Below are 72,089 nucleotides of genomic sequence, written 5' to 3'. Positions count from 1 at the left end.
TCTTACGGTATGCTTAGACTAGCTTGCCTTTATGCTTGGAAGCTCCGATATGCGGCATTTGGTTTTGTGTGGCGTGTCCATTTTATGCATATATATGTATGTAGTATATTCTCACTCACTAAGCGTTAGCTTACCCTCTCGTTGTTTACCTTTTTATAGATTTGCATGGATGCGGTGACTCGGGTAAGCGTGGGACTAGTGGACTCGCGTAGTTGCTTTAGAAGGCTTGCTTTTGGATTGATTAGGATTGGGTAGCGTATCCCCAATCGCCATGCTCGACTTTATTTTGTGTTAATAGTCGTGTGATTGAAAACTTGTATTTTCGTATGAAAGTCGTAAAACGGCCGATGTGGGCCCGGCCTCGTAAAACTTATTTTATGAATGGAACGTGTTAGTTTTTTATATATGAATAGGTTGTGAAAAGCGTTTTGTCTAAATACGTCGGGAAGTGGTCAAACATTTTCGAATTTCATGACTTTTTGGACAGGCCAGTTTGGCGCGCCGCGCCATATGCTGTTCCAGCAAAAAAAAAATTATTTGATATTTCCGCGTGATCGTTTGTATTACGGGTTGGGTTGTTACAAGTGGTATCAGAGCATGGTCTAAGGGATTTAGGTGACTTGAAATAGGTGCCTAGACTTAGACTTGTGTGTGTGCTTAATTTGTTACGGGACTTGTAGGATTACGGGTCGGAATAGGTTATACTTAGTGCCTTGTTTGTAGGTGGACTAACGTTTATATTATTAATGCGGATATTATTAATATATTAATTGTGTTGTGATAATAATTCTCGCGTATGTGCATATCGCGTATAATTTTGTTTGTGTTTGTTTATATCATCGAGCTAGGCGGTTGTTGTACTAACGAGTTGATACGGTGTGTGTGCGTAATAAGGACTTGCAAACCTTATTACGGGTGCAAATCATGTCTAACAAGTGATGTACGACAAGTGTTTAGCAAGATGGGACGGTGTTGTGCGTGTGGTCTATACGTTCGTGATCTAATCGTTTGCATCCCTTAGAATGAAAACGGAAGATGGATGCGGAATGAGTGAGCCTATTCACGAAGGGAAGGATGAGTTAACGTTAAAGATTGAGGCCGTGTTTGAATAATATGTCTCGGTTTTCACCGGCAAAATTAGAGAAGTAACCAAGGAGTTGGTCGAAGGACAAATGACGGAAATGGTCCGAGACCAAGTGACTAAAGTAGTAAAGGAAGAGTTTGAAAAGAGGTTTCCCAAACCTCGAGGTAGCAATGATGAAGATGTACTTGCAAGGTTAGGATTACATGGTGCTTATGATAAGAGGGCACGAAGTACGCCTGAAGGCGTCGGGAATGTGAAGAAGAAGAGTAAGAAGGGTTACAAGCTCACGTGCTTTAAGTGTGGGGAACGGGGTCATTTGGCACAAGATTATACGGTAGTGCCTTTAGGCTCAATCAGGTGTTTCATTTGCCGGATGGAGGGACACCGGAAGTCAGAGTGTTCCGAATGGCATGACGATCGGGTTAGGAGGTTAGAGCGCGAATACATGATGGGAAGTGAAGCACGGAAGCCCATCAGCTCTACATCAGGTACTTTTAGTACGAAATTATATGTTGTTCGTTTGTAATAACATGCAGTATGTGCGTAAGTCTTAGTTAAACTTTATTCTCCGTTGGAGATAATTCGTAGCAAGCGGGCGGTTTACGTTTATGGTTCCGGTTTGCTCTCAGCAGAGTGTATAAGTGGTGTGTTGTGCCTTGATCCTATGGTGCGAATCCTTGGGTGCTTAAGCATTTTGGTTGGTATCGAGTCGTTAAGCTCAGTTGAGTGAGACCCTTAAAGTCTCAATGGTGTTGTGCATGTTATTGATATGGGTGACGTTCCTAATGGAAGTACCCTATGGTGACGTTTGATTGTCGGGCGAAGGGCGTAAGACTTGGTGCAACCAAGTATTCCTTAGTATTTGGGAAATATTTCTACCAAATCATGGAAATGGGTTTTGGTGTTCGGTCATTAAGCGCGTGTTCGCTTACGTGTTGAAGTTGATGAACCTTGAGGTTCGTCGGGTGGATTGAAACTCTTGAAATCGAGTGTTGATCTCGATGTATGTTGGTAAAGGAGTCTACGTGACGCGACATTAGGTGCCTTTTTATACCTACTAGCGCGGTGTTCGACTTCGATTGTGTTGCGGTTACATTGTACTTAGGGTACCGAAGTGAAACCTTTAGGTACATGAGTGATCGGGTGAAATTCGACAAACTAAAGCAATTGGATGATTGCGAGTGTATTGTTCGTGTAATTTGTGGTACACTTTTCGTTCGAAGTGTTTAAGGATAGGTTAGGATCCTTGGTATGCTCAAAGTTGAAGCAAGACATGGTGATTGTAGTGACCCGAACTTTTCCATGTTTTTATATATTAAATGAAATTGATATTTACATGATTAAATGTTTCCAACATATTAAGCAATCAAACTTGTTAAGACTTGATTAATTGAAATAGGTTTCATATAGACAATTGACCACCCAAGTTGACCGGCGATTCACGAACGTTAAAACTTGTAAAAACTATATGATGACATATATATGGATATATATATATATATATATATATATATATATATATATATATATATATATATATATATATATATATATAGTTAACATGATATTATGATAAGTAAACATATCATTAAGTATATTAACAATGAACTACATATGTAAAAACAAGACTACTAACTTAATGATTTTGAAACGAGACATATATGTAACGATTATCGTTGTAACGACATTTAATATATATATATCATATTAAGATATATTAATACATCATGATATCATGATAATGTAATAATTTAACATCTCATTTGATTTAATAAACAATGGGTTAACAACATTTAACAAGATCGTTAACCTAAAGGTTTCAAAACAACACTTACATGTAACGACTAACGATGACTTAACGACTCAGTTAAAATGTATATACATGTAGTGTTTTAATATGTATTCATACACTTTTGAAAGACTTCAAGACACTTATCAAAATACTTCTACTTAACAAAAATGCTTACAATTACATCCTCGTTCAGTTTCATCAACAATTCTACTCGTATGCACCCGTATTCGTACTCGTACAATACACAGCTTTTAGATGTATGTACTATTGGTATATACACTCCAATTATCAGATCTTAGTAGCCCATGTAAGTCACCTAACACATGTGGAAACCATCATTTGGCAACTAGCATGAAATATCTCATAAAATTACAAAAATATGAGTAATCATTCATGACTTATTTACATGTAAACAAAATTACACATCCTTTATATCTAATCCATATACCAACGACCAAAAACACCTACAAACACTTTCATTCTTCAATTTTCTTCATCTAATTAATCTCTCTCAAGTTCTATCTTCAAGTTCTAAGTGTTCTTCATAAATTCTACAAGTTCTAGTTTCATAAAATCAAGAATACTTCCAAGTTTGCTAGCTTACTTCCAATCTTGTAGAGTGATCATCCAAACTCAAGAAATCTTTATTATTTACAGTAAGATATCTTTCTAATACAAGGTAATACTCATATTCAAACTTTGATTCAATTTCTATAACTATAACAATCTTATTTCGAGTGGAAATCTTACTTGAACCTGTTTTCGTGTCATGATTCTGCTTCAAGAACTTTCAAGCCATCCAAGGATCCTTTGAAGCTAGATCCATTTTTCTCATTTCCAGTAGCTTTATCCAGAAAACTTTAGGTAGTAATGATGTTCATAACATCATTCGATTCATACATATAAAGCTATCTTATTCGAAGGTTTAAACTTGTAATCACTAGAACATAGTTTAGTTAATTCTAAACTTGTTCGCAAACAAAAGTTAATCCTTCTAACTTGACTTTTAAAATCAACTAAACACATGTTCTATATCTATATGATATGCTAAATTAATGATTTAAAACCTGAAAGCACGAAGAACACTGTAAAACCGGACATACGCCGTCGTAGTAACACTGCGGGCTGTTTTGGGTTAGTTAATTAAAAACTATGATAAACTTTGATTTAAAAGTTGTTCTTCTGGGAAAATTATTTTTCTTATGAATATGAAACTATATCCAAAAATCATGGTTAAACTCAAAGTGAAAGTATGTTTTCTAAAATGGTCATCTAGACGCGTTCTTTCGACTGAAATGACTACCTTTACAAAAATGACTTGTAACTTATATTTCTGACAATAAACCTATACTTTTTCTGTTTAGATTCATAAAATAAAGTTCAATATGAAACCATAGCAATTTGATTCACTCAAAACGGATTTAAAATGAAGAAGTTATGGGTAAAACAAGATTGGATAATTTTTCTTGTTGTAGCAACGTGAAAATTGGTAACAAATCTATATTAATCATATCCTAGCTAACTTATATTGTATTATACATGTATTCTAATATATTATGTAATCTTGGGATACCATAGACACGTATGCAAATGTTTTGACATATCATATCGACCCATGTGTATATATTATTTGGAACAACCATAGACACTCTATATGCAGTAATGTGGGAGTTAGCTATACAGGGTTGAGGTTGATTCCAAAAATATATGTACTTTGAGTTGTGATCTAGCCTGAGACGTGTATACACTGGGTCGTAGATTGATTCAAGATAATATATATCAATTTTTTTCTGTACATCTAACGTTGGACAACTAGTTGTAGGTTACTAACGAGGACATCTGACTTAATAAACTTAAAACATCAAAATGTATTAAAAGTGTTGTAAATATATTTTGAATATACTTTGATATATATGTACATATTTGTTATAGGTTCGTGAATCGACCAGTTGTGATGACCCGGGAATTTCTGATCAAATTTAAACTTTAATCTTTATATGTTTCTGACATGATAAGCAAAGTTTGTACTGTTGAGTTTCATAAATTTTGAACTGTTTCCATACAATCATTGACCTTCGACCATTCCCGACGATTCACGAACCATTAATTATAAATAAATGTGTATACATATAAATATAAATATAAATATAAATATAAATATAAATATAAATATAAATATAAATATAAATATATGTATATATATAATAACTTAAAATAATAATATACGATATAATTAAATAAGTATTAAAACATAATGAATGTAATGTAATTCGAATATAAATGATTTTGAATTTATTTAGTAAAAGATTATAGCATTTGTTTGTCATTTAATTGATAGTTAACAAGTTAAAATTCGGAATTTATGAAAATTTAATAATAAATGCTGTTCTGTAATTAGATAATAAAAATATTAGACTTGTTAAAAATATATTAGATATTTTAAGATGAATTTTAATACACCGTACTTTTTAGTTGGAATTGAGCTCTAATATTAGACGAACCTTTTAATCACGACTTTCACAGCTAATGACTTAAAATAAATAAAGAAATTTAATATCAAACTTAAAATTTCTCTCAAGACTATTATTCACAACTAATTAACATTGGAGCACGAAATCCAATCCGTAAAAGGAATGGTAGACAACGGTTAAATTTATCGCACATTTTAAATTCTAATTGTATCATAAATTGAAATACTTTTATTCTTATCTTATTATTTTGATATTCCTTTTAATATTATTATTATTATTATTACTCTTATTATTATTATTTGTATTCTTATTAGTATTAATAATATTAACAATTTTTATTAAAAGATTTATATTAAAAATTGGAATGGACATAAAAGTAAGTCTCTTGCACATCCCTTTCTTTTTGTGATTTTGTTTGATTTTTCTTTTCCTGAGCAATATCCTTGTACTATCTTGTTACACATTGCTATCAACACTGTTTTAAAATTTTGTTTCTGTCTCAATCTGTTACCCATCTGTTTCAACTTTTTCTTTCATTTTGTTTGATTCCTTTATTTGATTTACTTGTCTGAATTTTGTTACATGTCGTAATCAAATTACAGATCATCCCTATTAGTTTAACTCATTAAATTGCTATTCTTATGTATTACCATCTCATCTGCAAGCAAAAAGGGAAAAACAGAAAAACAGATAATATTATTGTTGCTCGAACCACAAACATCACCACCACTCGAATAACCATCAACCAATTCTGTTCTGTTTCGAATTCACAATCAAACACCATCATTAACCGTAATCACATATGATCACCACTTCAAATCCACGATTATCAGTACCATTAAACTATTATCCAATATCATCAATCACCATCGTCTCTCTTCTCTCTCTCTTCACCTTCTTTCTTCTTTCTTTTTGTTGGGATCGTGAACCCAAAACAACCATGAACACTGCTGCAAATACTTGCGTTTCTGTTTCAGTTTATGTTTCTGTGCGACACCAAACAGTCACCTTCCACTATATGTTTCTTTCTGTTTCGAAAACTAATCATAGTCACCAACTATCAACCTTCACCTTTATTCTTTTTCCTCTCCTCCATGATAACAACCACCAATGACAACTTTAGACTAACCTCCAAGACTACCGTAACCATTGAAACCCATCTTAAATTGTTTATGAAACTACTGCTAAATCCCTTCGAATGTTTCTGGTTCAACAGACCCAAACCACGGCCATTAACCATCACGCTATACCTTCTGTTCTTTCGGGAACCCACCCACTATGTCGCTGCTATTAACTTCTACTGCTACTGCTCGAATCAAAGAAGATAACTCGTAGTATTTTACAGCAGCAATGATTTAGAAAGATGTTACGCGAGTGAGATTGAGAAGAAATAATAGTGGCTGCTACTTATTTTTTTTAGCCGACAATTATAAACCCATGATCCCACTTGAAGTTATTTAAGATCTATTATGATGAGCTGTAAAGAAAACATAGGGTATCCAAGGAGAGGCAGGTATACGGGCACCAATTTTTTTTTTTAAAACCCGTTCACTAAAAAAAAAAACAGAAACCGGATTCAAAAATTTTACTTTGATTTAGGTCGAGGTTGCCTATTTATTTGGGCCAAATTAAATTATTTCGGTTGGGCCGTGAGATTAGCTATTGGGCCACGTTCTATTTTTGCTGAATGACCTAAATATCGATTAGAAGTTAAGAACTGTTACACGGGTTAAATATACATATGGTGCAAAATATAACAGAAAAGTAAGTAGCACTGGAGTGGTTTGGGTGTGGTTGTGTCAAGAGAGAGGTCGCGGGTTCAATTCCGGTCAAGGGCATTTATTTTTAGATAAAGCTTATTTGAGGTAGTTTTCATTTTTTTTATTTCTATTACTATTATTACTAATTATTATTATGATCATAATTGTTATTATTATTATGATAATGATTTTTAGTATTATCCCTAAATAAAGTTAACATTGGTATCATTGGTATAAGTATTATAAGTAGTAGTATTATTATTATAGTTATTATTATTATCAGTATTAACATGATTTTTAGATTATTATTAATATTATCAATATTAGTATTAGTAATATCATTAAGAATATTATTAGTAGTATCATTATGACTAAAATCATTATTATTATTATTATTATTATTATTATTATTATTAATATCATTATTTTTATTATTAAAAATATCATTATTTTTGGTAATATCATTATTATCATTATTATTATTATTATTATCAATATTATCATTATTATTTTTATCATCATTATTACTATTATTATATAAAGATACAACTTTCTATTATTATTTTACCAAACAAATATGAGTTATATAAAAGTATATGTAATACATATAAGATAAATATAATTAATTAAATTATTAATGAAACATATAATTTACTAGAATAACAATTAATAATAATATATAAATTAAGATATAATAAATAAATTTGTTCGATTACGATTATGCGTATTAATAAAAACACAAATGATATAGGTTCGTGAATCCGAGGTCAACCCTACTCTTGTTAAATGACGTCAGATGTATTTTTACTACGAAATACAATACGGTGAGTTTCATTTGCTCCCTTTTACTCATTACATTTTTGGGCTGAGAATACATGCACTGTTTTAATAACTGTTTTACAATATTTATATGCTTGAGTTTCATTTGCTCCCTTTTTAAATGCTTTTGCAATATATATTTTTGGGACTGAGAATACATGCGCTGCTTTTATAACTGTTTTACGAAATAGACACAAGTAATCGAAACTACATTCTATGGTTGAATTATCGAATTGAATATGCCCCTTTTTATTAAGTCTGATAATCTAAGAATTAGGGAACAGACACCCTAATTGACGCGAATCCTAAAGATAGATCTATCGGGCCCAACAAGCCCCATCCAAAGTACCGGATTCTTTAGTACTTCGAAATTTATATCATGTCCAATGGAGGATCCCGGAATGATGGGGATATTCTTACATGCATCTTGTTAAGGTCAGTTACCAGGTGTTCAATCCATATGAATGATATTTTTGTCTCTATGCATGGGACGTATGTTTATGAGAAATGGAAATATGAAATCTTGTGGTCTATTAAAATTATGAAATGATTATTTATGTTAAACTAATGAACTCACCCACCTTTTGGTTGACACTTTAAAGCATGTTTATTCTCAGGTATGAAAGAAATCTTCCGCTGTGCATTAGCTCATATTAGAGACATTACTTGGAGTCATTCATGGCATATTTCAAAAGACGTTACATTCGAGTCGTTGAGTTCATCAAGATTACTAAGTCAATTATAGTTAGATGTATTATGAAGTGGTATGCATGCCGTCAACTTTCAATGTAGTGAAAGATTGTCTTTTCAAAAACGAATGCAATGTTTGTAAATGTATCATATAGAGGTCAAGTACCTCGCGATGTAATCAACTGTTGTGAATCGTTTATAATCGATATGGACTTCGTCCGGATGGATTAGGACGGGTTATAATAGTTGGTATCAGAGCGGTGGTCGTAGCGAACCAGGTCTTGCATTAGTGTGTCTAACTAGTAGTCGTTAGGATGCATTAGTGAGTCTGGACTTCGACCTGGTCTGCATGTCAAAAAGTTTTGCTTATCATTTTGTGTCGAAAATTATCTGCTTATCATTCTTAGTCTAGACACGTCTTGCTGCATTGATTGCATGAATAGTGTATAGACAAGATTCATATCTTAGCGTATCTGTTACTATAAACCTTACCTGGCGTATCCCGTAAATTCCTCCGTAATCTACGAAACCTTTTGTTCTATATATATGGATATTCTATGTAATTAAGAATACCATCCGTTAGCCAGAAAATCATTTCATATCTAAAAAATTCTTTATTCAATCGTACGAAATGGAATTCGTCATTAGTTCAAGTCACTCGGATTCCGAAATGGAATCCCACTCAAGCTCCGAAAGCAGTGTGACCGGAATGGATCAACCAATCAGTCATAATCTATTCTGGATGAATTGGGGATGGGTTCGTAGCCTCCTCAATCATTGGAGACAAGAAGAAGGTGACCCTTTCCATCCGCCACATTGCCCTATTGGTGAAGAACCTGAAGCACTTACCGGTGAACCTGTTCGAAACACCATCTTTTCTCTCATTTCCAGAGTATCTCGTCACGATTATATACTATACCAAATTCTAGATTATATTTATCCGCTAGTCCGAACCGAAAATCACCCCGGTGTAATAGAAGAAGTCAACGAGCTTCACGCTCGGGTAGTGGCTTTAGAGAATATGGTGCGAAGGTTACAAACACCAGCAGCATAACCAGTACCACCACCAATGTCAACAGTACCATCACCACCACCAACATCAACATCCACATCCCACACCTCAACATCTTAATCTATACCTCGAACATCAACGTCATACGCACCATGGATACCAAGGAGTACCAACAACAACAACATCATCACACGTCTCAACCTCGCAATCTATACCTCAAGCATAATCATCATTTCTACGATTCGTTTTACGAATCGTTCTACATAAACTATCTTCGTCCTTCATGGTGATTATGTAATCTATAATATTTTAGAGATTATGTACTCTAGTTCTAGCCGTAAATCTGATAAGTTTAATATCACATTGACTCATTAAATCCATAATTACGTCTGAAGAAAATAAATACGTATATATGTTTTCATAAAGATTGTAATTAAAATTTTTATTGTACAAACTGATAATGGTGAAAATATTTTAACGGGTAGGTAATATCCGAGGAATATTTAGATTTCGCATTAATAAGTTACACTGTACATTCTTCGAATCTGATTCAACAGTCATTTACTATCCTACTTACATCTACCGATATACAAATCCGTTCACCACAGAATAACTATATCCATCCAATTTCATATTGGGATTTTGATTTATCAGAATCTAACAAGTGGCATAATGAAGAAAACATTTGACAAAATAAAATTTGTTAGAAACAAACAAATTGACTATGAGAAATTTTGTTAAGAATCCACGCTAACTGTTCCTAGCTAATTGTTCCTAGCTAACTGATTACATTTTATTTATCGCAATTTAATTATCGCAATTTACATTCTCGCAATTTTATTTATCGTCATTTAATTTTTGTTATTTACTTTACGCACTTTATTTATCGTTATTTAATTTTTGTTATTTATTTTACGCACTTTAAATATCGGGACACGTATACAAGGTTTTGACATATCATATCGACGCATTTATATATATTATTTGGAATAACCATAGACACTCTATATGCAGTAATGAACGAGTTCTCTATACAGGGTTGAGGTTGATTCTACAATAATATATATAATTTGAGTTGTGATCGAGTCTGAGACATGTACACGGGTCACGATACGTATTAATTAATTCATATATTATATAATAAACTACATATGAATTATTGAATTGCTAACTGTGGACTATCAACCGAGGACTACCAACATTAGACAATTAAAAAAAATTAAAATATTGATTATAACATATGAAACTAAACATCTCTTCAAGTTTGCCACTTGATTTCGTCTTAAACATCATTTGTATCTTCACGATTACATTCTGCGTTCAAACCTTTTATGATTTTTGAAAACACCTCAATCGAGAGGATGAATCAACTGCACTTCATTTACGGGAGAAAAGATTGATGCATATAGTTATGCACCTAAAAACACTCGGAACCTGAGTAAATGTTTAACACGTAGCTATGCTAATTCCTTTAGCGTTATTATTACCGAAAATAACTTTGTATCTGCTGTTCGAGATAGCCAGTTTTATCACAGCTCCAGCAAGACAACTTCAACTTTTCGTACGAAACAATCTTATTATAACGTTGATATATACGCGTGCTCTTTTATTGTTACCAGGGAACCTTTCATATTCCACCATATTACCATCAGCGTTTAATCATCTAAAAACACAATTTTCCTGAAACCACCTCGGATTAATAACCGATGATTCAGATATCATAGCATTAAATGCAGAGGAAACGGAAAAATGGTAGATGGTCTAAACGACCAAAAGTTTGATGATAAAGAAAGGAGTGTTAGGAACGCTCGATAGAAGATTGGGTATTGAAAAACAGATTGAGCTACCCATGAAGGAGACCAAGGACAAATACAAGGACCAAACCCTATATTCAAAGGATTCAGGTAATTCTGAATCCGTTGAAATCTTTAGAGAATATCTTGCCCCGAAGTCATGTTAAAATCTTGCGGAAAATATTTCTCCATCAACCATCGAACTTAGAAATTCCAAAATATCATCATCAATATCTTCGATATTTCTGAGGATATTTTCATAAATATTCTCGTCCGAAATTATATACCTCCTTGTGCTTCTTGTGTATCATTATATTGGAAAGATTCAATAGAAAATTTAGTACTGAAAAGCAGATTATGGGAAACTATGAAGAAAGCCGTGGACAAATCACAAAGAATAAGTTTGACTTCAAAGAATCCAAATGATTCAATGTCTGCTAAAGTCTTTAGTGAATATCTTGCTCCTTACTCTAAACCCTTGCGGACAATAGTTTCTATCATCCTCTGATCTTAGATATTCCGAGATATTATCGTATCTTTCATTATAAATATACTTTATATTTCTGAATATATTTTCATAACTAATCTTATCTGAAATCATTAATCTCTTCGTGCTATCAGAATTACATCATATAGAAACTGTTAGTTTCTATATTCTGTAAACTTTCGAGCTTAAAATAGGTATGTTATTGAAGTAATGTTGGGAACTGATGCATGAGTTAGTATAATATAATGACACTTGATCAACGTGATTATATTACAGTAAGTCATGCTGAGTTTCTAATGAAACGTGATGATTCTCAGTACCATCATCATGTGCCATTTACACGACTCTTACATTCTACCTAATCTCCAAACATAGCAAGAACATATCTTCCTGGTAGTTCTATATTTTCTATTGAATTCTAGTAATTTGACAAATCAAGATCGTGCCATTACGATTCTCTTCTTAGAATATTAACTATGTTCACTTCAAAATCCATACTTACAAATTCTGGACCATCATTCGCTTGACTTGAAATCGGGAAGAGGAGACAAAAGTAGGGAACTCTTAAATATAACAGAAATATAAAGCTCGACAACAACATATAAATTACAAACCGTGCATATCAATACGTATCGCCACGTAAAGGCACGGGAGAATTAAAATTACTATAACCCCAAGGTAATAGTAAAAAAATAAATAAAATTCTCTGGTGGTAGATAAAAGAGAAGAATGACAGATACAAAGGTTAGAAGTATATCAAGGATCAGTACTGAATGGAGCATATTGATGAATGCTTTAAAGTATGAACCAAGGGAGAAAGAATAGAAGGTGTGAGTTGTGGAAAATAAGGAAACGAATGGGGGGTGGATTTATAGTGAAATATCCGACATAGCAATCAAAACAAATTATTGCATTTAATCAAAGAGGCTCCTAATTTCCTTAATTACCGAAGAATCAAATCTTATCACGAAGATTTTCTCTAAATTCCTTGAATTCCGGAAATCCACCATGACTACGTCAAAAGTTAAGACGAAACTTTTCACTCTTTTGTGATAGCTTCATTCGTACGCTTCACATAATCGGATCGTTTTATCTATATTAATCAATAATGATACAACTCTAATTATCAACTCATATTCGTCATGAAAACATTTTTATTGTTAGCCATGACGACCTCACTCAAATTTCGGGACGAAATTTCTTTAACGGGTAGGTACTGTGATGACCCGGGAATTTCCGATCAAATTTAAATTTTAATCTTTATTTGTTTCTGACTTAATAAGCAAAGTTTGTACTATTGAGTTTCATAAATTTTGAACTGTTTCCATACAATCATTGACCTTCGACCATTCCCGACGATTCACGAACCATTAATTGTAAATAAATGTGTATACATATAAATATAAATATAAATATAAATATATGTATATATATAATAACTTAAAATAATAATATACGATATAATTAAATAAGTATTAAAACATAATGAATGTAATGTAATTCGAATATAAATGATTTCGAATTTATTTAGTAAAAGATTATAGCATTTGTTTGTCATTTAATTGATAGTTAACAAGTTAAAATTCGGAATTTATGAAAATTTAATAATAAATGTTGTTCTGTAATTAGATAATAAAAATATTAGACTTGTTAAAAATATATTAGATATTTTAAGATGAATTTTAATACACCGTACTTTTTAGTTGGAATTGAGCTCTAATATTAGACGAACCTTTTAATCACGACTTTCACAGCTAATGACTTAAAATAAATAAAGAAATTTAATATCAAACTTAAAATTTCTCTCAAGACTATTATTCGCAACTAATTAACATTGGAGCACGAAATCCAATCCGTAAAAGGAATGGTAGACAAGGGTTAAATTTATCGCACATTTTAAATTCTAATTGTATCATAAATTGAAATACTTTTATTCTTATCTTATTATTTTGATATTCCTTTTAATATTATTATTATTATTATTACTCTTATTATTATTATTTGTATTCTTATTAGTATTAATAATATTAACAATTTTTATTAAAAGATTTATATTAAAAATTGGAATGGACATAAAAGTAAGTCTCTTGCACATCCCTTTCTTTTTGTGATTTTGTTTGATTTTTCTTTTCCTGAGCAATATCCTTGTACTATCTTGTTACACATTGCTATCAACACTGTTTTAAAATTTTGTTTCTGTCTCAATCTGTTACCCATCTGTTTCAACTTTTTCTTTCATTTTGTTTGATTCCTTTATTTGATTTACTTGTCCGAATATTGTTACATGTCGTAATCAAATTACAGATCATCCCTATTAGTTTAACTCATTAAATTGCTATTCTTATGTATTACCATCTCATCTGCAAGCGAAAAGGGAAAAACAGAAAAACAGATAATATTATTGTTGCTCGAACCACAAACATCACCACCACTCGAATAACCATCAACCAATTCTGTTCTGTTTCGAATTCACAATCAAACACCATCATCAACCGTAATCACATATGATCGCCACTTCAAATCCACGATTATCAGTACCATTAAACTATTATCCAATATCATCAATCACCATCATCTCTCTTCTCTCTCTCTTTACCTTTATTCTTCTTTCTTTTTGTTGGGATCGTGAACCCAAAACAACCATGAACACTGCTGCAAATACTTGCGTTTCAGTTTCAGTTTATGTTTCTGTGCGACATCAAACAGTCACCTTCCACTATATGTTTCTTTCTGTTTCGACAACTAATCATCACAAGTCACCAACTATCAACCTTCACCTTTATTCTTTTTCCTCTCCTCCATGATAACAACCACCAATGACAACTTTAGACTAACCTCCAAGACTACCGTAACCATTGAAACCCATCTTAAATTGTTTTTGAAACTACTGCTAAATCCCTTCGAATGTTTCTGGTTCAACAGACCCAAACCACGGCCATTAACCATCACGCTATACCTTCTGTTCTTTCGAGAACCCACCCACTATGTCGCTGCTATTAACTTCTACTACTACTGCTCGAATCAAAGAAGATAACCCGTAGTATTTTACAGCAGCAATGATTTAGAAAGATGTTACGCGAGTGAGATTGAGAAGAAATAATAGTGGCTGCTACTTATTTTTTTTAGCCGACAATTATAAACCCATGATCCCACTTGAAGTTATTTAAGATCTATTATGATGAGCTGTAAAGGAAACATAGGGTATCCAAGGAGAGGCAGGTATACGGGCACCAAATTTTTTTTTTTTAAAACCCGTTCACTAAAAAAAACAGAAACCGGATTCAAAAATTTTACTTTGATTTGGGTCGAGATTGCCTATTTATTTGGGCCGAATTAAATTATTTCGATTGGGCCGTGAGATTAGCTATTGGGCCACGTTCTATTTTTGCTGAATGACCTAAATATCGATTAGAAGTTAAGAACTGTTACACGGGTTAAATATACATATGGTGCAAAATATAACAGAAAAGTAAGTAGCAGTGGAGTGGTCTGGGTGTGGTTATGTCAAGAGAGAGGTCGCGGGTTCAATTTCGGTCAAGGGCATTTGTTTTTAGATAAAGCTTATTTGAGGTAGTTTTCATTTTTTTTTATTTCTATTACTATTATTACTAATTATTATTATGATCATAATTGTTATTATTATTATGATCATGATTTTTAGTATTATCCCTAAATAAAGTTAACATTGGTATCATTGGTATAAGTATTATAAGTAGTATTATTATTATTATAGTTATTATTATTATTATTAGTATTAACATGATTTTTAGATTATTATTAATATTATCAATATTAGTATTAGTAATATCATTAAGAATATTATTAGTAGTATCATTATGACTAAAATCATTATTATTATTATTATTATTATTATTATTATTATTATTATTAATATCATTATTTTTATTATTATAAATATCATTATTTTTGGTAATATCATTATTATCATTATTATTATTATTATTATCAATATTATCATTATTATTTTTATCATCATTATTACTATTATTATATAAAAATACAACTTTCTATTATTATTTTACCAAACAAATATGAGTTATATAAAAGTATATGTAATACATATAAGATAAATATAATTAATTAAATTATTAATGAAACATATAATTTACTAGAATAACAATTAATAATAATATATAAATTAAGATATAATAAATAAATTTGTTCGATTACGATTATGCGTATTAATAAAAACACAAATGATATAGGTTCATGAATCCGAGGTCAACCCTACTCTTATTAAATGACGTCATATTTATTTTTACTACGAAATACAATACGGTGAGTTTCATTTGCTCCCTTTTACTCATTACATTTTTGGGCTGAGAATACATGCACTGTTTTAATAACTGTTTTACAATATTTATATGCGTGAGTTTCATTTGCTCCCTTTTTAAATGCTTTTGCAATATATATTTTTGGGACTGAGAATACATGCGTTGCTTTTATAACTGTTTTACGAAATAGACACAAGTAATCGAAACTACATTCTATGGTTGAATTATCGAATTGAATATGCCCCTTTTTATTAAGTCTGGTAATCTAAGAATTAGGGAACAGACACCCTAATTGACGCGAATCCTAAAGATAGATCTATCGAGCCCAAAAAGCCCCATCCAAAGTACCGGATGCTTTAGTACTTCTAAATTTATATCATGTCCGATGGAGGATCCCGGAATAATGGGGATATTCTTACATGCATCTTGTTAAGGTCGGTTACCAAGTGTTCAATCCATATGAATGATATTTTTGTCTCTATGCATGGGACGTATGTTTATGAGAAATGAAAATATGAAATCTTGTGGTCTATTAAAATTATGAAATGATTGTTTATGTTAAACTAATGAACTCACCCACCTTTTGGTTGACACTTTAAAACATGTTTATTCTCAGGTATGAAAGAAATCTTCCGCTGTGCATTAGCTCATATTAGAGACATTACTTGGAGTCATTCATGGCATATTTCAAAAGAAGTTGCATTCGAGTCGTTGAGTTCATCAAGATTACTAAGTCAATTATAGTTAGATGTATTATGAAATGGTATGCATGCCGTCAACTTTCGATGTAGTGAAAGATTGTCTTTTCAAAAACGAATGCAATGTTTGTAAATGTATCATATAGAGGTCAAGTACCTCGCGATGTAATCAACTGTTGTGAATCGTTTATAATCGATATGGACTTCGTCCGGATGGATTAGGACAGGTTATCACACCAGTGGCCAAGTCTTACTTCCCGACGAAGTAAAAATCTGTGAAAGTGAGTTATAGTCCCACTTTTAAAATCTAATATTTTTGGGATGAGAATACATGCAGGTTTTATAAATGATTTACAAAATAGACACAAGTACGTGAAACTACATTCTATGGTTGAATTATCGAAATCGAATATGCCCCTTTTTATTAAGTCTGGTAATCTAAGAATTAGGGAACAGACACCCTAATTGACGCGAATCCTAAAGATAGATCTATTGGGCCTAACAAACCTCATCCAAAGTACCAGATGCTTTAGTACTTTGAAATTTATATCATATCCGAAGGGTGTCCCGGAATGATGGGGATATTCTTATATATGCATCTTGTTAATGTCGGTTACCAGGTGTTCACCATATGAATGATTTTTATCTCTATGTATGGGATGTATATTGAAATATGAAATCTTGTGGTCTATTGTTACGATTTGATATATATAGGTTAAACCTATAACTCACCAACATTTTTGTTGACGTTTAAAGCATGTTTATTCTCAGGTGAATATTAAGAGCTTTCGCTGTTGAATACTAAAATAATGACAAGATTTGGAGTCCATGTTTGTATGATATTATGTAAAAACTGCATTCAAGAAACATATGTCGATGTAATATATTTCTATTGTAAACCATTATGTAATGGTCGTGTGTAAACAGTATATTTTAGATTATCATTATTTGATAATTTACGTAATGCTTTTGAAACCTTTATTGATAAAATAAAGGTTATGGTTGTTTTAAAAATGAATGCAGTCTTTGAAAAACGTCTCATATAGAGAGTTCAAAACCTCGCAACGAAATCAATTAATATGGAACGTTTATAATCAATATGAACGGGACATTTCAGTGATGGGCCGTGTGAACCCAATTATTGGTAAAGTCTACCTTTGGTAGCATTGTGCGGGTGTACGATATGCGGTTATGGAACGTAGTTCCAAGTGGGGGAGTTACACTCCCGCACGCGGAGGTTTTAGTGTGAGATTTCGAACAATGCTTTTGGTAGATCCGAAATTTGTGTCGGGACCTAGATTTGGTCGATTTGTGGTAGAGTACAATTTCGATTAAATTGTACCTATGATTTTGGATTTGAATTATCACCAAGGTGGTAATGTGGTAAATCTCGTTGAGAGATAATGGACGGGTATGGCGAGCAAGGTGAAATCCCTCGGTTAAGGGATGTGCGTATCGGATCCTCTTTTAGAGAATTAATGTTTTGTGCCTATGTTTGATATAGGTGGTTCTTGCTCGATTGTGTGAATGGTTAGTGGTATCCGTTAGGATTCACTATCGCGTAGCAGAGCGCGATGTTACGCTACTCGTCGTTCGAGGCCAAAAGGGCATTGATTGATGAAGCATGACCTTCAGGGTCCGCTGACTTCATCATGGTATTGGTGATTGATGAAGCATGACCTTCAGGGTCCGCTGACTTCATCATGGTATCGTTGATTGGTGGAGCATGACCTTCTGGGTCCGCTGACTTCATCATGAGATTGTTTATTGGTGAAGCATGACCTTCGGGGTCCGCTGACTTCATCATGGGTGTAGTGTTATATCGGTGAAGCATGACCGTTGACGAGGTCCGCTGACTTCACCTGGTGTTGAGATTTGGGAAGTAGGTCGCGTGTAGTTTTCTTCCAGCCTTCATGTTGTTGGAAATATATATATATATATATATATATATATATATATATATATATATATATATATATATCAAAGTATGTTCAAAATATATTTACAACACTTTTAATATATTTTGATGTTTTAAGTTTATTAAGTCAACTGTCCTCGTTAGTAACCTACAACTAGTTGTCCACAGTTAGATGTACAGAAATAAATCGATAAATATTATCTTGAATCAATCCACGACCCAGTGTATACGTATCTCAGTATTGATCACAACTCAAACTATATATATTTTAGAATCAACCTCAACCCTGTATAGCTAACTCCAACATTCACATATAGAGTGTCTATGGTTGTTCCGAAATATATATAGATGTGTCGACATGATAGGTCGAAACATTGTATACGTGTCTATGGTATCTCAAGATTACATAATATACAATACAAGTTGATTAAGTTATGGTTGGAATAGATTTGTTACCAATTTTCACGTAGCTAAAATGAGAAAAATTATCCAATCTTGTTTTACCCATAACTTCTTCATTTTAAATCCGTTTTGAGTGAATCAAATTGCTATGGTTTCTATTGAACTCTATTTTATGAATCTAAACATAAAAAGTATAGGTTTATAGTCAGAAAAATAAGTTACAAGTCCTTTTTTTAAAGGTAGTCATTTTAGTCGAAAGAACGACGTCTAGATGACCATTTTAGAAAACATACTTCCACTTTGAGTTTAACCATAATTTTTGGATATAGTTTCATGTTCATAATAAAAATCATTTTCCCAGAATAACAACTTTTAAATCAAAGTTTATCATAGTTTTTAATTAACTAACCCAAAACAGCCCGCGATGTTACTACGACGGCGTAAATCCGGTTTTACGGTATTTTTCGTGTTTCCAGGTTTTAAATCATTAAGTTAGCATATCATATAGATATAGAACATGTGTTTAGTTGATTTTAAAAGTCAAGTTAGAAGGATTAACTTTTATTTGCGAACAAGTTTAGAATTAACTAAACTATGTTCTAGTGATTACAAGTTTAAACCTTCGAATAAGATAGCTTTATATGTATGAATCGAATGATGTTATGAACATCATTACTACCTCAAGTTCCTTGGATAAACCTACTGGAAATGAGAAAAATAGATCTAGCTTCAAAGGATCCTTGGATGGCTTGAAAGTTCTTGAAGCAGAATCGTGACACGAAAACAATTTCAAGTAAGATTTTCACTCGAAATAAGATTGTTATAGTTATAGAAATTGAATTAAAGTTTGAATATGATTATTACCTTGTATTAGAAAGATAACCTACTGTAAGTAACAAAGGTTTCTTGATCTTAGATGATTACTTGGAATGGATTTAGAAAACTTGGAAGTAAACTTGCAATCTTGGAAGTATTCTTGATTTTATGAAACTAGAACTTTTGGAATTTATGAAGAACACTTAGAACTTGAAGATAGAACTTGAGAGAGATCAATTAGATGAAGAAAATTGAAGAATTAAAGTGTTTATAGGTGTTTTTGGTCGTTGGTGTATGGATTAGATATAAAGGATATGTAATTTTGTTTTCATGTAAATAAGTCATGAATGATTACTCATATTTTTGTAATTTTATGAGATATTTCATGGTAGTTGCCAAATGATGGTTCCCACATGTGTTAGGTGACTCACATGGGCTGCTAAGAGCTGATCATTGGAGTGTATATACCAATAGTACATACATCTAAAAGCTGTGTATTGTACGAGTACGAATACGGGTGCATACGAGTAGAATTGTTGATGAAACTGAACGAGGATGTAATTGTAAGCATTTTTGTTAAGTAGAAGTATTTTGATAAGTGTCTTGAAGTCTTTCAAAAGTGTATGAATACATATTAAAACACTACATGTATATACATTTTAACTGAGTCGTTAAGTCATCGTTAGTCGTTACATGCAAATGTTGTTTTGAAACCTTTAGGTTAACGGTCTTGTTGAATGTTGTTAACCCATTGTTCATTATAACAAATGAGATGTTAAATTGTTATATTATCATGATATTATGATATATAATATATCTTAGTATGATATATATACAGTTAAATGTCGTTACAACGATAATCGTTACATATATGTCTCGTTTCGAAATCATTAAGTTAGTAGTCTTATTTTTACATATGTATTTCATTGTTAATACACTTAATAATATATTTACTTATCATTTAACATAGTTAACCAAGTGTATCAATATCTTAATATGATTCATATGTACCTAGTAAGACGTTGTTATAACGATAATCGTTATATATATCGTTTTCGAGTTTCTTAAATTAATAGTCTCATTTTTATGTATATAACTCATTGTTAAAATACCTAATGAGATACATACTTATAATAAAATCATGTTAACTATATATATAACCATATATATGTCATCGTATAGTTTTTACAAATTTTAACGTTCGTGAATCACCGGTCAACTTGGGTGGTCAATTGTCTATATGAAACCTATTTCAATTAATCAAGTCTTAACAAGTTTGATTGCTTAACATGTTGGAAACACTTAATCATGTAAATAACAATTTCATTTAATATATATATATATATATAAACATGGAAAAGTTCGGGTCACTACAGTATCTACCCGTTAAATAAATTTCTTCCCGAAATTTTAAGCAGTTGGAGGTGTTGACGTATCTTCTGGAAATAAATGCGGGTATTTCTTCTTCATCTGATCTTCACGCTCCCAGGTGAACTCGGGTCCTCTACGAGCATTCCATCGAACCTTAACAATCGGTATCTTGTTTTGTTTAAGTCTCTTAACCTCACGATCCATTATTTCGACGGGTTCTTCAATGAATTGAAGTTTTTCATTGATTTGGATTTCGTCCAACGGAATAGTGAGATCTTCTTTAGCAAAACATTTCTTCAAATTTGAGATGTGGAAAGTGTTATGTACAGCCGCGAGTTGTTGAGGTAGCTCCAGTTGGTAAGCTACTGGTCCGACACGATCTATAATCTTGAATGGTCCAATGTACCTTGGATTTAGTTTCCTCCATTTACCAAATCGAACAATGCCTTTCCAAGGTGAAACCTTAAGCATGACCATTTCTCCCATTTCAAACTCTATATCTTTTCTTTTACTGTCCGCGTAGCTCTTTTGTCGACTCTGGGCGGTTTTCAATCTTTGTTGAATTTGAATGATTTTCTCGGTAGTTTCTTGTATTATCTCCGGACCCGTAATCTGTCTATCCCCCACTTCACTCCAACAAATCGAAGACCTGCACTTTCTACCATAAAGTGCTTCAAACTGCACCATCTCAATGCTTGAATGGTAGCTGTTGTTGTAGGAAAATTCTGCTAACGGTAGATGTCGATCCCAACTGTTTTCGAAATCAATAACACAAGCTCGTAGCATGTCTTCAAGCGTTTGTATCGTCCTTTCGCTCTGCCCATCAGTTTGTGGATGATAGGCAGTACTCATGTCTAGACGAGTTCCCAATGCTTGCTGTAATGTCTGCCAGAATCTTGAAATAAATCTGCCATCCCTATCAGAGATAATAGAGATTGGTATTCCATGTCTGGAGACGACTTCCTTCAAATACAGTCGTGCTAACTTCTCCATCTTGTCATCTTCTCTTATTGGCAGGAAGTGTGCTGACTTGGTGAGACGATCAACTATTACCCAAATAGTATCATAACCACTTGCAGTCCTTGGCAATTTAGTAATGAAATCCATGGTAATGTTTTCCCATTTCCATTCCGGGATTTCAGGTTGTTGTAGTAGACCTGATGGTTTCTGATGTTCAGCTTTGACCTTAGAACACGTCAAACATTCTCCTACATATTTAGCAATATCGGCTTTCATACCTGGCCACCAAAAATGTTTCTTAAGATCCTTGTACATCTTCTCCGTTCCAGGATGTATTGAGTATCTGGTTTTATGAGCTTCTCTAAGTACCATTTCTCTCATATCTCCAAATTTTGGTACCCAAATTCTTTCAGCCCTATACCGGGTTCCGTCTTCCCAAATATTAAGATGCTTCTCCGATCCTTTGGGTATTTCATCCTTTAAATTTCCCTCTTTTAAAACTCCTTGTTGCGCCTCCTTTATTTGAGTAGTAAGGTTAGTGTGAATCATTATATTCATAGATTTTACTCGAATGGGTTCTCTGTCCTTTCTGCTCAAGGCGTCGGCTACCGCATTTGCCTTCCCCGGGTGGTAACGAATCTCAAAGTCGTAATCATTCAACAATTCAATCCACCTACGCTGCCTCATATTCAGTTGTTTCTGATTAAATATGTGTTGAAGACTTTTGTGGTTGGTATATATAATACTTTTGACCCTATATAAGTAGTGCCTCCAAGTCTTTAATGCAAAAACAACCGCGCCTAATTCCAAATCATGCGTCGTATAATTTTGCTCGTGAATCTTCAATTGTCTAGACGCATAAGCAATCACCTTCGTCCGTTGCATTAATACACAACCGAGACCTTGCTTTGATGCGTCACAATAAATCACAAAATCATCATTCCCTTCAGGAAATGACAATATAGGTGCCGTAGTTAGCTTTTTCTTCAATAATTGAAATGCCTTCTCTTGTTCATCCTTCCATTCAAATTTCTTCCCTTTATGCGTTAATGCAGTCAAGGGTTTTGCTATTTTGGAGAAATCTTGGATGAATCTTCTGTAGTAACCAGCCAATCCTAAAAATTGACGTATATGCTTCGGAGTTTTTGGGGTTTCCCACTTTTCAACGGTTTCGATCTTTGCCGGGTCCACCTGGATACCTTCTTTGTTCACTATGTGACCGAGGAATTGAACTTCTTCCAACCAAAATGCACACTTTGAAAACTTAGCGTACAGTTTTTCTTTTCTCAATACTTCTAACACTTTTCTCAAATGTTCTTCGTGCTCTTGATCATTCTTTGAGTAAATAAGTATGTCATCGATGAAAACAATGACAAACTTGTCAAGATATGGCCCACACACTCGGTTCATAAGGTCCATGAACACAGCTGGTGCGTTAGTCAATCCAACCGGCATAACCATAAACTCGTAATGACCATAACGCGTCCTAAAAGCAGTTTTTGGAATATCATCCTCCTTTACTCGCATTTGATGATATCCAGAACGTAAATCGATCTTCGAATAAACTGACGAGCCTTGTAGTTGATCAAATAAGTCGTCAATTCTCGGCAGTGGATAATGGTTTTTGATGGTAAGTTTGTTCAACTCTCTGTAGTCAATACACAACCTAAATGTACCATCCTTCTTCTTGACAAACAAAACAGGAGCTCCCCATGGTGATGTGCTTGGTCGAATGAAACCACGTTCTAATAGTTCTTGCAGTTGGCTTTGCAGTTCTTTCATCTCGCTGGGTGCGAGTCTATAAGGAGCACGAGCTATTGGTGCAGCTCCTGATACAAGATCTATTTGAAATTCAACAGATCGATGTGGAGGTAGTCCCGGTAATTATTTCGGAAATACATCGGGAAATTCTTTTGCGACGGGAACATCATTGATGCTCTTTTCTTCAGTTTGTACTTTCTCGACGTGTGCTAGAACAGCATAGCAACCTTTTCTTATTAGTTTTTGTGCCTTCAAATTACTAATAAGATGTAGATTCATGTTGCCCTTTTCTCCGTACACCATTAAAGGTTCTCCTTCTTCTCGTACAATGCGAATTGCATTTTTATAACATATGATCTCTGCTTTCACCTTCTTCAGCCAGTCCATGCTAACTATTACATCAAAACTCCCTAACTCTACTGGTATCAAATCAATCTTAAATATTTCGCTATCCAGTTTAATCTCTCGATTCCGGCATATATTATCTGCTGAAATTAATTTACCGTTTACTAATTCGAGTAAAAATTTACTATCCAACGGCGTCAATGGACAACTTAATTTAGCACAAAAATCTCTACTCATATAGCTTCTATCCGCACCCGAATCAAATAAAACGTAAGCAGATTTATTGTCAATAAGAAACGTACCCGTAACAAGCTCCGGGTCTTCCTGTGCCTCTGCCGCATTAATATTGAAAACTCTTCCGCGGCCTTGTCCATTCGTGTTCTCCTGGTTCGGGCAATTTCTAATAATGTGGCCCGGTTTTCTACATTTATAACAAACTACATTGGCATAACTTGCTCCGACACTACTTGCTCCGCCATTACTCATTCCGACACCATTTGTTCCTTTCGTTCTGTTAACCCCTGGTCCGTAGACCTCACACTTCACCGCGCTATGACCATTTCTTTTACACTTGTTGCAAAATTTGGTGCAGAACCCCGAGTGATACTTTTCACACCTTTGGCATAGCTGCTTCTGATTGTTGTTGTTGTTGCGGTTGTTATTGTTGTTGGGATGATTGTTGTAGTTGCTGTTGTTATTGTTGTTGTTGTTGTTGTTGGGCCGTTTGTTGTAGTTGCGATTGATGTTGCGATTGTTGGGATAATTGTTGCGATTATTATTGTAATTGCTATTGTTGTTATTTTGGTGATTCTTATCACCGTTTTCCTCCCACTTTCTTTTGACTTGCTTCACATTGGCCTCTTCAGCCGTCTGTTCTTTAATTCTTTCCTCAATCTGGTTCACTAGTTTGTGAGCCATTCTACATGCCTGTTGTATGGAGGCGGGCTCGTGTGAACTTATATCTTCTTAGATTCTTTCCGGTAATCCTTTCACAAACGCGTCAATCTTCTCTTCCTCATCTTCGAACGCTCCCGGACACAATAGGCACAATTCCGTGAATCGTCTTTCGTACGTGGTAATATCAAATCCTTGGGTTCGTAACCCTCTAAGTTCTATCTTGAGCTTATTGACCTCGGTTCTGGGACGGTACTTCTCGTTCATCAAGTGCTTGAATGCTGACCACGGTAGTGCGTACGCATCATCTTGTCCCACTTGCTCTAGATAGGTATTCCACCATGTTAACGCAGAACCTGTGAAGGTATGCGTAGCGTACTTCACTTTGTTGTCTTCAGTACACTTACTTATGACAAACACCGATTCGACCTTCTCGGTCCACCGTTTCAATCCGATCGTTCCTTCGGTTCCATCAAATTCCAAAGGTTTGCAGGCAGTAAATTCTTTGTAGGTGTATCCTACACGATTTCTTGTACTGCTAGATCCAAGGTTATTGTTAGTATGTAGCGCAGCCTGTACTGCGGCTATGTTTGAAGCTAGAAAAGTACGGAATTCCTCTTCATTCATATTCACGGTGTGTCGAGTAGTCGGTGCCATTTCCTTCAAAATAGTCAAATGGAACAAGTTAATCATACAGAATATTAAGAGTAGTTAATAGTATTTCGTAGCATAATATGAACTCATTTATAAAAGCTTTTTCTTCATATTAGTATTTTATAAGTTTAAATTCGGGTAGTACCTACCCGTTAAGTTCATACATAGTAGCTAATATACAATTCAACTACTACAATTCTATATGAAAAACTGATTATAATAATATTTCGTGTTCAAACTTTTATACAATATTTTACAAACTTACAATACCGCTTATTTTACATAAAGCATGAAATATAGCACACAATAACTTTGATACAAGATAGTTGTGAAGATAATTCTAGCTAGTACACAAGTCGTTCAGCAAAGGCAATAAAGACACGTAATTCATACGTCCAGAAACAAGTCATGCATTCTGGTTTTACTAGGACTACTTCCCATCCTTGGTCTTGAGGAACATAACCGTTATGGTCGTTGATAACACAGCGTGTTGTAACATCGTCAAAGGGACGAGGGTTACGTAATGACCAACAGTCTCGTAATAACCTAAAAACCTCATTTCTTACCCCAATTACCGACTCCATCACTTGTGGGAATGTTTTGTTTAATAGTTGTAGCCCGATGTTCTTTTTCTCACTTTGGTGAGAAGCGAACATTACTAACCCGTAAGCATAGCATGTTTCTTTATGTTGCATGTTAGCCGCTTTTTCTAAATCATGAAGTCCTATATTCGGATACATTGAGTCAAAATAATTTCTTAACCCGTTGCGTAAAATAGCATTTGGGTTCCCCGCAATATATGCGTCAAAGTAAACACATCGTAACTTATGGGTTTCCCAATGTGATATCCCCCATCTTTCAAATGAAAGTCTCTTATAAACCAAGACATTCGTGGAACGTTCTTCGAATGTCTTACAAACTGATTTTGCCGTAAATAGTTGTGCCGAAGAATTCTGACCGACTCTAGAGAAGATTTCATCAATCATGTCTCCGGGTAGGTCTCTTAAAATATTGGGTTGTCTATCCATTTTGTGTTTTTATACCATAAAATAGACAAGAGTTAGATTCATAAAAAAAATACTTATTAATACAAGCAATTTTTACATATATCATAAAGCATAAGCACACTATATTACATATTTTACACCACACAAATACAACTATCTTATTCCGACTAGCTCGTTTCTTCTTCTTCGGTTTTGGTTCGTTTTTCCAAGTTTCTAGGGATATATGATGTTCCCCTAATACGAGCTGTCGTTTTCCACAACGGTTTAGAAAAACCTGGTGGTTTAGAGGTTCCCGGGTCATTGTTACAACTTAAGGGCTTCGGGGGTTGACGATACATATAAAGTTCATCTGGGTTGGAATTAGATTTCTCTATTTTTATGCCATTTCCCTTATTATTTTCTTTTTCCTTTTTAAATTCAGTTGGGGTAATTTCTATAACATCATCGGAATTCTCGTCGGAATCCGATTCATCGGAGAATTGGTAATCCTCCCAATATTTTGCTTCCTTGGCGGAAACACCATTGACCATAATTAACCTTGGTCGGTTGGTTGAGGAATTTCTTTTACTTAACCGTTTTATTATTTCCCCCACCGGTTCTATTTCCTCCTCCGGTTCCTCCTCTTCCGGTTCTGATTCTTCTTCCGGTTCTGATTCTTCTTCCGATTCTTCTTCGGGAACTTGTGAATCAGTCCAATATATATTCGACTCTTCATTATTATTAGGTGAGTCAATGGGATTTGTGCTAGAGGTAGACATCTATCACACAATATCAAACATGTTAAGAGATTAATATATCACATAATATATACATGTTAATAATATATAGTTTCCAACAAAAATGTTAAGCAATCACTTTTAAAGAAAACATGGTCGAAGTCCAGACTCACTAATGCATCCTAACAAACTCGATAAGACACACTAATGCAAATTTTCTGGTTCTCTAAGACCAACGCTCGGATACCAACTGAAATGTCCCGTTCTTATTGATTAAAAAAAATTCCATATTAATTGATTTCGTGGCGAGGTTTTGACCTCTATATGAGACGTTTTTCAAAGACTGCATTCATTTTTAAAACAAACCATAACCTTTATTTCATAAATAAAGGTTTAAAAAGCTTTACGTAGATTATCAAATAATGATAATCTAAAATATCCTGTTTACACACGACCATTACATAATGGTTTACAATACAAATATGTTACATCGAAATCAGTTTCTTGAATGCAGTTTTTACACAATATCATACAAACATGGACTACAAATCTTGTCCTTATTTTAGTATGCATCAGCGGAAGCTCTTGGTATTCACCTGAGAATAAACATGCTTTAAACGTCAACAAAAATGTTGGTGAGTTATAGGTTTAACCTATATATATCAAATCGTAACAATAGACCACAAGATTTCATATTTCAATACACATCCCATACATAGAGATAAAAATCATTCATATGGTGAACACCTGGTAACCGACATTAACAAGATGCATATATAAGAATATCCCCATCATTCCGGGACACCCTTCGGATATGATATAAATTTTGAAGTACTAAAGCATCCGGTACTTTGGATGGGGTTTGTTAGGCCCAATAGATCTATCTTTAGGATTCGCGTCAATTAGGGTGTCTGTTCCCTAATTCTTAGATTACCAGACTTAATAAAAAGGGGCATATTCTATTTCGATAATTCAACCATAGAATGTAGTTTCACGTACTTGTGTCTATTTTGTAAATCATTTATAAAACCTGCATGTATTCTCATCCCAAAAATATTAGATTTTAAAAGTGGGACTATAACTCACTTTCACAGATTTTTACTTCGTCAGGAAGTAAGACTTGGCCACTGGTTGATTCACGAACCTATAACAATATATACATATATATCAAAGTATGTTCAAAATATATTTACAACACTTTTAATATATTTTGATGTTTTAAGTTTATTAAGTCAGCTGTCCTCGTTAGTAACCTACAACTAGTTGTCCCAAGTTAGATGTACAGAAATAAATCGATAAATATTATCTTGAATCAATCCATGACCCAGTGTATACGTATCTCAGTATTGATCACAACTCAAACTATATATATTTTGGAATCAACCTCAACCCTGTATAGCTAACTCCAACATTCACATATAGAGTGTCTATGGTTGTTTCGAAATATATATAGATGTGTCGACATGATAGGTTGAAACATTGTATACGTGTCTATGGTATCTCAAGATTGCATAATATACAATACAAGTTGATTAAGTTATGGTTGGAATAGATTTGTTACCAATTTTCACGTAGCTAAAATGAGAAAAATTATCCAATCTTGTTTTACCCATAACTTCTTCATTTTAAATCCGTTTTGAGTGAATAAAATTGCTATGGTTTCATATTGAACTCTATTTTATGAATATAAACATAAAAAGTATAGGTTTATAGTAAGAAAAATAAGTTACAAGTCATTTTTGTAAAGGTAGTCATTTCAGTCGAAAAAACGACGTCTAGATGACCATTTTAGAAAACATACTTCCACTTTGAGTTTAACCATAATTTTTGGATATAGTTTCATGTTCATAATAAAAATCATTTTCCCAGAAAAATAACTTTTAAATCAAAGTTTATCATAGTTTTTAATTAACTAACCCAAAACAGCCCGCGGTGTTACTACGACGGCGTAAATCCAGTTTTACGGTGTTTTTCGTGTTTCCAGGTTTTAAATCATTAAGTTAGCATATCATATAGATATAGAACATGTGTTTAGTTGATTTTAAAAGTCAAGTTAGAAGTATTAACTTTTATTTGCGAACAAGTTTAGAATTAACTAAAGTATGTTCTAGTGATTATAAGTTTAAACCTTCGAATAAGATAGCTTTATATGTATGAATCGAATGATGTTATGAACATCATTACTACCTCAAGTTCCTTGTATAAACCTACTGGAAATGAGAAAAATAGATCTAGCTTCAAAGGATCCTTGGATGGCTTGAAAGTTCTTGAAGCAGAATCATGACACGAAAACAATTTCAAGTAAGATTTCCACTCGAAATAAGATTGTTATAGTTATAGAAATTGAATTAAAGTTTGAATATGATTATTACCTTGTATTAGAAAGATAACCTACTGCAAGTAACAAAGGTTTCTTGATCTTGGATGATTACTTGGAATGGATTTAGAAAACTTGGAAGTAAACTTGCAATCTTGGAAGTATTCTTGATTTTATGAAACTAGAACTTTTGGAATTTATGAAGAACACTTAGAACTTGAAGATAGAACTTGAGAGAGATCAATTAGATGAAGAAAATTGAAGAATGAAAGTATTTGTAGGTGTTTTTGGTCGTTGGTGTATGGATTAGATATAAAGGATATGTAATTTTGTTTTCATGTAAATAAGTCATGAATGATTACTCATATTTTTGTAATTTTATGAGATATTTCATGGTAGTTGCCAAATGATGGTTCCCACATGTGTTAGGTGACTCACATGGGCTGCTAAGAGCTGATCATTGGAGTGTATATACCAATAGTACATATGTAGTGACCCGAACTTTTCCATGTTTATATATATATTAAATGAAATTGTTATTTACATGATTAAGTGTTTCCAATATGTTAAGCAATCAAACTTTTTAAGACTTGATTAATTGAAATATGTTTCATATAGACAATTGACCACCCAAGTTGACCGGTGATTCACGAACGTTAAAACTTGTAAAAACTATATGATGACATATATATGGATATATATATATATAGTTAACATGATACTATGATAAGTAAACATATCATTAAGTATATTAACAATGAACTACATATGTAAAAACAAGACTACTAACTTAATGATTTTTAAACGAGACATATATGTAACGATTATCGTTGTAAAGACATTTAATGTATATATATCATATTAAGAGATATTCATACATGATAATATCATGATAATATAATAATTTAAAATCTCATTTGATATTATAAACATTGGGTTAACAACATTTAACAAGATCGTTAACCGAAAGGTTTCAAAACAACACTTACATGTAACGACTAACGATGACTTAACGACTCAGTTAAAATGTATATACATGTAGTGTTTTAATATGTATTTATACACTTTTGAAAGACTTCAATACACTTATCAAAATACTTCTACTTAACAAAAATGCTTACAATTACATCCTCGTTCAGTTTCATCAACAATTCTACTCGTCTGCACCCGTATTCGTACTCGTACAATACACAGCTTTTAGATGTATGTACTATTGGTATATACACTCCAATTATCTGCTCTTAGCAGCCCATGTGAGTCACCTAACACATGTGGGAACCATCATTTGGCAACTAGCATGAAATATCTCATAAAATTACAAAAATATGAGTAATCATTCATGACTTATTTACATGAAAACAAAATTACATATCCTTTATATCTAATCCATACACCAACGACCAAAAACACCTACAAACACTTTCATTCTTAAATTTTCTTCATCTAATTGATCTCTCTCAAGTTCTATCTTCAAGTTCTAAGTGTTATTCATATATTCTACAAGTTCTAGTTACATAAAATCAAGAATACTTTCAAGTTTGCTAGCTCACTTCCAATCTTGTAAGGTGATCATCCAACCTCAAGAAATCTTTGTTTCTTACAGTAGGTTATCATTCTAATACAAGGTAATAATCATATTCAAACTTTGGTTCAATTTCTATAACTATAACAATCTTATTTCAAGTGATGATCTTACTTGAACTTGTTTTCGTGTCATGATTCTGCTTCAAGAACTTCGAGCCATCCAAGGATCCGTTGAAGCTAGATCCATTTTTCTCTTTTCCAGTAGGTTTATACAAGGAACTTAAGGTAGTAATGATGTTCATAACCTCATTCGATTCATATATATAAAGCTATCTTATTCGAAGGTTTAAACTTGTAATCACTAGAACATAGTTTAGTTAATTCTAAACTTGTTCGCAAACAAAAGTTAATCCTTCTAATTTGACTTTTAAAATCAACTAAACACATGTTCTATATCTATATGATATGCTAACTTAATGATTTAAAACCTGGAAAACACAAAAAACACCGTAAAACCGGATTTACACCGTCGTAGTAACACCGCGGGCTGTTTTGGGTTAGTTAATTAAAAACTATGATAAACTTTTATTTAAAAGTTGTTATTCTGAGAAAATGATTTTTATTATGAACATGAAACTATATCCAAAAATTATGGTTAAACTCAAAGTGGAAGTATGTTTTCTAAAATGGTCATCTAGACGTCGTTCTTTCGACTGAAATGACTACCTTTACAAAAACGACTTGTAACTTATTTTTCTGACTATAAATCTATACTTTTTCTGTTTAGATTCATTAAATAGAGTTCAATATGAAACCATAGCAATTTGATTCACTCAAAACGGATTTAAAATGAAGAAGTTATGGGTAAAACAAGATTGGATAATTTTTCTCATTTTAGCTACGTGAAAATTGGTAACAAATCTATTCCAACCATAACTTAATCAACTTGTATTGTATATTATGTAATCTTGAGATACCATAGACACGTATACAATGTTTCGACCTATCATGTCGACACATCTATATATATTTCGGAACAACCATAGACACTCTATATGTGAATGTTGGAGTTAGCTATACAGGGTTGAGGTTGATTCCAAAATATATATAGTTTGAGTTGTGATCAATACTGAGATACGTATACACTGGGTCGTGGATTGATTCAAGATAATATTTATCGATTTATTTCTGTACATCTAACTGTGGACAACTAGTTGTAGGTTACTAACGAGGACAGCTGACTTAATAAACTTAAAACATCAAAATGTATTAAAAGTTTTGTAAACATATTTTGAACATACTTTGATATATATATATATATATATATATATATATATATATATATATATATATATATATATATATATATATATATATATATATATATATATATATATATATATATATATATATTGTTATAGGTTTGTGAATCAACCAGTGGCCAAGTCTTACTTCCCGACGAAGTAAAAATCTGTGAAAGTGAGTTATAGTCCCACTTTTAAAATCTAATATTTTTGGGATGAGAATACATGCAGGTTTTATAAATGATTTACAAAATAGACACAAGTACGTGAAACTACATTCTATGGTTGAATTATCGAAATCGAATATGCCCCTTTTTATTAAGTCTGGTAATCTAAGAATTAGGGAACAGACACCCTAATTGACGCGAATCCTAAAGATAGATCTATTGGGCCTAACAAACCTCATCCAAAGTATCGGATGCTTTAGTACTTCAAAATTTATATCATATCCGAAGGGTGTCCCGGAATGATGGGGATATTCTTATATATGCATCTTGTTAATGTCGGTTACCAGGTGTTCACCATATAAATGATTTTTATCTCTATGTATGGGATGTGTATTGAAATATGAAATCTTGTGGTCTATTGTTACGATTTGATATATATAGGTTAAACCTATAACTCACCAACATTTTTGTTGACGTTTAAAGCATGTTTATTCTCAGGTGAATACTAAGAGCTTCCGCTGTTGCATACTAAAATAAGGACAAGATTTGGAGTCCATGTTTGTATGATATTGTGTAAAAACTGCATTCAAGAAACTGATTTCGATGTAACATATTTGTATTGTAAACCGTTATGTAATGGTCGTGTGTAAACAGGAATATTTAGATTATCATTATTTGATAATCTACGTAAAGCTTTTTAAACCTTTATTTATGAAATAAAGGTTATGGTTTGTTTTAAAAATGAATGCAGTCTTTGAAAAACGTCTCATATAGAGGTCAAAACCTCGCAACGAAATCAATTAATATGGAACGTTTTTAATCAATAAGAACGGGACATTTCAGTTGGTATCCGAGCATTGGTCTTAGAGAACCAGAAACTTTGCATTAGTGTGTCTTATCGAGTTTGTTAGGATGCATTAGTGAGTCTGGACTTCGACCGTGTTTTCTTTAAAAATGATTGCTTAACATTTTTGTTGGAAACTATATATTTTTAACATGTGAATATTATGTGATATATTAATCTCTTAACATGTTTGATATTGTGTGATAGATGTCTACCTCTAGCACAAATCCCATTGACTCACCTAATAATAACGAAGAGTCGAATATATATTGGACTGATTCACAAGTTCTCTAAGAGGAACCGGAAGAAGAATCAGAACCGGAAGAAGAATCAGAATCGGAAGAGGAGGAACCGGAGGAGGAAATAGAACCGGTGGGGGAAATAATAAAACGGTTAAGTTAAAGAAAATCCTCAACCAACCGACCAAGATTAATTATGGTCAAAGGTGTTTTCGCCAAGGAAGCAAAATATTGGGAGGATTACCAATTCTCCGATGAATTGGATTCCGACGAAAATTCCGATGATGTTATAGAAATTACTCCAACTGAATTTAAAAAAGCAAAAGAAAATAATAAGGGAAAGGGCATAAAAATAGTGAAATCTAATTCCAACCCCGATGAACTTTATATGTACCGTCAACCCCCGAAGTCCTTAAGTTGTAACAATGACTCGGGAACCTCTAAACCACCAGGTTTTTCTAAACCAATGTGGAAAACGACAGCTAGTATTAGGGGAACATCATATATCCCTATAAACTTGGCAAAACGAACCAAAACTGAAGAAGAAGAAACAAGCGAGTCGGAATAAGATAGTTGTATTCGTGTGGTGTAATATATGTAATATAGTGTGCTTATGCTTTATGATATATGTAAAAATTGCTTGTATTAATAAGTATTTTTTTTTTTTTATGAATCTAAATCTTGTCTATTTTACAGTATAAAAACACAAAATGGATAGACAACCCAATATTTTAAGAGACCTACCCGGAGACATGATTGATGAAATCTTGTCTAGAGTCGGTCAGAATTCCTCGGCACAACTATTTAAGGCGAGATCAGTTTGTAAGACATTCGAAGAACGTTCCAAGAATGTCTTGGTTTATAAGAGACTTTAGTTTGAAAGATGGGGGATATCACATTGGGAAACCCATAAGTTACGATGTGTTTACTTTGACGCATATATTGCGGGGAACCCAAATGCTATTTTACGCAATGGGTTAAGAAATTATTTTGACTCAATATATCCGAATATTGGACTTCGTGATTTAGAAAAAGCAGCTAACATGCAACATAAAGAAGCATGTTATGCTTACGGATTAGTAATGTTCGCTTCTCACCAAAGTGAGAAAAAGAACATCGGGCTACAGCTATTAAACAAAACGTTCCCACAAGTGACGGAGTCGGTAATTGGGGTAAGAAATGAGGTTTTTAGGTTATTACGAGATTGTTGGTCATTACGTAACCCTAGTCCCTTTGACGACGTTACAACACGCTGTCTTATCAACGGCCATAACGGTTATGTTCCACAAGACCAAGGATGGGAAGTAGTCCTAGTAAAACCAGAATGCATGACTTGTTTCTGGACGTATGAATTACGTGTCTTTATTGCCTTTGCTGAACGACTTGTGTACTAGATAGAATTATCTTCACAACTATCTTGTATCAAAGTTATTGTGTGATATATTTCATGCTTTATGTAAAATAAGCGGTATTGTAAGTTTGTAAAAGATTGTATAAAAGTTTGAACGCGAAATATTATTATAATCAGTTTTTCATATAGAATTGTAGTAGTTGAATTGTATATTAGCTACTAAGTATGAACTTAACGGGTAGGTACTACCCGAATTTAAACTTATAAAACGCTAATATGAAGAAAAAGCTTTTATAAATGAGTTCATATTATGCTACGAAATACTATTAACTACTCTTAATATTCTGTATGATTAACTTGTTCCATTTGACTATTTTGAAGGAAATGGCACCGACTATTCGACACACCGTGAATATGAATGAAGAGGAATTCCGTACTTTTCTAGCTTCAAACATAGCCGCAGTACAGGCTGCGCTACATACCAACAATAACCTTGGATCTAGCAGTACAGGAAATCGTGTAGGATGCACCTACAAAGAATTCACTGCCTGCAAACCTTTGGAATTTGATGGAACCGAAGGAACGATCGGATTGAAACGGTGGACCGAGAAGGTCGAATCGGTGTTTGTCATAAGTAAGTGTACTGAAGACAACAAAGTGAAGTACGCTACGCATACCTTCACAGGTTCTGCGTTAACATGGTGGAATACCTATCTAGAGCAAGTGGGACAAGATGATGCGTACGCACTACCGTGGTCAGCATTCAAGCACTTGATGAACGAGAAGTACCGTCCCAGAACTGAGGTCAATAAGCTCAAGACAGAACTTAGAGGGTTACGAACCCAAGGATTTGATATTACCACGTACGAAAGACGATTCACGGAATTGTGCCTATTGTGTCCGGGAGCGTTCGAAGATGAGGAAGAGAAGATCGACGCGTTTGTGAAAGGATTACCGGAAAGAATCTAAGAAGATATAAGTTCACACGAGCCCACCTCCATACAACAGGCATGTAGAATGGCTCACAAACTAGTGAACCAGATTGAGGAAAGAATTAAAGAACAGACGGCTGAAGAGGCCAATGTGAAGCAAGTCAAAAGAAAGTGGGAGGAAAACGGTGATAAGAATCACCAAAACAACAACAACAGCAATTACAACAATAATCGCAACAATTATCCCAACAATCGCAACATCAATCGCAACTACAACAAACTGCCCAACAACAACAACAACAACAACAGCAACTACAACAATCATCCCAACAACAATAACAACCGCAACAACAACAACAATCAGAAGCAGCTATGCCAAAGGTGTGAAAAGTATCACTCGGGGTTCTGCACCAAATTTTGCAACAAGTGTAAAAGAAATGGTCATAGCGCGGTGAAGTGTGAGGTCTACGGACCAGGGGTTAACAGAACGAAAGGAACAAATGGTGTCGGAACGAGTAATGGCGGAGCAAGTAGTGTCGGAGCAAGTTATGCCAATGTAGTTTGTTATAAATGTAGAAAACCGGGCCACATTATTAGAAATTGCCCGAACCAGGAGAACACGAATGGACAAGGCCGCGGAAGAGTTTTCAATATTAATGCGGCAGAGGCACAGGAAGACCCAGAGCTTGTTACGGGTACGTTTCTTATTGACAATAAATCTGCTTACGTTTTATTTGATTCGGGTGCGGATAAAAGCTATATGAGTAGAGATTTTTGTGCTAAATTAAGTTGTCCATTGACGCCTTTGGATAGTAAATTTTTACTCGAATTAGCAAATGGTAAATTAATTTCAGCAGATAATATATGTCGGAATCGGGAAATTAAACTGGTTAGCGAAACATTTAAGATTGATTTGATACCAGTAGAGTTAGGGAGTTTTGATGTGATAATCGGTATGGACTGGTTGAAAGAAGTGAAAGCAGAGATCGTTTTTTACAAAAATGCAATTCGCATTATACGAGAAAAAGGAAAACCCTTAATGGTGTACGGAGAAAAGGGCAACACGAAGCTACATCTTATTAGTAATTTGAAGGCACAAAAACTAATAAGAAAAGGTTGCTATGCTGTTCTAGCACACGTCGAGAAAGTACAAACTGAAGAAAAGAGCATCAATGATGTTCCCATTGCAAAAGAATTTCCCGATGTATTTCCGAAAGAATTACCGGGATTACCCCCACATCGATCCGTTGAATTTCAAATAGATCTTATACCAGGAGCTGCACCAATAGCTCGTGCTCCTTACAGACTCGCACCCAGCGAGATGAAAGAACTGCAAAGCCAATTACAAGAACTTTTAGAGCGTGGTTTCATTCGACCAAGCACATCACCGTGGGGAGCTCCTGTTTTGTTTGTCAAAAAGAAAGATGGTACATTCAGGTTGTGTATCGACTACCGAGAGTTGAACAAACTTACCATCAAGAACCACTACCCACTACCGAGAATCGACGACTTATTTGATCAACTACAAGGCTCGTCTGTTTATTCAAAGATTGACTTACGTTCCGGGTATCATCAAATGCGGGTGAAAGAAGATGATATTCCAAAGACTGCTTTCAGAACACGTTACGGTCATTACGAGTTTATGGTCATGCCGTTTGGTTTAACTAATGCACCAGCTGTGTTCATGGACCTTATGAACCGAGTGTGTGGACCATACCTTGACAAGTTTGTCATTGTTTTCATTGATGACATACTTATTTACTCAAAGAATGACCAAGAACACGGTGAACATTTGAGAAAGGTGTTAGAAGTATTGAGGAAGGAAGAATTGTACGCTAAGTTTTCAAAGTGTGCATTTTGGTTGGAAGAAGTTCAATTCCTCGGTCACATAGTGAACAAAGAAGGTATTAAGGTGGATCCGGCAAAGATAGAAACTGTTGAAAAGTGGGAGACCCCGAAAACTCCGAAACACATACGCCCGTTTTTAGAACTAGCTGGTTACTACAGAAGGTTCATCCAAGACTTTTCCAGAATAGCAAAACCCTTGACTGCATTAACGCATAAAGGGAAGAAATTTGAATGGAATTATGAACAAGAGAAAGCGTTTCAGTTATTGAAGAAAAAGCTAACTACGGCACCTATATTGTCATTGCCTGAAGGGAATGATGATTTTGTGATTTATTGTGACGCATCAAAGCAAGGTCTCGGTTGTGTATTAATGCAACGAACGAAGGTGATTGCTTATGAGTCTAGACAATTGAAGATTTACGAACAAAATTATACGACGCATGATTTGAAATTAGGCGCGGTTGTTTTTGCATTAAAGACTTGGAGGCACTACTTATATGGGGTCAAAAGTATTATATATACCGACCACAAAAGTCTTCAACACATATTTAATCAGAAACAACTGAATATGAGGCAGCGTAGGTGGATTGAATTATTGAATGATTACGACTTTGAGATTCGTTACCACCCGGGGAAGGCAAATGTGGTAGCCGATGCCTTGAGCAGGAAGGACAGAGAACCCATTCGAGTAAAATCTATGAATATAATGATTCATAATAACCTTACTACTCAAATAAAGGAGGCGCAACAAGGAGTTTTAAAAGAGGGAAATTTAAAGGATGAAATACCCAAAGGATCGGAGAAGCATCTTAATATTCGGGAAGACGGAACCCGGTATAGGGCTGAAAGGATTTGGGTACCAAAATTTGGAGATATGAGAGAAATGGTACTTAGAGAAGCTCATAAAACCAGATACTCAATACATCCTGGAACGGGGAAGATGTACAAGGATCTCAAGAAACATTTTTGGTGGCCAGGTATGAAAGCCGATGTTGCTAAATACGTAGGAGAATGTTTGACGTGTTCTAAGGTCAAAGCTGAGCATCAGAAACCATCAGGTCTACTTCAATAACCCGAAATCCCGGAATGGAAATGGGAAAACATTACCATGGATTTCATCACTAAATTGCCAAGGACTGCAAGTGGTTTTGATACTATTTGGGTAATAGTTGATCGTCTCACCAAATCAGCACACTTCCTGCCAATAAGAGAAGATGACAAGATGGAGAAGTTAGCACGACTGTATTTGAAGGAAGTCGTCTCCAGACATGGAATACCAATCTCTATTATCTCTGATAGGGATGGCAGATTTATTTCAAGATTCTGGCAGACATTACAGCAAGCATTAGGAACTCGTCTAGACATGAGTACTGCCTATCATCCACAAACTGATGGGCAGAGTGAAAGGACGATACAAATGCTTGAAGACATGCTACGAGCATGTGTTATTGATTTCAAAAACAGTTGGGATCGACATCTACCGTTAGCAGAATTTTCCTACAACAACAGCTACCATTCAAGCATTGAGATGGTGCCGTTTGAAGCACTTTATGGTAGAAAGTGCAGGTCTCCGATTTGTTGGAGTGAAGTGGGGGATAGACAGATTACGGGTTCAGAGATTATACAAGAAACTACCGAGAAGATCATCCAAATTCAACAACGGTTGAAAACCGCCCAAAGTCGACAAAAGAGCTACGCTGACATTAAAAGAAAAGATATAGAATTTGAAATTGGAGAGATGGTCATGCTTAAAGTTGCACCATGGAAAGGCGTTGTTCGATTTGGTAAACGAGGAAAATTAAATCCAAGGTATATTGGACCATTCAAGATTATTGATCGTGTCGGACCAGTAGCTTACCGACTTGAGTTACCTCAACAACTCGCGGCTGTACATAACACTTTCCACGTCTCGAATTTGAAGAAATGTTTTGCTAAAGAAGATCTCACTATTCCATTAGATGAAATCCAAATCAACGAAAAACTTCAATTCATCGAAGAACCTGTCGAAATACTGGATCGTGAGGTTAAAAGACTTAAGCAAAACAAGATACCAATTGTTAAGGTTTGATGGAATGCTCGTAGAGGACCCGAGTTCACCTGGGAACGAGAAGATCAGATGAAGAAGAAATACCCGCATTTATTTCCAGGAGATACGTCAACACCTCCAACTGCTTAAAATTTCGGGACGAAATTTTTTTAACGGGTAGGTACTGCAGTGACCCGAACTTTTCCATGTTTATATATATATTAAATGAAATTGTTATTTACATGATTAAGTGTTTCCAACATGTTAAGCAATCAAACTTGTTAAGACTTGATTAATTGAAATATGTTTCATATAGACAATTGACCACCCAAGTTGACCGGTGATTCACGAACGTTAAAACTTGTAAAAACTATATGATGACATATATATGGATATATATATATATATAGTTAACATGATACTATGATAAGTAAACATATCATTAGGTATATTAACAATGAACTACATATGTAAAAACAAGACTACTAACTTAATGATTTTTAAACGAGACATATATGTAACGATTATCGTTGTAAAGACATTTAATGTATATATATCATATTAAGAGATATTCATACATGATAATATCATGATAATATAATAATTTAAAATCTCATTTGATATTATAAACATTGGGTTAACAACATTTAACAAGATCGTTAACCTAAAGGTTTCAAAACAACACTTACATGTAACGACTAACGATGACTTAACGACTCAGTTAAAATGTATATACATGTAGTGTTTTAATATGTATTTATACACTTTTGAAAGACTTCAATACACTTATCAAAATACTTCTACTTAACAAAAATGCTTACAATTACATCCTCGTTCAGTTTCATCAACAATTCTACTCGTATGCACCCGTATTCGTACTCGTACAATACACAGCTTTTAGATGTATGTACTATTGGTATATACACTCCAATGATTAGCTCTTAGCAGCCCATGTGAGTCACCTAACACATGTGGGAACCATCATTTCTCAACTAGCATGAAATATCCCATAAAATTACAAAAATATGAGTAATCATTCATGACTTATTTACATGAAAACAAAATTACATATCCTTTATATCTAATCCATACACCAATGACCAAAAACACCTACAAACACTTTCATTCTTCAATTTTCTTTATCTAATTGATCTCTCTCAAGTTCTATCTTCAAGTTCTAAGTGTTCTTCATATATTCTACAAGTTCTAGTTACATAAAATCAAGAATACTTTCAAGTTTGCTAGCTCACTTCCAATCTTGTAAGGTGATCATCCAACCTCAAGAAATCTTTGTTTCTTACAGTAGGTTATCATTCTAATACAAGGTAATAATCATATTCAAACTTTGGTTCAATTTCTATAACTATAACAATCTTATTTCAAGTGATGATCTTACTTGAACTTGTTTTCGTGTCATGATTCTGCTTCAAGAACTTCGAGCCATCCAAGGATCCGTTGAAGCTAGATCCATTTTTCTCTTTTCCAGTAGGTTTATCCAAGGAACTTAAGGTAGTAATGATGTTCATAACCTCATTCGATTCATATATATAAAGCTATCTTATTCGAAGGTTTAAACTTGTAATCACTAGAACATAGTTTAGTTAATTCTAAACTTGTTCGCAAACAAAAGTTAATCCTTCTAATTTGACTTTTAAAATCAACTAAACACATTTTCTATATCTATATGATATGCTAACTTAATGATTTAAAACCTGGAAACACGAAAAACACCGTAAAACCGGATTTACGCCGTCGTAGTAACACCGCAGGCTGTTTTGGGTTAGTTAATTAAAAACTATGATAAACTTTGATTTAAAAGTTGTTATTCTGAGAAAATGATTTTTATTATGAACATGAAACTATATTCAAAAATTATGGTTAAACTCAAAGTGGAAGTATGTTTTCTAAAATGGTCATCTAGACGTCGTTCTTTCGACTGAAATGACTACCTTTACAAAAACGACTTGTAACTTATTTTTCCGACTATAAACCTATACTTTTTCTGTTTAGATTCATAAAATAGAGTTTAATATGAAACCATAGCAATTTGAATCACTCAAAACGGATTTAAAATGAAGAAGTTATGGGTAAAACAAGATTGGATAATTTTTCTCATTTTAGCTACGTGAAAATTGGTAACAAATCTATTCCAACCATAACTTAATCAACTTGTATTGTATATTATGTAATCTTGAGATACCATAGACACGTATACAATGTTTCGACCTATCATGTCGACACATCTATATATATTTCGGAACAACCATAGACACTCTATATGTGAATGTTGGAGTTAGCTATACAGGGTTGAGGTTGATTCCAAAATATATATAGTTTGAGTTGTGATCAATACTGAGATACGTATACACTGGGTCGTGGATTGATTCAAGATAATATTTATCGATTTATTTCTGTACATCTAACTGTGGACAACTAGTTGTAGGTTACTAACGAGGACAGCTGACTTAATAAACTTAAAACATCAAAATGTATTAAAAGTTTTGTAAACATATTTTGAACATACTTTGATATATATGTATATATTGTTATAGGTTTGTGAATCAACCAGTGGCCAAGTCTTACTTCCCGACGAAGTAAAAATCTGTGAAAGTGAGTTATAGTCCCACTTTTAAAATCTAATATTTTTGGGATGAGAATACATGCAGGTTTTATAAATGATTTACAAAATAGACACAAGTACGTGAAACTACATTCTATGGTTGAATTATCGAAATCGAATATGCCCCTTTTTATTAAGTCTGGTAATCTAAGAATTAGGGAACAGACACCCTAATTGACGCGAATCCTAAAGATAGATCTATTGGGCCTAACAAACCCCATCCAAAGTATCGGATGCTTTAGTACTTCGAAATTTATATCATATCCGAAGGGTGTCCCGGAATGATGGGGATATTCTTATATATGCATCTTGTTAATGTCGGTTACCAGGTGTTCACCATATGAATGATTTTTATCTCTATGTATGGGATGTGTATTGAAATATGAAATCTTGTGGTCTATTGTTACGATTTGATATATATAGGTTAAACCTATAACTCACCAACATTTTTGTTGACGTTTAAAGCATGTTTATTCTCAGGTGAATACTAAGAGCTTCCGCTGTTGCATACTAAAATAAGGACAAGATTTGGAGTCCATGTTTGTATGATATTGTGTAAAAACTGCATTCAAGAAACTGATTTCGATGTAACATATTTGTATTATAAACCATTATGTAATGGTCGTGTGTAAACAGGATATTTTAGATTATCATTATTTGATAATCTACGTAAAGCTTTTTAAACCTTTATTTATGAAATAAAGGTTATGGTTTGTTTTAAAAATGAATGCAGTCTTTGAAAAACATCTCATATAGAGGTCAAAACCTCGCAACGAAATCAATTAATATGGAACGTTTTTAATCAATAAGAACGGGACATTTCAACATACATCTAAAAGCTGTGTATTGTACGAGTACGAATACGGGTGCATACGAGTATAATTGTTGATGAAACTGAACGAGGATGTAATTGTAAGCATTTTTGTTAAGTAGAAGTATTTTGATAAGTGTCTTGAAGTCTTTCAAAAGTGTATGAATACATATTAAAACACTACATGTATATACATTTTAACTGAGTCGTTAAGTCATCGTTAGTCGTTACATGTAAATGTTGTTTTGAAACCTTTAGGTTAACGGTCTTGTTGAATGTTGTTAACCTATTGTTTATTATAACAAATTAGATGTTAAATTGTTATATTATCATGATATTATGATATATAATATATCTTAGTATGATATATATACAGTTAAATGTCGTTACAACGATAATCGTTACATATATGTCTCGTTTCAAAATCATTAAGTTAGTAGTCTTATTTTTACATATGTATTTCATTGTTAATACACTTAATAATATATTTACTTATCATTTAACATAATTAACCAAGTGTATCAATATCTTAATATGATTCATATGTACCTAGTAAGACGTTGTTATAACGATAATCGTTATATATATCGTTTTCGAGTTTCTTAAATTAATAGTCTCATTTTTATGTATATAACTCATTGTTAAAATACCTAATGAGATACATACTTATAATAAAATCATGTTAACTATATATATAACCATATATATGTCATCGTATAGTTTTTACAAGTTTTAACGTTCGTGAATCACCGGTCAACTTGGGTGGTCAATTGTCTATATGAAACCTATTTCAATTAATCAAGTCTTAACAAGTTTGATTGCTTAACATGTTGGAAACACTTAATCATGTAAATAATAATTTCATTTAATATATATATAAACATGGAAAAGTTCGGGTCACTACAGTAAGGACCACGTTGTGTGAACTAACGGTGGTTTTATACGCCGATGGTGGGGTCGTGAGGACCATGTCATGGGATTAGTGAGGCGATAGCCGTGTTTCGTTCACATGTTGTTACGGGTGTAACAATAGTCGATTTTTGTGCACCTTGAGTTTAGCTTTGCGATAGTCGTTTTGGACGCTATCGGTCTTAACCGTTGCTTATGATGTTAGGTTAGTGGCGTATTGGTTGTATTGCGCACTACAAAGGATGTTTAGTGGTAATTGTAATCTGTAAGGATTTTTGTGGTTCGATCTTCAACGTTCGGATTGTTGACTTTAGGTTGAGACTTGGTCGCTTTTAGCGTTGTCCTTGGTAAAGGTACGCTAAGGAATTGATATCTCGGTACGAGATTGGTTGAGTTTCTCCCGATATGGGGAAAATAGTAGGTTTTTAGTGCTCGGATGGTGATTTTGTTAAATCGCGGATGACGGTTTAGTTGTTAAAGGTGATTCATTGGGAAGAATTGTCTAGGAAAGTTCGGATTGAGACTTATGATTGAGTGGGTCCGGAGTGGTTAAGTGGTGAAGATCACGAGGACATGATCGATTTTAAGTGGGGGAGAGTTGTAAGACCTGGATCCTGATTCTGGCAAGCCGCGCGCCGCGCCACCTGGTCGCGCGCCGCGCCATATGTCGTTGGCAGACTCTCTTGTTATTTTAAGAGTTTTAAAAGGGCATTTTGATCTTTTTGCATTTGAGCCAGATTTGAGGACTTAACCTCATCCACCCATTTCATTTCCTTATTTCTTTTTCCTTTTCTTTTCATTTTCTCTTTAAAACTAAAACACCCCATTTGATTCTAAGGAATTTTTGGAAAGGAAGAAGCGGATTTTGATCTTTGGCATAGTTGACAAGTTTGTTTCCCTCGTTCTTAGCTTCAAGGTGATACTAGTGGTAAGCTCTAACTCCGAATTTCGTTTTGTGTTCATCATTCAAATTTGGAGATTTTGATTGTATGATTCATAGATGGAACCCATTTAGTTGTTAATTGAAGATTAACACCAAGGTTCGGGTTTATAAGTGTTAAAGGCGGGTTTTGGGTTGGTTAATGATTTAACCATGTTTAATACTTGTAAATGGTGTATAATCACTAGTGTTAGTAATTATTGGTGTTTTGGAAACCATTAGGGTTCTTATGGTTGACCAATTTTGACTAGAGTCAAAATTAGGGTTTGTTGATGATTATGACTCAATTGCTGATTTAATAAGGTTTATAAACTTAAAATGGATTAAGTTGAAGTATAGAACCGAGTTAAATATGTTTTGGTGTCAAAACTTGCTAATGGCGTGATATTGACTTCTTATGGGTCAAATTAGGGTTTAAGTGTCATTTTGGGCAAGATAGGTGTTTAACACCTATAATTGGGTTTGATTGGCATATTAGGACCATTCTCACTTGTGTTAGTGATTATTGGTTAGTTTGGGCGCGGTTTGTGCTCGGAAGTGCATTTGGGTCGAAATTGCACTAGTTGTCAATTTGGGTTGATTTGTATATCCACCCTAATTGTGTTACTTGTTATGTGATGAATGGATTAGGTACATTCCATCGGCGATTGCAGATTATTCGGTAGCATTCTTCAAGGCGACAAGGTGAGTGTTAATATCCTATATGCATATGTATGTGTAGGATGGATGCGGGTCAGGAGAAGGGGTTCTCGCTTGTAGAGCTCGCTTCTCGTATAGGTGGAATTGTTGGACTTGTGTATAGGTTCAATTGGCACGGTTGTGCGTTTTGGTTGACCACGTTGGCCAGGTGCACACTTTGTGTGTACGTTATCACATGGGCGTGTGATGTGGACTTATATAACCCCAATGACGAAGGGTTAATATAGTGAGTGGAATAATTATATGTGTAGGTATATAATGTATCTATTTGTTGTAGCGTGAAATGTGTAGTGTCGAGGTGCTAAGACACCACGTTTCACGTGATGAGTGAAGCATCGAGGTGTTAAGATGCCACTCGGGGTGAAGCATTGAGGTGTTAAGATGCCACCTAGGGGTGTAGTGTCGAGGTGTTAAGACACCACTCCGTAAAATAATGAGTGAAGCATCGAGGTGTTAAGATGCCACTCGGGGTGAAGTGCCGAGGTGTTAAGGTGCCACCCTAGGGGTTAGTGATACGAGGTGTTAAGTACCCTAACGGATGTTATGAACACCGATGGCGTTTTCGCGAGCGCCATTCTCTTGTGCGATTGGTTAACCATGGTTATTGTGTAGTAAGCGTAAGCAAATTATTGCTATTCGAGATATATATATATATATATATATATATATATATATATATATATATATATATATATATATATTGTATACATATAATGTTGTATTGTCGTGATGTAGCTAACCCTCCGGGTGTAGCTTATTGGCATTGTTCACATCGTTGTTGGTGAACTTATATTTTGTTGATGTATCTTTAGCTCGTTGCTTAGTAATCTTACGGTATGCTTAGACTAGCTTGCCTTTATGCTTGGATGCTCCGGTATGTGGCATTTGGTTTTGTGTGGCGTGTCCATTTTATGCATATATATGTATGTAGTATATTTCTCTCACTATGCGTTAGCTTACCCTCTCGTTGTTTACCTTTTTATAGATTTGCATGGATGCGGTGGCTCGGGTAAGCGTGGGACTAGTGGACTCGCGTAGTTGCTTTAGAAGGCTTGCTTTTGGATTGATTAGGATTGGGTAGCGTATCCCCAATCGCCATGCTCGGCTTTATTTTGTGTTAATAGTCGTGTGATTGAAAACTTGTATTTTCGTATGAAAGTCGTAAAACGGCCGATGTGGGCCCGACCTCGTAAAACTTATTTTATGAATGAAACGTGTTAGTTTTTCATATATGAATAGGTTGTGAAAAGCGTTTTGTCTAAATACGTCGGGAAGTGGTCAAACATTTTCGCATTTCATGACTTTTTGGACAGGCCAGTTTGGCGCGCCGCGCCATATGCTGTTCCAGCAAATTTTTTTTTTATTTGATATTTCCGCGTGATCGTTTGTATTACGGGTTGGGTTGTTACATTGGAATTCTTGAAGTGTTCTTGATCAAGCTTTGTTATGATGATTATAACTTGGATTATGAGACCAATACTTGCTGAATTGAATGGAGGTTTGAGAGAGTGTTTGAGTATGTGTTTAGAGAGTAAAATGATGTAGTTAATTGGAATGAAATGGATGGTTATTTATCCTACATGTTGGCATCAAAATGGGGGCAACAACATGACTCCATGGTTTGTAATTTTATGCATTTAGTCATACTAGTTTCCAAGCCATGGTTCCCACAAGTCTACATCATGTTTATACATGTCTCACAACTGATTGAGGGCTGCTAAGATCAATGATTTGGTATGTATATACCCATAGTAAATACGTATAGAAGCTGGGTATGATACGGGTATAAATATCGTATGAATACGAATAGGATTCTTGATAAAATTGAATGAGAAAATGAGTATAGCTATCTTTATTGAGTATAAATATATTGATATATATTATTAAGTCTTTCAAAAGTGTATTAATACATATTAATACAATACATATACATACATTTTAATTTAGAAGTTATTACAACGTTAATCGTTATATATATGTATATAGTCTTGAAGTCTTTAAGTTAGTAATCTCATTTTATGTATATAATCAATTGTTATTATATATAATGAGATACTTAAATATCATTTTAACAAATCATAAGTATATATATATCCATATATACATCATTATATAATTATTTCAATTTATGACGTTCGTGAATCGTCAGACATACTGGGTGGCCAAACGTTTGTATAAAATTCATTGCAAATAACCAATTCTTAATGAGTTTGATTGCTTAACATGTTAGAAACATTAATTATGTAAATATTAATCTTCAATATATTAGCGAAAAAATTTGGGTTGTTACAATTAGAATAGACTATCACTAAAATGGCATAGTAATTAACGTAATAATATTTTAACGGAAGTTTCATGTTTAAATCACACTTAGAGCCTGTTTACTTTTTTTCTAATTAAGCTCTATATGGATATAGATAGCAGTATGGGTAATGATGACTATATGCAATAATCGGTGAATGATTAATCCTGTTTACTTTTTGTGCTCAATAAAAAGTCTGAATTATATAATTGACTATTTTACCCCTAAATTATAAAAAAAAAGAGTTGCTTTCCGTTTTATCCCTCAAAATCTTAAATATAATATTTAACCTATTAAAAAAAATTCACGAACTATCTGGAAACATTATCCATCAATGGATATATACCTATCTTCAATTGTTCACTCAGTAATAACCAAACAATTACACCACCTATCTTTCGAAATCTCCAAAAACTTCATCATCAGTTCATCACTAATTTCTTTATTCCTTTATACTAATTATTTCAAGAAATCAAATTTAAATTTGAACATCCCTTGTTCAATAAGCATACAACGATAGTCATCCCTGGACGGAGAAATCGATCGACAATAGAAAGTTTTTATCAACAATCGATTGAAGATCGGCAACCGAGAGTTTCGATCCGGAGAATAGCGTAGCTGCCGTTTTACCTGTTTATAATCCTCTCGAGCAAAATCACTTTGCAACAACTGTCGTTAACGACATCAATTTGTTTCTTTGTTGTGTATTTTTCCTTTGATTAGCTTTTTCGTTTGATCAATGTTGGAGTTTAATTTAATGGTGGTAGAAGAGAAGTGATAGATGAGAGAAAAAAGTGAAGTGGTGGGAAGAGGTGGGTAATATTGGAAAGGTATCTGCTATATGGGGACAACATGGATATTTGTGGTGTCCGGTACAGCTCTCCATTTAGTTGAGAAAATATTAAGCTCAAAGTAAACAAACTTGGAGATGACCGAATAATCTTTGTAGGACAATAATCTCAATTAATCCAAAAGTAAACAGGCCTTAGTTGAATCTTTTGAGATTGTCGGAATAAATGTCAAACCGTTCAGGAAGATACTTCAATAAAACAATGTACGACTGAATAAAAATAATTTATGTCTTCTCCTTATCTCCTCCATTGGTCAACCGCCCGAAGGGACTTATTTCGTTAACTCTGACCTTCTCATTCCCGTCATCCTTTCGAATAATCCCAGCATTAATGAATCCTATCTAATTAACCGTTTATATCTTGTTTTATATATACGTTCAAATTTGTGATATATACAAAGTACACAAATTGTACATCCATGATCATTTATCTCTTATTTAATACGGAATAATTTAATGCGCATGTTCAAAATATCTGAAATATACTTTGGATATAATGTTGTCAATTTTTATGTACATAAATAAATAAATAAAAATGTTAATTCAAGAAATTCTTTTTTTTTCTCTCAAAAAACACACATTATATAACAAAAGAAGATATTTCATCAAGAAAACCAAGCGGATCACAAACACAATGTCGAACAAAGAGCACAACTCAATCGTTCAAACCCCCAAACAAAAATTGAAAAAAAAACAAATAACTATACATAATACAAAACCAAACAACAAACTCAAAAAAAAAAAAAAAACAACCTAACAAACATTAGTCTTCCGAATATTTAAGAAGTTTTTATTAATTCGAACATAGTTAATTTAAATCTGGTGTTAAAAAAAAAAGTTAATTTAAATCTCATTTAGTATTAAGGTTCTTTATATATTTTTAAAAAAAATAAAAATTAAGGATTAAATGCACCAATCGACACGTATGAATTCCACACACTTCGAGTTCAACCCGGCGGCGCGCAACCAAGCTCCTCCTTCTATAAACCACAAAAATTCATAAAATTATTTTATTTGTTTCTTTCAATCATCCCCAAATTAATCGCCAATACCAGTACTATACTGCCTTCCTATTTCTCCATCCATTCAATTCAATTCACTTCAATCCCCAATTCAAATTCAATTCGATTTCAGGATCCTTTTTTATCACTTTTCTCTCTGGTTTCTTTTTCTTTTTCTTTTGCTTTAAATCATAATCATAATCACAGTCACTCACTGTATGTATATACATATACACGATTCATAGAATCACCCTAGCTTCAGTTTTCCATTGTTTAATTTACATAAAACCTGAGGTGTATAAACAGTTTGTTGTTGTAGTTATCATCTAGGGTTTGTGTGTTTCGTGTCAATTTGGGGATTATATAATATGGGTTTTGTTTGTTATTGACTAAAGTTTCGATCTTTATTTTGTAAAATCTCTTTTCATCTGTTGTACCTTTACCTTTTTTTTTGAGACAATCAAGAATAATCTATTTGAAAAATTAGGGCTCTTGATTTCACGATTATTGAAGGTGTTGTAATTCCTAATTGAGCTAAAAGAATTTTCGATCGTAAATTTTTGAGCTTGTCAACATGATTGAATCAATTGCTGCAACGTCCCAGTTAGGGCACAGACCGATTATAGGGACTTATTGGAAAGATTGTTCCTGTAAACGAGTTGCAATGAGGCGTAATCGATTGAATAAGTTTAGGGAAGTTAAAATTAAGGTCAATGCCCAAGCAATGGAGTTGACTAGAGAGGTGTACAATTTTAAAGAAGAGAGATTTTCTAAAAGTTCCGATTATCAAATCGATATTAGTTTAGAACGAAAACCCGGGTTGTGGCCACCTACGAATAAAGCGGATAACTCATTGTTACAAAATCCATTACTAAGACAAGAACGAATGGGTTGTGGTTGGTTAGGTGCTATTTTCGAATGGGAAGGAGTATTATTAGAAGATAACCCTGAACACGAAAAGCAATCATGGCTTGCATTATCTCAAGAAGAAGGCAAATCCCGACCTCCCGAATTTTTACTTAAAAGAATTGAAGGCATGAAAAACGAGCAGGCGATTTCTGAAGTTTTATGTTTGGCAAGAGACCCGAGTCAACTAAAACGAATGGCGTTAAGAAAAGAACAAATTTATCAAGCATTACAAGGTGGGATTTACAGGTTTCGGAACGGGTCGCAAGAGTTCATGGAGGTTTTGACCCGTTACAATATTCCAATGGCGTTAGTGTCGACCCGCCCAAGAAAGAATCTTGAAGAAGCTATTTGTTCAGTAGGATTAAACGGTGTTTTTGATGCTGTTGTGACTTCTGAAGATGTTTATAGAGGGAAACCCGACCCGGATATGTTTTGCTTATGCAGCTCAATTGTTACAATTTATACCCGAAAGATGTATTGTGTTTGGGGATTCGAATTTAAGTGTTGAAGCTGCTCATGAAGGTAAAATGAAGTGTGTGGCTGTGGCTAGTAAGCATCCTGTTTATGAGCTTAGTGCTACTGATTTGGTGGTGAGGTGGCTTGATGAGTTGGCGGTTGTTGATTTGAAGAATCTTGCTGACGTGGAAACTTCTGAATTTGGTGAACCAGAAGTGGAAATGGAGTTAGAAGAAGAAGAAGTGTACCCTTCTTCAAGGGTGGCTGTTAATGACGATGATTTCTTCTGGTAATTATAGGTTAATCTGTACAGTAAGTACTTTATTATGGTTTTAATCTGATGCTAAAATGGTATAATTATGCATCTCTGCCACTTATATATATAGTTTATAATACTACCCAAAGGGAAAAATGGAAAAGTAATTAGGGATGGAAGGGGTAGTCTGCATTAGATTGCCATCATGTTACGTGTAACATTATATTATATCCCTGTAATATGTGAGTGTATATAAATATATTTGATTCTTCAAATAGTTGTTGCTTCGTGTTCAATATATGTTTTCGTCTTTCATGAGCGTGAGCATGTGTTGTATATTTGTATGTTAGGATTGATAACAGGATGTTTTTTGTGTTGTTTTTAGATCCTTGGTATGTATTTTCTGGTGATTCAGTAGTACATAAAGAGCATTTTACAGATAGGACATGAGATAGAATTGGATTAGGGTGGTTGTTTGATGGTTAAACTCAACTTAATTGACTGTTAAGAATATAGTCCATATACTTGAGTACTTGACTGTGACAAAAAAAAAAAAGTACTTGACTGTGACAAAAAAAAAAAATAAAATAAAATAAAATATTTAAAAAAAAAAAAAAAAATAAAATATTAAAAAAAATAATAATCCTAATTTGGATATCTTGAAAGAGGTCACGGGTTCCAATGAAGCAAGGGGTCACGGGTTCGATTCCCTTCAAGGCAAAATACCTTGGGGCTTAGTGACTGATTGACTAGAGGATGCTTTGCCTGGTGGTAGCGGTGGAGGCCTGGCTTGCTGTTTACCCGGGGTTTACCAACTAGAGGGGAGCCATTATGGCTCGTCGTTAGGGGTTCCTCGTAAAAAAAAAAAAAAAAAAAAAAAAAAAAATCTTGAAAGAGGAACTGGTAACGTACCATTGTTATTAGTGAGTGTATTAAAAAATTTATTCGAAACTATTTACAGATAACTCTCATGCCCAGTGTCAACCGTAGTAAAAATAATTCACGCAAGTTACCGTACCAAACTGCAACAAAGAGAAACTTCTATATTTATTATTACTACTACTAGGTTATAATCTGCAAATTTACAGGATTAAAACATAAGTTACTTTCAAATCCAAAACAAAAAATAGCAAAAAATAATCTTAAAAATCCATATGCCCGGTAAATAGAAAGTTGATCAAAATAATTTGAAGCTAGGCACTATTACTATTCATACTATTATGTATAAAGATTCCTTCTGTATTCAACTTAATTAAGGGCAAACTCCACTAATAGATGCAGTAACATTTTTACCTCAAATTTCTATTGTGAGTAATCTATAAGATTGTTTTATCAAATGTTAATAAAAAAGAAGCATCGTTACTTTTAAGTTTGAACTTAAATTAATGATACTCCATTTTTTAAGTAAATCATATTCACACCTAATTATTAGCACTTACTTGAGGAGTTAAGGATAACGGAGATATGAAAGCCTGATAATTGACACATACGTATGCCCATAATCTTCTACGATCATATTACGAACATAACAAAATTTAAGTAAATATCTAGTTCGTAAGAATCATCATTCACGAGGTCTTCTATATCCTTGAGCAAGTGTCACTGATCAGACTTGCAAGTGATTTACTTAAAAAAAAGAGAATATCATTAAGTTTTTAACGAGTTCTAACTTACAAGTAACGATACTCCTTATTTTGATTGACATTTGATAAAACAATCATTTAAACGTTGAAATAAACATAGATTACCTAAAATATGAAATTGAGATAAAAATGTTAACTTTTAGTGGGAGCCAAAAGGGGTTTCGTTCAACGTACGCGACCAATATAGAGATTGGAAACGATATCCAATCACTTTTTGTTGCAAATTTGGGTGATGGGGATTTGGATGCGTCGATTTTGGTTGGTTCGGCCCCCCGGGAGCAAACCAGTTCAAGGAATGGACATGATATCCAAGTTTAACTTTTATTATATGGATTATATTGGCAAGAAGGAAGACAAGGCAACGACTTCAAATACTCTACCGGGAATGTCCCCTAAGGCTTACTCATTTAGGAATAGGAACGGAAAAGAGGTGAATTTTGAAAAGTTTGAAGGAAAGCTCCACAACATTTGAATTGGATGAATATCGTTAAATATCATTTAGAGTTAATGTTTATGCTATTGGTAAATGATGTAGTTGGTTTTCTAATATCGCTTACAGTTGATGTTTATGCTATTGGTAAATGATGTAGTTGGTTTTCTTGGAGACATTTAATCTCTTGTTTATTGGATATTTGAAATAAATGAATTTTAGTGTTATTAAAGTTCGTTAATATACAACAACAACAAGAACAATAAAATCCAATATCATATAAGTGGTGCATGAATGAGGTGAGATGTAGACAATCCTTCCCCTATTCGAATCCGAGAATAAATACAAGTCATTTCTCCACTCAGAGTGAAAACACTCTCAAAAGTAGAGAAAATCATCTCTCTATTTGACGGATAGAGAGATTGCTTCCGAGTAGACCTCCGGCCAATAAGTAGAAATTTTTTTAAAAAAAAATAAAATAAATAAATAAAATAAAATTGAGACGCCATGAAAATGGTAAAATCAAATTTTCATGGGTTTTAAATCCTCCCTGAAATTTACTTCAGGCTCTAAGAGTCAGTTAAGTCGTCAATAAAATAAAGTTCGTTAATATGACATTCGATTTTCACCTACAAAAATGAGTCGTTAGAGTGATCTTGTCTCAAATTAATGGACGATGAAAAAATGAACATTCATAATTCAAATATATATTAAAATGTATGTTCTTGACTCTCAATTTTAAATTACCTATTAGAGTTATGTCTGCTCTAACCCATCATTCAACACGTCCACTGGTTTGGCAATATGGCAAGCGGTAGTGTGGACCTCGAGCTATTTAATATGGAAGAATCGTAATGATTTAGTTTTCGGGAATAATAAACAAAGCTGCCCAAAGATCGTCTCTGACATCCAGTCAAAAAACTGAGTGGATCAATTGCCGCTGGAAAAAGGGTAAACTAGAGTGGCTTCAATGGATCACCAATCCGAAATCTTTCGATGCTAACCCCACTGTAAAAGCAAGTATCGGCTAAGGTGTAAGTTTTTTTGCTCTAATCTTCGATCATCTTGTAGTTTCGGGGCTAAGTGGGTTAGGGTAGAGCACTTTGTCGTTGATTTTTCAACAATGTGTCTCCTATCTTAACCCAGCTTGTTTCTACGAGTTGTCCTCCCTATGTTGGTTATTGAAGACGAAAGCTTTTTCTTACACAAAATCCTGCCTTCTCTCGAGTTTTTGTTAGTCTAGAGCTTAAGAGTTTAGCTTAGCATCCCTATAGTTTGCCTCCTGTTTTATTGCTTGTATAGCTTGTTTTTGTTTTTGATTTCATGTTCTGTATATTGTCACGGACTTATCTCAATAAGCTCACGTGCGGCACTTAGTCTCTACTAAGTCAGCCTTACTCGGACCTTATAATGATTCAAGTAACCAAAAGAGAAAATATTATAGAACAAGTGGAATTGAAGAAAATACTTATATTGCTTGAGAATGCTTTACAAGAGAGAATGTTTGAGATTTGAGGTGTGGTGTGCCAAATGAGACCACCCCTATTTATACTACTTCTAACACAAAATGGATGGCTAAGATTAATCTAAATCAATGGTTAGGATCTAAGTACTAGAAACTTCAAGTATATACATGGAGATAGATATTTCCATGAACATTCCATACCATTCCATGGAAGAACTCATGGGAAAGTTCTAGGGAGCTTCCATGATGTTCTTGGGCCTTCCATGAAGTTCTTGGGTTAAAACCCTTAATTGGGTCATAATCTTAGTGGGTTGGGCCACAAACTTATTGGGTTGTGACATTCTCCCCCACCTAAGCTCGCGACGTCCTCGTCGTGTGATCCTCGTGATACTTCTTGATTTTGTCTGTGAACTGCCACAATAAGTCTTCGGCTTCCCAACTTGCTTCACTATCGGGCAAGTTACGCCACTTAACCAGGTATTCTCTATAGCTCGGCACACCTCGTCTCCGTACCGTTAGATGCAACAAGATATCTTCCACTTCACGATCGAACGAAGTCGCAACTGCCATTGGTGCTCGTTTGGAAACTCCTCGTCCTGGGTCTTCCTCGTCCCCATGATAAGGTTTTAGAAAACTTACGTGGAAGACTGGATGAATCTTTAACTTGGGCGGTAGTTGAACTCGATAAGATACGTTCCCAACACGTCCAATTACCGGGAATGGGCCTTCATATCTCCGGATCAATCCTTTGTGCACCTTCCTAAATGTTTTGAATTGTTGAGGTAAAAGCTTCACCATCACCTGGTCCCCAACTTTGAACTCAACATGTCGTCTTTTCTCATTCGCCCATCTCTTCATTTTCTTGGCCGCCTTATCTAGTGATGCTCGCGCCAAGTCGGCTTGTTCGTGCCACTCATTCATCGTTCTATAAGCGGCTGGGCTGCTTCCATCATATGAAGCGGCCAAAGCATTCGGGGTCAATGGTTGGCGTCCTGTCACCAACTCAAAAGGACTCTTCCCCGTGGACTCACTCCTTTGCATGTTATAAGAGAACTGAGCAATATCAAGAAGCTTAGCCCAATCATGTTGATTTGCACCTACATAGTGTCGAAGATAGAGCTCCAATAGTGCATTCACCCTTTCCGTCTGTCCGTCTGTTTGGGGATGAAAACTCGTGGAGAAATTCAAGTCCATCCCCATGATCTTGAACAACACCGTCCAAAAACGCCCTGTGAACCTCGGATCTCGATCACTTACTATCACATGCGGTATCCCCCAATATTTTACCACATTCTTGAAAAATAGTTTTGCGGTTTCATCCGCGGTAACTTCGGATGATGCGGCTATGAAGGTACCATACTTAGAAAACCGGTCTACCACGACTATAATACTCCCACACCCTTCCGACTTAGGTAAGCAAGTAATGAAGTCCATGGAAACACTCTCCCATGGTCCTTTCGGTGTAGGTAGCGGCTGTAATAGTCCTCCTGGTTGGCGTTGCTCTATCTTATCTTGTTGGCATATTAGGCATGTTCGCACGTACGTCTCTACGTCGTCTTCCATCCTTGGCCAATAATAAGTGCCTTCTACTAATGCCAGTGTCCTCTTAATACCTGGATGACCAGCCCACTTTGAATCATGACACTCCTTCAAGATTGTCCGTCTAAGATCACCCCACTTAGGCACATATAACCGGTCTCCTTTGGTGAATAATAGATCACCCTTGAGCCAAAACCTTCGCGTTTTCCCATCTCGAGCCAATCCAACAAGGTTTTTAGCTATAGGATCATGCTCTAATCCCTCCTTTATACGATCTTGAAGGAAGAATTGTGGTTTTGTGATCGCTGCAAACTCCGCCTTACGACTTAGGGCATCAGCTACCACATTGGCCTTCCCAGGCTTATACTCCAACACATAGTCAAATTCGGCTAGGAAGTCTTGCCAACGAGCTTGTTTGGGACTCAACTTCTTTTGGGTTTGAAAATAACTCGTTGCCACATTATCCGTCTTGATCACGAACCTTGATCCCAAAAGATAATGCCTCCATGTCCTCAAACAATGAACCACCGCCGTCATCTCCTTCTCCTGCACAGTGTACTTCCTTTCCGCCTCGTTAAGTTTCCGGCTTTCGAATGCAATCGGGTGACCCTCTTGCATTAGAACTCCTCCAATAGCAAAGTCCGTTGCGTCTGTGTGTAACTCGAACGGAATGGTCACATCCAGAAGTCTCAACACCGGTTCTTCCATGACCGCTCCTTTCAACTCTTCAAATGCTGCTTGACATGTCTCATCCCACAACCAAGCTTTGTTCTTCTTTAACAATTCTGTCAATGGAGCCGCTTTCGCCGAGTATCCCTTGATAAAACGACGATAGTAGTTTACTAAACCAAGGAAAGATCGTAAATCAGTAACCTTGGTTGGTGCCTCCCACTCTTGGATTGCCTTGATCTTAGCCCCGTCCATCAGCAACTTCCCATCTTTTATTCGATGTCCAAGAAATTCCACCTCTTTTAATCCAAATGAGCATTTCTCTAGTTTCACATACAACTCATTATCCCTTAGTACTTGGAAAACTTGTTTCAAGTGCCTCACATGATCTTCCATGGTGTCGCTATATACGACTATGTCATCTAAGTACACCACGACAAACTTGTCGAGGAACGGGTGGAATAATTTGTTCATCAAAGTACAAAATGTGGCAGGGGCATTGGTTAAACCAAAGGGCATGACTAGGAATTCATAAGCCCCATACCTCGTCACGCATGTGGTCTTAGCCTCATCTCCTTCGGCAATTCGGACTTGATAATATCCCGATCTCAAGTCTAACTTGGAGAAGTATCTCGCCTTCCCAAGTTGATCGAACAAATCAGCAATAAGTGGGATTGGGTATTTATTCTTGATAGTTACCTTGTTAAGTGCCCGGTAATCTATACACATCCGCAAGGACCCATCTTTCTTTCTTTGAAATAGTACCGGAGCACCATACGGGGATTTTGACGGTCGGATGTATCCCGCATCCAGCAACTCCTTGAGTTGTCTTCGCAACTCCTCCAACTCGGGTGGTGGCATTCGGTATGGGGCTTTGGAAGGTGGTTTTGATCCCGGCTCCAACTCGATCGCATGGTCAACCTCCCTCCTAGGTGGTAACTTCTTTGGTAACTCCTTGGGCATGACATCCTTGAACTCATCGAGGACCTTCTCAATTTCCTTGGGTACCTCTAGTTTTCCCTTATCTTCGACCGTCTCTTGCTTTGCTACCGCTAAATAGCATGTCTCATTCTTGTTGTACCCCTTCTTGAATTGCATGGCCGAAAGTGACTTGGATGCACTCTTGCTTCCACGTTCGGTTGACACCATACAAGTCTTCTCACCATCCAAGATACACAGTGAATTAGCAAACGGCATAGGAAAACCGCGTACCTTATCTAGGAACTCCATCCCAAGTACCAACTTGAAGTCGTCCATAGGCACGACTGAGAGATCAATCATTCCTTCCCATTCTCCAATCTTCACATATACGTCTTTAGCCACCCCACTAATCGGTCTGGCACTCGTGTTCACCGTCTTCATCATGCCACTCTCTTTTGTTTCCTTAAGTCCTAGCCTTTTGGCTTCATCGGTGGAGATAAAGTTATGAGTTGCTCCCGTATCCACCAAAGCTTGTACCCGATCTCCACAAATGTTAATATCTACGAATTGGAGTCCTTTAGCCACTACCTTGGGTATCTCCGTCTTGGCCTTGATTGCGTTGAGGATATGCATTGATCCTATGCACCGCTCCTCATCCTGACAACCCGCCTTTTGAGCTTCCATAGCATGAAGGCTAGCTTTCTTCGGACAATCTCGGGCTCTATGCGGTCCATCACATATGAAACATCCATCATTCTTGTAAGAAGTTTTTATGCTCTTGTTATTCCCGGTTGGTGGCTTACGTGTATTATCATTCCTTGATTGGGCGGGCTTATCTCCCCCACCTTTCTCATGGCTCACTTTCTTATCTTTTGACTTGAACGAATCTTTCCTATTAGCATGGTCGACTAGTGCCTCCGCTTGAGCAATTGCGGTGGCAAGGTCTTGGACTCCTCGTCTCTCCAACTCCGTTTTAGCCCAAGGTTGCAAACCATCGAGAAAATAGAAGAGGAGAATATCATCGGGAATATCTGGGACCTCCAGACTAAGGTTCGTGAATTCTTTAATATACCCCAGAATCGTCCCGGAATGATGTAATTTACGTAGACGACTCATCGCATCCTTTTGAGCATTCTTGGGGTAGAATTGATTCTTAAGTTCAGTAAGGAAATCATCCCAAGTATCAATAGTAACCGTACCTTTCTCGATATCTCCATATCGACGACGCCACCATAACGCTGCGGTATCCTTCAGGTAACGGGTTGCCGTCTTGATCTTCATTGCATCATCCACTATGTTGACTCCCTCCAAGTATTGTTCCATCTCCCATATAAAATCATCAACCGCTCGGGCTTCCCGCTTCCCCACGAACGGTGACGGCTTGGGAACGTCCACCTTCGGATCATTGCATCCAGTGTTGCTACCCCCACTAGCCATGAATCTCAAACAAGAGTTCATGTTGGTTTGTAAATCCACGAGGCATTGGTGAATAGTGGAGACCTCCCCCTCCATTTCGCCTCGCAACTTCGTAATCTCACCAATGAGCATACCCCTTAAGTCATGGATCTCACGTCGCATGTCAACGTCTAGCACGTTGATTGCACTCTTGCAATCATCTTTCAATTCGTCAAAGTCCCCGTCCAAACCATCCAAACGTTGGTGGACGTCTTCGACCTTTGCTTTCACGTCGTCCATGGATGTCTCTACATCCATGATCCTCTTGTCCAAGTTTGCGACAAAGTCTTTGGACATACCTCGGTTCTTCTTGGCTCCTTGGCGAGTCTCTACCCGACCACGAGTCTCATCACCCATCACACCACTTGTTGCGCTCACATTCTTCTCGGTCTCGGTTGCCATCTCCTTGAATCGACCTTGCTCTTGGTACCAAATGTCACGGACTTATCTCAATAAGCTCACGTGCGGCACTTAGTCTCTACTAAGTCAGCCTTACTCGGACCTTATAATGATTCAAGTAACCAAAAGAGAAAATATTATAGAACAAGTGGAATTGAAGAAAATACTTATATTGCTTGAGAATGCTTTACAAGAGAGAATGTTTGAGATTTGAGGTGTGGTGTGCCAAATGAGACCACCCCTATTTATACTACTTCTAACACAAAATGGATGGCTAAGATTAATCTAAATCAATAGTTAGGATCTAAGTACTAGAAACTTCAAGTATATACATGGAGATAGATATTTTCATGAACATTCCATACCATTCCATGGAAGAACTCATGAGAAAGTTCTAGGGAGCTTCCATGATGTTCTTGGGCCTTCCATGAAGTTCTTGGGTTAAAACCCTTAATTGGGTCATAATCTTAGTGGGTTGGGCCACAAACTTATTGGGTTGTGACAATATCCTGAATGTATATTTCCTTTTATAGTTTTAATAAAATTTGCTGGTTTTTCAAAAAAAAAAAAAAAAAAAGATTTCATGTAACCTTTAATTAATGTATAGGGTTGAAATACTTTATCCGAAACCACTCTAAACCTTACCCAACACAAATTAATGTTCATGATGTCTATGCTTAAAGTTTGATGTAAGTTATAACTTATACTCCTTAAATTATATTGCAAAAAACTGCTGCACAATAGTGGCATACCAAACGTTAAAGGAAAATCTAAGTAACCTTAACAAAAGCATTAAACAGTGGGTCACAAGTAAACAGCAAACATGATGCAAAAATTATTAAAAACATTGGAAGCACACATAACATAACTAAAACGATAAATTACCCTATATATCTAAATGACATAGCCAAAATGAATAGTAAAGTTACAAACCTTTACAAAAACACACTAAACTTTTTATTTTTTACAATTCATCCACACCCTTTATAATAATTAACTTTAAAGCTTTTACAAATTCACCACAAACTTTTCACACTTTATAATTTAACCATTAAACTTCTCATCCACCTACTCATTATCATTATTTTTTTTTTCAATTCACCCACACCCTTTATAATAGTTACTTTTATAGCTTTTACAAATTCACCACAAACTTTTCACACTTTATAATTTGACCATTAAACTTCTCATCCATTATAAATTGACCATATAATTTTTACTACTCCATAACTATTCATTATTATTATTATTATTATTATTATTATTATTATTATTATTATTATTATTATTATTATTATTATTATTATTATTAAATTAATCACATAATTTTTCACTTGATTATTGTTTAAATTTTTTCTTATTATAATTTAACTACGTAACTCATTGTTTAATAACTGTTTTATTGTTATTATATATAGTTTTTCCTATTTTATTAAATAGTTTGTACCAATCGTTGATGTACGTCTCACTTTATTGATTGGGCATTTGGGTCTTTTCTCTCAACAAGACGAAAAGTAAAACAAAAAATGATGAATCATTATTTTCACGCTTATTACAAATCAACCACATAACTATTTTTTGTCCTTCCTCGATAAAATGAAAAATAAAAAAAATGATAAATAATTACTTTTCAACAATTAGCTATGTAAATAATGTTAATCAAGGGTGAAGAACCGGCGCAAAGCCAGGTCGCCCAACTAGTTATTCTTCAAATACACTAACAATTTTCATTTGAAGTATTTTTCAGATAAGATTGAAAGAAAATATAACATAAGTAAAACATAAATTATGAGAGCCGTAACCAACCCAACTATCATAATGGGGCTCCAAAATTTCTTTGAAGAAGTTCCACGTGGTAGAGCGAATGAAACTGAAATAAAACTTCCCTCATATCTAAGAACGAAAGAAATAAAACAATAAATTTTAATCATCAACATCAACATCAACACCAACACTGTATACTAAAAACCACGAGGTTTTTGGTCGACTCCTCAAGCAAAAAACAACAACAGTAGGTAGCCCTTTGCACACTAGGATTTTGCATTTGCCCCCTCAACTAGAACCAACTTATTAAAATACTATAAAAAGAGTTAGCAGGCACAAGTTTTGATAGAAACATATATATGAGTTTCGGAATCAAGTTATAATACTAGCTAGTGCATTCAGGTGAGGTGAGCCTAAATCTACAAGGTGAAGAATTATGCACCTGAAATTGAGGATTGCTAGTAACTTGTCGGGTATACGTTTAATGAAATTGAGAATTGCTAGTAACTTGTCGGATAATTACCATAAACATTGCTTCTAAATATAGATGAGAAGACTGTTTTTTCTCTCATTGACATTAAGGAATCTACAAACCCAACCACATGCCATAGACTTTCACATGCAGCGTATATTGACTTCTTCCTTTGCCAACTCTTTCCCCTTTCTGTCAATGTTGCCAATTCCAGAAGACAAATGTACCCTCGTGTATACAACTGCCCAACTACTTTCTTCCTCCGACTTCTTTTGCCACTTCGCGCTTCAATGCTTTCGCATCTGTCGTATTCGTGTAGTGTTTTACTTAAACTATGTTCTTTTTTTTACTTGCATGGAGCAAATACAGGAAACTTGGTGACAAAACTATAAACAAATGATTGTTGCATTGTAATTGTAATCATTAATAGCGTTTACGATACTAATTTTTTCATTACATTTGCTTTCAACACAAATATTATCAATAATGAAGTGTTTCGTCATTGTAATTGTATTATACAACTAATCAGTATAAATACTAACTGATGATACGCATAATGATCCGTCCCAAAAAGACACTAATTAGCAAGCACCCCGGCTAGGGTTTTGCCCGGCGTAGCCCATCGCGGAAAAGAACGTCTTCCCGGCATCACCTCAGTAACCTGACCAGAAGGTTACTAATGTATGTCCCCGGGAAGGATCACGTCGGACAGAGGCTAGTGTGACGACCCGTCCTAATCCATCCGGACGAAGTCCATCTCGATTATGAACGATTCACAACAGTTAATTACATCGCGAGGTACTTGACCTCTATATGATACATTTACAAACATTGCATTCGTTTTTGAAAAGACAATCTTTCATTACATCGAAGGTTGACGGCATGCATACCATTTCATAATACATCTAACTATAATTGACTTAATAATAATCTTGATGAACTCAACGACTCGAATGCAACGTCTTTTGAAATATGTCATGAATGACTCCAAGTAATGTCTCTAATATGAGCTAATGCACAGCGGAAGATTTCTTTCATACCTGAGAATAAACATGCTTTAAAGTGTCAACCAAAAGGTTGGTGAGTTCATTAGTTTAACATAAATAATCATTTCATAATTTTAATAGACCACAAGATTTCATATTTCCATTTCTCATAAACATACGTCCCATGCATAGAGACAAAAATATCATTCATATGGATTGAACACCTGGTAACCGACCTTAACAAAATGCATATAAGAATATCCCCATCATTCCGGGATCCTCCTTCGGACATGATATAAATTTCGAAGTACTAAAGCATCCGGTACTTTGGATGGGGCTTGTTGGGCCCGATAGATCTATCTTTAGAGTTCGCGTCAATTAGGGTGTCTGTTCCCTAATTCTTAGATTACCAGACTTAATAAAAAGGGGCATATTCAATTTCGATCATTCAACCATATAATGTAGTTTCGATTACTTGTGTCTATTTCGTAAAACATTTATAAAAATTTCGCATGTATTCTCAGCCCAAAAATATAAAGGGTAAAAAGGTAAATGAAACTCACCTAATGTATTTTGTAGTAAAAATACATATGTCTATATTGAACAACTGAACAATGCAGGGTTGACTTCGGATTCACGAACCTATATTATTCATATATATATTAAATCATGTACTTGTAGTCAATCAAATATATATATTATTATTAGTAATATCACTTTTATGTTAATAACCTATATCCATTATATATAAAACTATTAAGTTTTGTTATGTTATAGGTAATAATTATATTCTTATATATATATATATATATATATATATATATATATATATATATATATATATATATATATATATTGTAGTTATATAGGATTTATATTTAATTCCATTTAAAAATATATATTTATGTTATATCTCAAATTATATGTTATATATATTTATTTTTTGTATATATATTTTAAAATGATTAAAATCTATACTTTTAGTTATATTAATATGTATATCCATGCATATATAGGCATGTATGTATACGTATTTATTATTATGTTTGAAAATAAATAATTTGTTACATGTAAATATTTATCTAGATAATGTTAATATATAGTTATATAGAACCTTAATATAATTATTGTATATGTAGTAAGTATATTTATTTATTTGCTATCATAGTACTCATAATACAATATTAATCATAATAATAGTAGTAATGCTAGTAATTAAAATACTTAAAAAAAAATTCATAACCATCATTATTTTTATATCATAACCATATTCATGATCAAGTTCAGATTGCGACCTATGATTTTATTGATCATCTTTTTATAAAAAGAATCTTCGCAATACATCTCTTAACTTTACATTCCTGTTTTAAATCTTAAACATTTTATAATCTTTTGTAACATCACATATAGTCTTAATTATATTCGTAACTAATTCGGAATACTTATAATCTTTTATCATCACAATCTCGTTCATCATATTACAATTATACTTAGTCAATTCCTAATAGAGTTATTATCCTTTTATGATATCAATAACAATTGTAGTAATAATAATAATAATAATAAACAAAAAATTTTTTTATATATATTTGATACTTAATAATACTTATTTTGTTAATCCTAATTCCAATAATAATACTAATAACAATAATACTTGGATAATAATGACATTAATAATTAATAACAATAACAACAACAATAATAATAATATTAATAATAAAAATTGGGAGTTATACCTTAAAGAAATTCGGACTAAAAAGAATTGACAACAGTCAGGATCGAACCCGAGACCTCCCGGTTACCCTACACTAACACCCAGACCACTGATCCATTCGCACTTTTCTGATTAAAACTGTAACTCAACACTATTTAATTAGTTTTCTCTTGCTTCCTTCTTCTCCATTTTTCAAGCCGACCAGAGGTTCCCCTTCATCAATCATAGAATTTAATTCGTTCGTTTTAGGTTGTGAAATTTATTCATAACCGATATATATTCGAGATACTATATTAACAATCGCGAAAAATAAAAATAATACAACAAGAACAGCCATATCTGTTCGAATAAATAAAAAAAAAAACTAAAAAAGTGATTTCGATTTTTAGGACGTTTTAGGTAAAGGTTTCAACACCGAATATGTTTAAAATTACTCCTTGAATCTTTCTCAACTTTTAATTTAATCAGAAACATCAAACAGAAGTCGAATTTCAGGATGAACACATCCTTTGACTTTTTAAAACCAAGGTTTGACTCGAAAAATTTGATTTCATTAAGAGGAATTTGAAACTGAAACTTTGCAGGTAAATCAAGTAAATGATTCCTAACCAAATGACATTTACGAATTTTGAAATTATATACAAATTTGATATTTTGATTTCAAGAAACAAGAACGGGGTATTGACTGTCAAAAAAAAAAAAAAAATTAAACAATGAATTAATCTGATTCGATATTATTTGTTTTGCTGTATTTGATATTAGTAATGAAAAGAAGTTCAAGTGAATACTTTACTGCTAGAATTGTTTGGCTTATAAAAGATTCAATCGACATATTTCAAGTAAAACAAATAAAAAAATAAAATAATAAAAGTGATAGAGATTGCTAACGATTTTGATTCTAATGAGATTGATTGTACGATTCTTGAGACACAAGATAAAATTAGCTGCAGTTTGAAAGCTAAGTGAAACTGCTTTGGATTCCTAATTCATACGTGATTTTATATAATTATTTTTAATAACTATAATTATATTAATATTAATCTAAATACAAATAATAGCAATAATAATAATATTAATAATAATAATAATAATAATAATAATAATAATGATAAATATAAAAATAACAATTTTTAATGATAATGGTAATAATGCTTATAAGAGTAATAATAATAATAATAATGTATCAATTTACATGTATCAAAATCTATATATATTAATTTTATTAGTATTAGTAATACTGATATTATTATCAATATTAATATTTATTTTTATGGAAGTAATAATGATATTAATATAACAACTATAATTTAATTTGAAAATAAATTTAATACACCATTGTTACGTTTTTTTTAATTATATAATATCTACTAATTATGTATTATAATATATATTGAATATTTAATATTCATACATTTTAATATATTATAACATACAGTCTCTAATTATATATAGCATCATATATGTATGTTTATGTACATATATATATATATATATATATATATATATATATATATATATATATATATATATATGTATATAACTACTACATATACAATTAGGTTTTAAATATTAAGTAGATAACTATATTGCTTATATATATATATATATATATATATATATATATATATATATATATATATATATATATATATATATATATATATATATATTGAGACAAATAACTCCAAGTACACATTTAATATTTTGTTAACGCTGGCAACTATGTTCAGAATCATTCATATTCAATATACTTTTAGTAGTTAACTAAACAGTTTTAAATAACAGGTTTTAATTTATCTTAAGTTATCTTTTATAATAACTAAATCACATATTAGTTTAATTTATAATATATAATTATTTACATATATATTTACATATATATACATTTCTATATAGAATTAAAGGTTCGTGAATCGTCGAGAATAGTCAAAGGTCAAATGAATTCATAAAATAGTTCAAAAATTTTGTGACTCAACATTACAGATTTTGCTTATCGTGTCGAAATCATATAAAAATTAAGTTTAAATTTGGTCAGAAATTCCCGGGTCATCACAGTACCTACCCGTTAAAGAAATTTCGTCCCGAAATTTGAGTGAGATGGTCATGGCTAACAATAAAAATGTTTTCATGACGAATATGAGTTGATAAATAGAGTTTTATCATTATTGATTAATATGAATAAAACGATTCGATTATGTGAAACGTATGAATGAAGTTATCATAAAATAGTGAAATGAGAAAGATAAGTTTCATCATAACTTTTGACTAGTCATGGTTGAATTTAGAAGATATGGTGCGTCATAGCTTTTGACGTTGAGGGTTGAATTCCGGAATTTAAGGGATTTAAGAAAATCTAGGAAATCTATAAGATCTGATTCTTCGGGATTTTTTTTTTTTAAATTAAGATCTCTTTAATTAAATGCAATCATCTGTCTCGATTGTTCTGTCGAATGTTTCCATTATAAATTAAGCTCTTCCATCCCATTATTTTTACCATTCCTATGCTTTCTTTCTTAGTTCATACATCCAAAAGATTTGTGAGAATGCTTAATCCAGTTCTAATCCTTGTCCTCACCCTTACTATCGTAACAATCATTCTCCTTTTCCAACTTCCACCAGAAGAATCTGCTTATTTCTACTTTTACCTTGGGGGAGTACTATTCTTAATTCTACCGTGTCTTTATATTGCTATTCGTATTAATATCCATGGTTTGAAACCTCCGTGTTGTCATTGGGCTTTATATTTTCTCTTATATTTTGGAGTACTTATTTTCGTCTTCTATAATCATTGTCATTCACAGTTAATGCTCTCTCTGATTTGCTGCAATTTATACCCCCTTTCTATTTCGGAGCTTCATGCTTTTGTTTTCTTTTTGCAAGTAACGGTCCAGAATTTATAGGTGTGGAGTTTCGAATGAGCTTAATGTTCTAAACAAGAAAGAACGTAATAGCATGATTTGATTTGTCAAATTACCAGAATCACTGAGAATAGGACTATCAAGAATATATTTTCTTGATATGTTCAAAAGTTAATCAGAATGAAAGAGTTATGTAACATGACACATGATGACGTTATAATCTGTGAATCATCATGTTCCATTTAGAAACTCAGCATGACTTACTGTAATATAATCACGTTGATCAAATGTCATTATATTATACTAACTCATGCATCAGTTCCCAACATTACTTCAATAATATTCATATTTTAAGCTCGAAAGTTTACAGCATATAGAAACTATCAGTTTCTATATGATGTAACACTGATAGCACGAAGCGATTAATGATTTCAGATAAGAATAGTTATAAAAATATCTTTAGAAATATGGAGGATATTTATAATGAAAGATACGATGATATCTTGGAATTTCTAATATCGAAGGATGGTGAAGAAAATTTGTCCGCAAGAGTTTGGAGTCAGGAGCAAGGTATTCGCTAAAGATTTCAGCAGACATTGAATCATTTGGATTCTTTGAAGTCAAACTTATTCTTTGTGATTTGTCCACGGCTTCCTTCATAGTTTCGCATAATTCGCTTTTCGGTACTAAATTTTCTATTGAATGTTTCCAACATAGTGATACACAGGAAGCACAAAGAGGTATATAATTTCGGACGAGAATATTTATGAAAATATCCTCAGAAATATCGAAGATATTGATGATGATATTTTGGAATTTCTAAGTTCGATGGTTGATGAGGAAGATTTTCCGCAAGGTTTTTAACATGAGTACAGGGCAAGATATTCGTTGAAGGTTTCATCGGATCCAGAATTACCTGAATTCTTTGAATATATGGTATGGTCCTTATATTTGTCCTTGGTCTCCTTCGTGGTTAGCTCAATCCGTTTTTCAGTTCCAACTTTTCTGAGCTTTTACAGTATACTATTTTTTATCATCAACTTTCGATGATTATGGTCGTTTACGGTTGTCTATGGTTTCTGCTGCTTCATTCAGCTTTTTCAACATTCAGATTATTGATTTGTGACCGAGTGCTTTTCAGAATTCCAGAAGGAGAGATCATAATTCTAAGAGATAAATATCATACATATAACTGTTGATGTAGATATGCTGTGAGTTTTCAAGGTATTGATTGCTGATTCCTGGTAATTGATATGGCAGTTCTCGTTACAAGATGCGGATGAGTATATGATAGGGTTTCAATAAATAAATATATTGATTTGCCAGAGAGATTTAAGCCAAGAAGTAACGAGGTTGCTGGTATGTCTGCTGGTAATATGGTGGAATATAAAAGAATTCTCTGGTATCAAAAGGGTAATCGTATATATCAGGATTATAGTAGGGCTACTTCGAATGAAAAGTCGAAGTTGACTTGCTGGAGCTGTGACAAAATTGGCTATCTTGAAAAGGGATCGCAAAGTTATTTTTGCTAATAAATGCCAAGGGATCTGACGCGGCTACGTGTTAAACTTTTACTCAGTTGCCGAGAGTTTCTCAGGTGCATAACTATATGCATAAATCTTTCCTTCCGTAGATGAAGTGCGGTTGATTCATTCTATCGATTGAGGTGTTTTCAAGAATCTTGAAAGGTTTGAACGTAGAATGTAATCGTGAAGATATAAATGAGGTTTAAGATGAAATCAAGTGGCAAACTTGAAGAATTATTTAGTTTCATATGTTTTAATCAATATTTTAATTCATTTTAATTGTTCAATATTGGTAGTCCTCAGTTGATAGTCCACAGTTAACAGTCCAATAATTCGTATGTAGTATAATATATAATATTCGAATTAATTAATACGTATCGTGACCCGTGTACATGTCTCAGACTCGATCACAACTCAAAGTATATATATTATTGTAGAATCAACCTCAACCCTGTATAGAGAACTCGATCATTACTGCATATAGAGTGTCTATGGTGATTCCAAATAATATATATAGATGCGTCGATATGATATGTCAAAACCTTGTATACGTGTCCCGATATTTATAGTGTGTAATATAAATAACAGAAATTTAAATAACGATAAATAAAGTGCGTAAAGTAAATAACAGAAATTAAATGACGATAAATAAAAGTGCGAGAATGTAAATTGCGATAATTAAATTGCGATAAATAAACTGCGATAAATAAAATGTAATACGGAATTAGCAGTTAGCTAGGAACAATTAGCTAGGATCTTGTTAGCGTGGATTCTTAACAAATTTTCATATTGTCAATTAGTCTGTTTCTAATCAATTTTTGTTGTGTCCATTATTTCTTCATTATGCCACTTGTTGGATTCTGATAGGTCAAAATCCAATTATGAGTTTGAATGAAAATGGATATTTCGTGGTGAACGAATTTGTATATCCGTGGATGTAAGTAGGATAATAAATGACCGTTGAATCAGATTCAAAGAATTGTACAGTATGACTTATTAATGTGAAATTTAAATATTTCTCGGGTATTACCTATCCGTTAAAATATTTTCACCATTAACAGTTTGTACAAAAGAATTTTTAATTACAATCTTTATGAAAACATACTTTATATATTTTATTCAGATGTAATTCTAGATTTAATGAGTTAATATAGTGTTAATCTCATTTGATTTATCGTTAGAACTAAGATACATAATCTATAAAACATTAGAGATTACATAATTGCCATGTCGAACGAAGATAAAATAGATAGAACGATACGTAGAACGATGATTATACTCGTGGTACAGAATGTGATATTGAGGCAAAGATTGTTGATGATACAGATGATGTTACTGATGGTACTGTTGGTGTCGGTGATATTGCTGGAGCTGGTAAGTTTTGCACCATGTTCTCCAAATTGATTACTCGAGTGCGAAGTTCGTTGACTTCTTATATTATTCCGGGATGATTGTCGGTCGTAACGAGCGGATGAATAAGGTTTAGAATCTGAATTATGATATAGTCATGGTGAGATATTCGAGAAATGAGGGTGAAGATGGTGTTACGAACAAGTTCGCCGGTAAGTGCTTCAGGTTCTTCGCCAAAAGGTGATTTCAGTTAGTGGAAGGGATCACCTTCTGCGCGTCTCCATTGATTAAGTCGACTACGAATCCATCAGATGAATTGGGGATGGATGATTGGTTGATTCATGCCGGTGATGCTGCTTTCGAAGCTTAGGTGGACATCTATGTCGGAATAGTTGTCGGAATAACTATCGGGATAGCTATCAGAATCTGAGGGACTCGAACTGGTTAAGGGATTCATCTCGTACGATCAGATGAAGAATTTTTGATAAGAAATAGATTATAGGATGTAGATTAGTACCTGACAATACATAATTTACATATGCATATATAATACTAAAATCCCATAAATTACGGAGGAATCTACGGAAGCTGTCAGGCAAAGATAACAATAACAGATACGCTAAGATATGAATTAACAGATATGCTAAGATATGAATTTTTGTCTATATACTTTTTATGCAGTCAATGCAATAAGATGTATCTAGACTAAGAATAATGAACAGGTAATTTACTAAGGATGATAAGCAAATGAGTTCCGACAAAAATGATAAGCAAAACTTTTGACATGCAGACACGGTCGAAGTCCAGACTCACTAATGTATCCTAAAGACTTATCAGTTAGATACACT

At 33.9% G+C, this 72,089-nt stretch overlaps 1 pseudogene; it reads left to right on the top strand.

Annotated features, from left to right (window-relative positions):
* The first annotated feature begins 50,364 nt into the window (after positions 1-50,364).
* LOC139863269 (5-amino-6-(5-phospho-D-ribitylamino)uracil phosphatase, chloroplastic-like) lies at positions 50,365-52,325 on the top strand (annotated as a pseudogene).
* The last annotated feature ends 19,764 nt before the right edge of the window (positions 52,326-72,089 follow it).

Source organism: Rutidosis leptorrhynchoides, chromosome 1 (genome assembly GCF_046630445.1).
Source record: "Rutidosis leptorrhynchoides isolate AG116_Rl617_1_P2 chromosome 1, CSIRO_AGI_Rlap_v1, whole genome shotgun sequence".
NCBI classification, from domain to species: domain Eukaryota; kingdom Viridiplantae; phylum Streptophyta; class Magnoliopsida; order Asterales; family Asteraceae; genus Rutidosis; species Rutidosis leptorrhynchoides.
Note: the sequence above shows the minus strand (reverse complement) of the source record. Positions and strands in the feature narration are given on the sequence as shown.